Here is a 60,294-nt window from a genome sequence, read left to right on the forward strand (position 1 = left end):
GTTTGCACAAGTCAATTTAAATTTACCGTGTTCTACTGCTCCAACTCGGGAGCCTCGATGCCAGCGCTGCCATACGGCGGAGACGCGCATGAATCGAGTCAGCCTACTTCAACGTTTATAGAGCCACGTTGCCGTACTCCACGAGCGTCCCATGTGGGACGTGAAACCTATCTAGTGGAACCTTTTGTTGCTGTTGCTGTTTGATATTTTTTAAATTGCCGCCAGGTAGAGTGGGAAACAGCAGGCGACGATTATCTGCTGTAATGTAGCATTTTATTTGCTATCGCCCAAACCAAGCATCCGGGAATTTTAAATAAAGGAACCCTGCAAATATCACTCATGTAATGATTTTCTGCTTTATATTTGCGTAATTTCTTGTTCTTGTTCAGCATTGTTGACAAGTATGAGCATTAAACGAGAGTTAGACGTTTAGATTTGGCTGCGGGTATATATACGCAGCTTGCGTTTCACGTTGGCCGGGGGGCTGAATCGAGTCACAGACAGGCAGACATACCGACAGACCAAAATTTCTGCGTGTACGTAGCCCAACAAAGAATATCGTCTTGAAAAATGCGTGTACCCACCGCCACCTTCAAGTTTCGCGACGGCCGCATTCCCACGTTGCGGAGGAAGCAAGATACGTGCTTCCACGATAATGGAAATGAATACGATTGTCCTGGTTACCTCTATACTTGCGGGTTTCAGTCAAAGGACGCAATAATCGGCGGTCGTCGCGGGATAACGCGTTCTTTAAATACATGTTAACACCGTCGTCGTGTACCTCTTAAAACGCGTGTATGACTTTGTTTGAACACTTTGCAGTTCTCATACCGATGAGTGCTGTCGTCTTCGAACGGGCCGGGGTGTTTTTTTGAAGGTGGCAGGGTTGTTATTATAGGTCAGAAGAAACATGACAACGTGCAAGAGAGACGAGGAGACTCGTACACACACATAAATTTGCCTTAGCATATTGTAAACTTTTCCGCATGCCACTTGGAATTATGAAACAAACAAAAACAATTATTCAGCGCATGCAGGAGCAGTGCACCACCCATAAATTTACGGATAAGTATTTTACAGATGGCAAGAAGCGGGCGTTTAGGGAAGTCTCTATATTTTCATGTCTTCTAAAAGACTGATTCAGGCTGTCTCCCGTCCATGACATACTGCGCGACATGTCTGTATTTATAAGTTTATTTTTATGTATATTTTTTGCGCGTGTACGAGACTATTTCAGCTGGCTAGTTCGCTTGAATTTGGGAGTATGCACCAGTACTGTTGCCTTTATTGTATCGTTTTTATTTGGGTAGGTATTTATTGAGGAAAGGCGAAAATGGAAAGGCCATGAGCAGGCATTGAGGCCATGAGCAGGCATGAGCAGGCACCTTGGACAGGACACCAGAACGCCAGCTAGTGGGGAGGGGCGGATACCAATGAATACAGGAAATAGAAGGCGCGGTTACAGCATTTCATGTTTTTCATTTTCAAATTCCGACAATCAGCTCGGCCAAGAATGTGTGTTGGTTGCTCCGCACAAGCTATGCTTAAAATTAGCCAGGTCTCAACCCTTTAAAATGGACCGAAAGGTTAAAGGAGCCATGAAGACAAAATACAAGTTGGGTTTATTAGAAAGACTGCTTAGTCCCGATAACAATGATACCAATATCATCGCAATCTTCGAACAAATAACGGAGATATTAAAGAAAACGTGTGAAGCAGTCGCGACCCCCTAGCCAATTTCCCGCAACTTTTCTATGACGTCACGGAACCTTGTTTGTGCGATTGGCGGCCGCCTAACTCGCCTGTCGCGACGACGCATGACTGGACGTCTGTAATGGGGCCTCTAGTTCCATTTGACCGCATCACTTGAATACTAACGTGCAGTTAACGCACTGAAAATTATGTTTTATTGTTGGCCCGTATGACGTCATTCTTGCTCATAACACGTCACCGTGGCGCAAAATTTGAAAGTTTTAAAATACTTCTTGCTTTTTTTTTCGTTAAAAAACCCCTTTTGTGGCTGTAATGGAGCTGAGTGAGATACTGAATCCTAGTTCTTTCAAATTGACCGAAGTTGTATTTTCTCTTCATGGCTCCTTTAAATATTAGTCCCCTTCCATTCTTTCGAGATGGATGACCTGAAAAACTAGATGCAGTCGACGGAGTGCACGAAATAGACCTGTGGCTGAGTCCTATAGCCATTTAGCTGAACGAAACGTGCAAGGACTTGAGCTTTATAGTAGCCAACGAATATGGGATGTTTCCCTTCCGTGTCGTAGGCATCTTGCTGTCTGTGTGAAACACACAACACACAAGGAAAATGAAAAGGGAAGGAATTGCACTGGGGATATTTTTGAGGTCTGCTGTGAGCTCAACTGCATACAACCCAGTGCTGGGGAAGGGAAGTTGATGGGGAGTGAAAGGATAAGGTTGAGTAAGAGAGAAAGGTAAGAAGAGAGGATAAAGAATAAGAGATAGGGCTGTCAGTTCGGGCGCATCAGTCAGTCACTGCACTACGGGCTACAGCCGCTGCGTGAGGCCAGTCCTCTCCAGGTAATGGAGCAGATGAGTTAGGACTTCCCGCTGGGTTTTTTCAGGCTCCTTCGGGAATGTAAGGTCATCCATTCCGGCGCCAGGAAGGCCTCGACGCTGGAGCGCTCGGTGGAGCTCTGCTCTCGGCGCCGCGTGGTGGGGGCAGAAGCAGAGTAGGTGTTCCAGCGTCTCCGGTTCCGGACAGTCCACACATGTATGGGAGACAAGGTGCAGGGGCTCCTCCACATTGCAGTGGTCGAACTGCATGCGGAGCAGCAGGCAGCGGGCGTCCATGCTGATGTGTGCGAATAGCGGCTGCGGCGCCAGGCCACTCACAACCTGAGGGTCGGTGTGCATCGTCTGCACCATGCCGGCCAGGACGGTGCGGCCCTCGTCGAAGGCAGTGAGATCTTGGAAAACTGGGGTGGCCTCCTGGTGGGCCTCCGTGACTCGGGCGTCGGCGTCCTCGCTGCCCCGGATGCCACTGTGGTCCGGCAGCCAGTGGAACCGCTAGCCCCCAAAACCGCAGGTCGCAGCCTTGGGAGGCCACCGTGTGCAGCTTGGCCGCTAGGGAGCGCTCCGGGTAGCCGCTGCGCTTAGTGGGCTGGTCGGGCGCGTGTAGGCGTGGCAGGGTCGACCTGGAGACCGTGAGGATGACCCGGGGCCCCCTCTCGAGGACGAGGTCGGCCGCCAGGTGCAGCCCGGCCAGCTGCGTCCGAGTGGAGGAGGCCAGGAAGGGCAAGCGGAAGGTCCAGCTGACTCCATCTCAGGCACCGTGCACGCGGCCGCCGCCTCGCCCGTGCTGTGCTTGACTGAACCGTCCGTGAAGAGATGCTGGTAGCTGCTCAGCTGGTCTTGCAGCAGGGCGGCCGCATCGTGGGGGATGGCCTGAGGCGGTGTGGCCCGCTTGTTGCAGACCCCGTGGAGGGTCGTGGTGACCTGCAGGGCTGCCCCAGTGTCTGGTGATTCTGCTCCAGGCGGGGTCGGTTCGGCACCTCAATGCCCTTCTCGAAGATAGTGAGCAGCGCTCCCATGTGCGGATTGGGCCGGCTATGGAATCTCTACATGCAGGAGGGCAGCCCTGTCGCGTGCGGTCAGCAGGTGCTCGATCTGCCACAAGACCACTACCATTTTAGCCGAGACTGCCCAGTCTCGCACACAAGCCACTCTGGTTTATGCGGGCTGGATATTACAATGTAAATGAGCTTGAATAAACATTATTATAATATAATTATTATTATCGCATGACAGACTCCGAGACGCCTCATCTGACACATGGGTGAGACGGATCGACCTCGACCTCCCGATGGTCACGGGAAATAGCCAGCACGACGCGCCCGCTGGGCCTTGTTGCGGCCTTGTTGCGGGCCTATAACCGTGGAGGAACCCTACTGAAGGCCGGCTTATGGCCACCCACCACCTGCCACGCAATTGCCTCGCCGCCCCAACAGACGCCGGCCTCTCAGCATGCCCTCGAAGGTACGACTGCGTCCCTGAACGCCTCAACTACGAACGCGCTCACTTCGAGCCCGCAGCATACCCAGGAAGAGGATTCTGCAGAAGAAAGCGATTTCACCCAGCTACGAAAGCTCACGAAGGATAGCAGAGTCAAGGCTGAGGATGACACATGCGCTGCGGCAGCTACGTGGACATTTCCAAATGACCAGCACCACCTCCTTGCCCTCCGCGCATCAAACCACGTTCCTAGCGCACGCGCAAGGTACAGGAAAGTCAGGCCACGGCGCCCGGGTCAACTTTGGTCAACGCACGAGACTCTGGCCTCGCATGAATTGTTTCCTAATGCATACTACGTGGACGCGGCGGAATATCCGAACCGCCGGGGCACGTACGCTGTGGCCGTGATTGCAGCGACCTCCGGGAAGCTGTGCTCGGCGGGCAGCGTCAGAGCCCGGAACTCAACGCAAGCGGAGGAGCTGGCGATCGCGCTGGCCCTAGCGGACCCACGGTGCGCGACAGTGCTGTGCGACTCGCGAAGTGCAGTGCTGAACTACGCCAGAAACTCGGTGTCGCAGTGCGCGATCAGGGTGTGCGGGGCCCTGCCCCGACGGACGCTACCGGTGGTCCTCAAATGGTTCCCGGCACACGTGGGACCAGTGGGGACCGGGATTAAAGGGGCACTGACACAAAAATTTTGCATCTTGTTTTTTTTTGTTGCGATAAGTAGCTAGTTACCTACTTATAACCTGTAGAAACCTCATTTGCTTCAGCGTGCGGCGGTTGTTTAATTAGAGGAATTTTCAATGCGGCCAGTCGCAGTTTCGGTTTCAGCGAGTGCCGCGAAACGATGGATTTTGTGGATTTTGTGTGAACAAAGCTGACCACGTGACCGTCGGAGGGATATCACAGAGCAGAGCCGCCGTAGCACTGTCGAATCCGCATCGACGGCAGTTTCTGCGAATGCCCCCACGTACTGATCTCGTGAGGCGCTTAATTAAAAAGCGACCGTGGATGTGACGCAGGCGCTGCGAGTGCAAATCCTACCGCGGCTAAAGAACGACGCGCGACGCTCGAGGCGGTGGGTGGCAAGACGCGCGCTGGGAGCAGCCGGCCGGTCTGCCTACAGGTCCGCCTACAGATGTGTTCGGCTCAGCACTGCGGCGGATATTCGAGTGCCGCTCTCGTAAGCGGTCAGACGACAATTTTTAATGCAACCCACCATCGCATCATTAACTCCTTTCTCATGTAAGCCACCATGGTCGGGACTTGGGGACAATTTCGTGCAGCGGTAACAAGCTATCACTCGAGCTGCCTGCGCCGGCCTGGGTCACTTCGCGGCCGTGGCCGCCGCCTGCACAGCGACCGTGCGGCTAGCTCAGTGAGTTTTTCGTGCCTCCCGCGCGTTTTCGCGTCCAATGTAAATCAAAAGTAATAGAAACAGAGTGCCTGGAATCGCTGTAGAACTTTGGTCGCTACAAGCTGCCCGATGAGCTGACGAATTCACGGCGCCGCCGCCGCCAACGATCGGGTCGTTCGTTCTCGAGAGCAGAAGCTCCGCCCTCCGGCCCTCCGATTGGAGCGGCGAGCCGGCGAAAAGCGCCGACAGTGCGGAAGTGGCAAACACAAACTCGTGACGTGTTTGGATGTTGTTTATTTACAATTGCGCGTGGTCCTCTGCTGGCTGCTCGGTTGCGTTTCGCACACTTCAAAATTGATTTTAAATATGTTCTAGGCTGTATTCGCCGTCGATATTTTGCAGATGATGTATATGTGTTCCCATCAATCTATCTCCGAAGTTATCTCGCCTTCAAAATTTTGTGTCAGTGCCCCTTTAACCGCAACGAGGAGGCGGACCGCGCGGCGCGCGTGCTCACAAGTCACGGCAATGCCGCCGGCGCAGCCGCTGCTACCGCTGCCGCACCCGCAATGGGGGCGGCGGCACTGGTGGCGGCTGCGGCCGCAGCGAGTACGCCCCCTCCATCGAACGCGGAAGGCAACCAAGAAACGGATGAAGACGGGGATGACGAAGAGGAGACAACCCCACTTAGCTCCTACAGAGACGTGCTGGCATGGTACAGGGAGGGCAGACGAGCCTACCCGCCGCCACACCGGAACCTTACCAGAAGGGAAGGGGTGCTCGTGCGACAGCTTCAAACGCGAGCGATATGGACGCCCGTGTTCGCCAAGCACGTGTGCCCCGAACTATTTCCAACGGACACGTGTGCGCTGTGCGGTAGCGCTCGGGCGACCATGCAGCACATGCTGTGGGGTTGCCACCAATCACCACTAGCAGACGAGGAAGACCCGCTACCACCGCGTGTGAAGCGCGCGGCGACCAGCGGAACTTACGAACACCAGAAGATGGCTGCGGAGCTCGCGCTTGCGGCCATCGAGCGCCAGCGGCCGAAATCGCTGCTACCCACCCCCCCACAGGGGGCTGGAGGGCGGCGACAGTAGGTGACCTAACGGTTCCACGCAGGCTCAATAAAGAAGTTGTATCTTTCTCTCTCCCCTCATTCCAGTTGAAACCCTTGCGGCACCAGCTAGCGGAGCCAGCTCACGAAGAGCCAGTGCATCCACTTCGAGTCGTATGCTACGTCGCTACCCCCGTCCCTGTTTTGTGTGGTGCTGCTGACTCTGCCGCTAGCCCGTGCGAGCTTCCGCCGACTTTCTCCCGCTCTCCCAGTGGCATCATGAGCCGCCGCGGCCGCCGGCCGCCTCTCGCACCACCGCCGCTGCCTCCCCTCCCGTTGTTGCGCAAGATGGCGGCGCCCAGAACCAAAACAAACTGCCTAGCGGGCCGCGCCCCATGGAGATCGCGACCTGTGGCGGCCCTTCGGGTGGCTCTTTGTCCTCTGGAACTTCTTCCCGAGCAACGCGAGGGTCCGTGGACCCTCCAGCACTTCAAGGCAAAGAGGATAAAGGCCAGGAAACGCGCCTCGCGCATTCCAAATCGCGCTTCCGGACGCAGGCACCGGCCTGTTCCGACCGGCGGACCGAGCTGCCCCCTTCCTCACAGCATTGAGGGAGGCCATCGCCCGCGAGGTCGCCGCCACTCCCGCAGTTTCGCAGGTGAGGGTGAATACCCGACTGAATGTGGTTGCGGCCGATGCCGAGACAGACGAGTGCCTGGCTGCCCTCCTGGACTCAAAGGGTGGCTCGCATTGCTGTTCGCGCCGTACGTCCCGCCAGTCGAGGCGGCAGCCGTGGCCTCGTTTGTGGCGTGGACCGTCAACTCACCACGGAGGAGGTCCTTGCAAACATTGACAGTGAGGTGACGGTGAACAGTGCGTTGCGGAAACCAGACGGGGCGATGCTGCTGGTGTCCGAAGCTCCCTCCCCAGCGACGTACGTGGTAGTGTAGTGTTCAAACTGCTGCTGCAAGTGCGAGGGTGCCGACGGCGAGCCACACAGTGTGGTCGCTGTGGTCGCCTGGAACATGTAAAGGCCTGCTGCAGGGTCAAGGAGAGGTGCGCACGGTGTGGTGGATGCCACACCAGCCAGCAGTGCACTGCCTCAGCCCCCCGCTGCACCAGACTGATAGCTAATAACCAAAAATAGCTTGAAGAGTACAATATAGTATCAACGCAGGGACGGGCAGAGGACATCGGCGGTGTCCGCCTTCTCCTACTTGTTGGTGCTGAACGTCAGGTCTCGGTTGGCATGGTGTAGACGAACCACGCCGCTAAAAGCGCCAAGAAAAGTTACCCATATGAGACAACCGTGGGCTTAAAACTTTTGCAACGTGGAATTTTTTTCTGTCCTCATTGTTTCCGCGATGAGACGTTATCGGGAAGTGAAAAGTGAGCAGAAGTGCCCGGGTTTTCGAGCGAGGAGCGAGAGCAAGGTTCAACATGCCGGTATTTTTAAATTTAAAATTTGAGTACCTTTTTCCTGCTTTCCCGGAACTTGATAACTCTCTTTCCGTCTATCTCTGCATGCCACAAAGAGCAGACACAGCCTGAAAAATACCTGAAAGAAAAGCATTATAGGGGTCCTTAAAGGGGCCCTGAAAGGCGTTTTGAGCACACTAAATTGACTAGCGCAATCGTTAGATTGGGTCGTCAACATCATCTGTGCCAAGTATTACTCTTTTACGCGCAGCGGAAAGCTCACACTTTTGTTGCAAAGTTGGTCGCTTTTTTCTCACCCTTTCCTTCGTGTTTTTGGACGTCGCCATCTTCACATGTCTACATCATCGATTCCCAGATGTTCGTCATGAGCTAGACATCCTGCTATTGGGCGGCTTTTTCACGCACTTCCGGCAAAGAGATGAGTCGTCTGCTCAGCGTCGGCTCGCCGGCTGATCTGCCAACGGAGTGCCGGAGTGCTTGGACATTTTACGACAAACGAAACAAGTGTAAACAAACGCTTAACCGTTTGTATTAAATGCAACAGGGCCATAACACGACATGAATATTCTCTTACTTGAGTACGTTCCATAAAGAAAGCGTTGAAGCCCCGTGGCACTTCTTTCTTGCAATCGCAGAGAACGCCCTGAGCCGAATGCCCGGGTTTGACGCATACATTTTATTCAACTTCCAAACAATCCAGAGATGCGTTTAGAACGAACACAACGTCACAACATGCGTTGCAAGTCCGAACCGCGATTGACAGACGATGGGTTGCCTCCTCCTGCCCCTCGTAAATTCGGCACTCACCTCGCGCGCGGTTTGCGGGGACGAACAGCAAGTCACTTAACTCCGGCGCACAAGCCGAGATGGCTTTTAGCCACGCACACTGCACATACCCCATGCGAGGTTGAGTCGTACGCCGCTTGAGAAAGATAATCCAGACCATGGGAAGCACTATCCACCCGCAGAAGCACAACGCATTTCATCGCGAAACAAAGGCGTCCAGAACACACACACCATCGCCTCCTGTAATGCCAAACGCATCTCGCACTTCCAAATGGGAGTGAGTAGTATGCCTGCAGTGCCCACATGCCGCGAGGTGGGGCCCCAAGCTGAACCGGGATCACGCAACCGTAACTGACTTCTAGAGCGGTTTGTGCCTTGTTGCCAGGGCAACCGATGTTTGATATTGTCAAAGAAATGGTGCTCGCTCCAGCGCGAGGAAGCTCAGAGCCGTGGCGGAGCATGTTTTGCCAACGTTGCCGCTCTCCACCACGCGTCGCCCCAAGCTGAACTGGCGTTTTGTGCACGGGTTCTGTATCGGTTCAAAATGTCTTTTTCACATGCCGCCGGCAGGAATTACCACCGCCACAAAATAAGACCCGGCACCAGCGGGGCCACATCTGATACGGCGCTTTCTGGATAAACAGTGCGCTGTGCATCCAAGGGAGCGAGCGCAGGATCCTCCCCGTGCGGCTGCGAGTTCGCCGCCGATAAAAAGTCGCGTGCCGCCGATAGCAAAGTTCTGCAGCAACGTACACCGCGAAAGGGCAAGGCCAGGCCGCCGCACACATGGGGCCAGATTTTTCGTTCGCTTTTCCAGCCTTGAGCGGAGTGCGGAATTCATGGTGTCAACAAAGCTTGCCCGTAGCAGACGGCTGTGTGAGCAGCGCAATAGCGGAAGTACGTCACCGCCGAGGAGCGCAGCATCATGGGAGGGAAGGCTCGCTCGCCGTCAACAGCGGAGAGTAAGTTGAAAGGAGGAGGAAACGCGGCGCGACGATAATGCGCGGCTTTTGATTTACGATTTCTCAGCTAATACTCGTCGCTTCAACAAAATTCTTGCGGGAGGAGATTGCTAATACATTGCTTTATTTGGTTACATGTACATCAACGCATCGGCGGAAGGTATTTCAGGACCCCTTTAAAGCATGAAAATAAAAAGGACACACGACTTTATTCAAAATTACGAAAAGGGAACTCCGAAAGCCGGACAACAATTCTGCGAAAAAAATGTTGCAATATTTTCCATGCACGAAACTTCATCACCATCATCATCATCATCATCATCATCATCATTATCACCAGCCTATCTGCGCCCACTGCAGGGCAAAGGCCTCTCCCATTATTCTACAATTACCCCGGTCCTGTGCCAACTATGACCAATTTATCCCTGCAAACTTCTTGATCTCATCCGCCCATCTAACCTTCTGCCGCCCGCTGCTACGCTTGCCTTCTCTAGGGGTACACTCTGTTACCCTTAACGACCAACGGTTATCTTGCCTGCGCATTAAATTCCCTGCCCACGTCCATTTCTTCTTAATTTCTACTAGGATGTCCTTAACACGCGTTTGTTCCATGAGCCACTCCGCTCTCTTTTTGTCCCTTAATGTTACACCTATCATTTCCCACTCCATTGCCCTCCGAGTCGTCCTCAATTTAAGTTGAACCCTCTTAGTGAGCCTCGAAGTTTCTGCCCCGTAGGTGAGTACCCGTAAGATGCAGCTGTCATACACTTTCTCCTTCAGGGACAATGGTAGGCTGCTATTCATTATCTGAGAATAGAGAGTTTTAGCATAGCGTGCTCCGTCCGCTAACACTACGGCGGCGGGTAGCGGGGCGCGACTGGGGAGAGCAAATTCGTCACGGTGGGGTGGATTAGTTCCGCGCGGCCTGCCTTCGCCATGCCCGCTCTTTCCCTCCGCTGAGGAGCAACCTCCTCGCACTCCCCGCGCGCGCATGCGCAGTCCGGTCCCGCTGCCCGCTAACCTTACACTGTAAACGCAAACTAGCCGGAAATGAAGTTTTAATCAAGTAATGTGCCCTGAAAAGTACCTATAGCAAAAAATGTACTCCCTAGGCATGATCTAAAGAAGTGGACGAACCTCCACGGTAGTACCTTTGCCCATCCGGGTAGCAAAAGGGAGGATTTAGAACGACTTTACACCATTTGTGAGATGGCGTTCGGTTCCTTGTATACTACCACGTCCACAATAAACGCCCTATCTGAGGTAATCATCTCAAGCGGGCGGTCGCCATGTTAGTCTTCTGTTGTCTCCGTGCACCAGCACTTCAACCGTGGCCTAATGCTAATTAGAACGAGTAAGCAGGACGCAACGGTTGCACGCAGCTACAAAACCAATACCGTACGTATACCCGTATAGATGCTTCAACCAGCGCGATCACAGGCAGAGAGCGCGGCCGTGTTGTCTCAATCTGTTTATTTTGGCGATAGGTGGTGTCAAACTCTGCTGCTAACGAAGAGGCAGTTCTCGCCGTTGCAAACAATTGCAACGTTCATCTGCTTCGCTTGCTTGCGCATACATAGACGATTTAAATTCCCGTGCCAGCGCGCCAACGCACCCGACTGCAGCGACTCAACTTGCCCTGGCGGCACGACTGGCTGCCCGGATGTATACAACGACGCAGCACGGCCGGTGACTCGGCGCGGCCGGAGCTTCAAGCCTCGCCTTGGGCCGTCGTTTTTTCTTATTTGTGAAGGACTAGTAGTGCCATTTGGTGGAAAGATTTTCATGTGCCCCTGTCACACGAGGAACGGCCGCAAACAGCATTTGGATACGGTGACAGGTGTGGACAGCTCGCTGGTAAGTGGTCTTTCATCAGTCGATGCGTTTGTCAAACGTTTGGATAGGGTTAACAGCGAAGTACCCGGGTACCCGTGCCGCTCACCGCTCGTACGCGCACGGGCAAAGAAAAAAGCGCACACTCGTATTATTTTACTTGTTTGTGGGTTTGGTATGCGTTCGCATTCTTTTGTAGGCTGGTTTGTAACAGGGCATTCGAGGTAAAATCGTTTGTCGCGCGCGGCGTCGTTTCAAAGCAACGTGACGGTTACTTCGTGCTGGCGAAAATCAGCGCAGTCAGACGGAAGCGGTAAGGAAGGTAGAGAGGTCGGGGAAGAGGGCGCTAATATATAAAAGAAAGCGTAATGCAAGACGAGAAATATAACACAACCCGCCTGCATTTCTCCGAACTTCAGGACAGAGCCGCACACGGGTACGTTGTCACAAACTCGAGCGTACGACGTCTAAAAGTACCGTATATTTTTTTTTTTGCATTTTTCAACGTGACCTGAGCCACTTATCTTCTCATTGCCGCGCATGCAGACCTGATTGTGTCCCTGTGTTTGAGCGCACAGCCATCCTTTTGCGACATAAGAACCAGTAAACGCGAGAAATTGTAGAAGCCAGCCACATCAGAAAAGCTGGTTCCGAATGTGTCAGTCATCCCTCTATCGCCCTGCTTAATCGAGAAGTCGCATATTTAGACGCACATTGAGCGCTATTTCGGTGCTTCTGGGAATGCGTGTTGGGGGTGGGAGGGGGGTCTTAATCTATGTATGATGCGGTTAGCTTTGCTGATTTTTCGCCTTTCGTGCGCCTCAAAGTTCGTTTTGTGGTTTTGTTGTTACGGTTTTTTAGTATTTTCGGCTCAGTGCGCCGAGAACTGTGACGCATTGGGGGCGCGGCAATTGGGCGCTTGGGCATATAAAGCTTTGAATTGTGCAATAATAAACTAGTTGCGAGTGTGCGCTTGTGCCGTCTTCATGTGTTCTTGTCCTCGTTAATTTGCGCGCAGTTTATTTTTCGCAATGCATAATTACCAACTCGCAACCCTTTTACAGATCCTATACTCCGTAAAAATGAGTTGCCTGTCCTTTTAGGTACGGCAAAATCTCGCGCAGCGCATCATTCTGCCAGGGGGCCATATCCTCATGTCAATGCACACACTATGAAAGCAGCTTGCACTTAATGCGTCACATTGTCTGCTGATAAGCATTTTAGATTCGCCCCTCTCATCATCATTCACTTCGTGGAGATGGCGGGATTTTCTTTCATAGCTTGTTGTCACTGCAGTAATTAATAGCAGAATCAGTCCTACAAATCACAGAAACGGTTCGTTTCACGTTACACACTAACACACTTTGCACCACACGGAGGAACAATCGGTTGCAGTGATGAGGCATAAGGGTAACTTATTGTTAAAGGGTCATTGAAGACAACCAGCAAGTTGATTTCAAACGGAAGTCGGACCTCCGCATAGCCATTTCAGCATTGATTTAGTGCCAAGATGCCTTAAGTGCTGAGAAATCGCTGTTCAACTGCTCATCAAGCGTGACGCAAACAGTATACAAGCAACTGAATACAACATTACCACGTACTAAGCAGTTTGGTCAGTTCCGGTCAAATCGCTCATGCTTCCCCAAACTCCCCTGTCATTTGCCGTTCGAGACCACTAAGCAAAATGTTTCTCCATTGGACCTGTGATCAGTATTTACGCTTCACTGAAGAAGAACATTGGCCTTTTGAGGCCTCGCAAGTTTTGGCGTCGAACGATTTTCTCATGCGTAGCTCGCATGCTCCCTTGGAAAGCGGTACTGCCACCCCAAGTATGGACGAGTAGCACCATCCAGCGGCAGCCAAGAAAGAAGTTGTGCGCGTCAGGCCACTTAAGCCCTTCCGGTGAAAACGTGTTTTTGCTAGTTTCAACCTTATTTAAAAAAAAAAATGCCAGGTGTAAGAGGGGTATAATAGTGTTCCCCGTGAGCTAATCTATCAACCTAGAGAGACTTGCATTTTAACTTCACTGTCATTTAAAGTTGTGCTCGAGTATATTGTGCGGAAGTAATATCTTTTTATTGCTGCAAAAGCCACGATGGTTAATGTACTGGCACTTGGTTTTATGAAGCCTTTGCATTCCGAATTTAAGTACTGAAATTCGCAGGGAACCTGGCATAACAATTTTATTACTGTGCCGAATTATTAAGTTCGTTTAACCATAGTGTCTGTTTTGAATTTTACATGTGGGGCATTTTTTTTTCTTTTTTGCTTTTTCAGGTAGATGTTCCTTTGACTCCCTGCCTGCATTCCGCGAAAGGGGAAATTAGCCTCCGCATCGATGGCCAGAGTGTCTTGACTGCATCATCTTTACTGGGAGGACTGTGTAGTCTGTTTGCATCGTTCTGGGTTTTCAACATTCAATATCCCAAGAAGGCACACAGAGCTCTAACGTTTGTGGAACATGCCTTTTTGGACCTTGCCAGCACCAAACCACGTGTGAAGGATTTAGAACTAATTAACTTTTATCGCATCAATATCCCTCACCAATATTTTATTTGTTTTCAATCCTGTAATCATTGGATAGTAGTTTAAAGAATTTCGTATTATGTTTCTGACGTTTTCTTTTTTTTTTTACTGAACAGGGGATATTTGATGGGCCCTTCTGTATGCTGATAATACAGCTATCTTTTAGTGAAGCAATAATATTAACCAACTAATATAACTTGAAACAATTATCTAAATAATGTTGGCAACTGGTGTCAAATGAATCAACTCAAAATTATCGGAAAAACACGAATTACATGGCTTTTTCTTCTCACTCTGAAGAAGCTGTCGCGATACCACCCATTCTGTTCTATATACTTGCAATTAACCCCTCAGACTGGGTCACTTTTCTTGGCGCATTTGTGTCTTTATCAAAACGCACTGGTATTTTCCGCAGCATATTTCTCGTTCTTTATATTACTCATTTATCCATAGCCATCTCATTGCTGTCTGTCTCCTACATCATTTATCTCTTGTGCCTTTACCATCTACAAAATGCTCGTTACCTTTCAATATCAAATCGTTACACAGCTCTCGCACATTTCACCACCAATTGAAAAAACATTTTGTTGTTGTAAACCACTGCAATCATTTTTTTCACTTTGTGTACTGAGTACTGATGCGTACTGATAAGTACTCACGCGTTCTCAATCCTCTAGTATTATATAATGATGTCACTTACCATGCCGTTGTGTTTGTGCCTATATGTTTTTCGCGTATTTCCAGTTCTTGTAGTAATATTGTTTCTACAGTTTGTTCAACTAGCACACAGATCGCTCATTTCACCAACTGAAATTTTTTTGTTGTTGTAAACCACTGCAACCATTTTTTTCACTTTGTGTACTGAGTGCTGATGCGTTCTGATAAGTTCTGATAAGTACTGACGCGTTCTTGATCCGCTATTATTATATAATGATTTCACTTACCATGTGGTTGTGTTTGCGCCTATCTTTGTTTTTCGCGTATTTCTAGTTCTTGTAGTAATATTAATTCTACGGTTTGTTCAACTAGCATTCTATTGCTGTCTTCCATTCCTAACTGGCGTGTTTTTAGCAATTTACCATTTTTGCTTTCTTATAGGAGGTCGCCCTAAGTTTTTATTTCGGAGCCTCCTTGTGTACACCATATACCATGTAAACTTGTATGCGAAAGTTCGTTTGAAATAAACCTGAAACCGAGCAAAACCGTGTGAAATCAGTACTCCCGCAGGGAACTAGAAACTCTCCCTTGTGGCCTTGAAAAAACTCCTTTCGGAAGGCCTACAAAACCGCCCCAGCTTTGCAAAACTCCATTCAAAAGAAATATATGCTTCCCTTGAACCTCCTAAAAACTCCCCTCGCGAGGCCTACAAAACGTAAAACTCCATGCAAAAGAAGTAAATGCTTCCCTTCAACCTCCTCAAAACGCCCCTAAAATAACATAAGTACTTCCCAAGGGAGCCATAATAAGCTCCTATTCAACCGCCTAAAAAGTCCATAAACATCACTTAAAAACGCCTTGAGGAAGTAAAGAATACTCCATTTTGATCTCCTTAAATTCTCCCTAACATTTCTTAACACTCCCTAACTACCTCCTTTCTATCACCTAAAAACACCCTGTTTTGAGGAGGTAAACAAAACCTCCCTGTTCCATGTAGTAAAAAAAAACTCCTACAAGGAGGATCACTAGAGGACAGGCGAAAAAGAACCTCTAGGGAGTATATGGGTGGAAAAAAAGTTTAGAGTGTAGCGTAGCGTACGGGAGCCGCTATGCTAAAACTCTCTAATGTCTGCCGTATGCACTCCACCCCATTCTGATCCTTCTAATTATCTCTGCCTCATGGTTGGGATCCGGGGTCATAACTTGGCCTAAGTAGATATATTCTTTTACCACTTCCACTACTTCGCCCCCTCTCCCAAACTGTTGTGCTGTCCCAAGGTTATTGACCATTACTTTAGTTTTCTGCATATTAATTTTCAGGCCCACGGTTCTACTCCGTTCGTCTAGTGCGGAAAGCATGCTTCGGAATTCGTCCCCCGAGTTACTTAGCAAGGCAACGTCATCAGCAAATCTGAGATTACTGAGGTATTCTCTATTATCCCTTACTCCCACCTGTTCCCATTCCAACGTTCTGAATACTTCTTGTAAACATGCTGTGAATAACATTGGGTAGATTGTGTCTCCTTGTCTGACGCCCTTCCTTATAGGTATTTTACTGCTTTCCTTATGGAGGATGATGGTAGCTGCGGACCCATTGTAGATATTCTCTAGTATTTTTACATAATGCTCATCTACCCCCTGGTTCCGTAATGCCTGAATAACTGCTACGGTTTCGACCGGATCAAATTGTTTCTCATGATCTATGAAGGCTATATATAGGGGTTCTGAATACTTAGCGCACTTCTGTATCACCTGATTGATCGTGTTAATATGGTCCATTGTTGAGTAACCTTTTGGAACCCTGCTTGTTCTTTAGGTTGACTGAAATCTAAGGTTGCAGAAATTCTGTTAGCGATTACCTTGGTAAGTACCTTGTAGACGACTGACAGTAAGCTGATCGGCCTGTCACCTTTCTTGTGGATTAGAATGATGTTCGCGTTCTTCCAAGATGCCGGTACGCTTGCGGTAATTAGGCATTGCGTATACAGGTTTGCCAGTTTTTCAAGTACAATTTCTTCGCCATCCTTCAAGAGGTCTGCTATTAACTGAGCCTCACCAGGTGCTTTGTTTCCTTTCATTTCTTTCAAAGCCTTTTTTACTTTTTGTGTCGTTACTGGTGGGATTTCTATCTCCTCTGAACTATTTTCTAGTTCGCCATTATCCTGGATGTTTCGGCTACTGTACAGATCCTTATAGAACTCCTCGGCCACTGTGACTATGTTATCCCTATTTGTGATGACATTGCCTTGCTTATCCTTAAGTGCATACATCTGATTTTTCCCCACGCCAAGACGCCTCTTTACTGCGTTCAGGCTACCTCCGTTCTTTACAGCGTATTCGATCCTCTCCATATTATACTTCCGTATGTCAGCTGTCTTACACTTATTAACTTCGAAAGCTCCACTAGTTTTATTCTGTCAGCTGGGGTAGAGATTGTCATGGTTTCGCGTTTCCTAATGAGATCTTTCGTCTCCTGGGAAAGTTTACCAGTAACCTGTCTAGCCATCGTTCCCCCGACTTCTACTGCACACTCCGTGATAATGCGTGTGAGGTTGTCGCTGGTTTCCTGTGTCGTAAGCTAGGCTTCCTCGGTAAGAGCTGAGTATCAGTTCTGCAGCGCGATCCTGAATTCTCCTACTCTACGCCTCACTGTTAGCTCATTAATCGGCTTCTTTCCTACTAGCTTGTTACGGTCCCTCCTCAAAGCTTGCTTAATTCGAGATCTTACCATACGATGGTCACTACACCTTACCCTTCCGAGCACTTCCTGTCATAAACTGCAGGCCAGGCCCTCCATTTTCTATATTCGGGCGGCCGACATGACGGCCTTTCGGACGGAGTCGGCCATTTTGCGCCTGGCTGAGGAATTTGGGGTGCCCCCCTTCGGCTTTGTGCTCACCTCCTTTGTTTCGCCCTGCCTGCTACGAGGACAATGCGAGCTGCCGCATTCCAGCGCGCAGGTGCCGGGGGTGACGTCACGATCGCTGGCTCGGACGCGCGCTTGCGATCGTGGCGAAGGGGCGAGGGCCCCTGGAGGGGGAAAAGAGGAACAATGGGAAGACGTCAGAGCAGGACTTCAGCGGTCGGCGAAAGTTATTTAAGGGAGCGCACGCGGTCGCTTGCGCTTGTGGCAGTCGGCTGGAGATTCGTGAACATGCTACGCGGGGAAGGGTCCCGGGGGTAACGCGCTTTAGCAGAAGCACATCGGTAGGCTCGCGACGGACCGGTCCACGCCTCGGCTCAGCGCTCGAGTTCGCCCGTCGCCGCGAGTTCCATGGCCGACCAGCTTCTGCACCCCGGACCCCCGCAACACGTGAGCTGCTGCCCGGCGAGGTCGGCTCCACCTCGCCGTGACTTTCCGTCGGTGAACCGGCGTGTTCTTCTTGCCTCGTAGAGATTTTCTTTTACCGCACCCCTCCCGCCGTAGTTTGTTTGTTGCCTCGGATTAAGATATCCGCATCCTTCGGGTTTTTGTTTTCTAGCGTCACTCGTAGCGAAAGAGCTGAGAATTGGTTCTTGTGTGTTGGGTGTCGTAATTGTCGTTATCAAGGGTAGCGATGTTTGAGAGCATTTCACGTGTCGCGTACAGCTGTCTGAGTTAGCACGCGTGCGCTTAGCGTACGGTCGATTAGTGCCTGCGCGCACAAGGCCGATGGCAGTGTGAAGGTTTCTTTTTCTTGTGTAGGGCGTTGCCCTGTAGTCTTTTTGTTTGTGCAGCAAACCTATACAGTTCAAAACGTAGTCGAGCATCTCCGTTGTGATTTCATTCACCCCAGCAATCTCGGCACACCTGAAAACTCACGGGCCGACCACCCTGCTAAAATATAAATAACTGTTGTCTCGCGCCCTTCTTTGGTATTTGCAAGCGGACGCAATTGCGCGAGGGAGGGGTCTTGACACTTCCACATCCTTCACGATGCCAGGGTTATCGCATAATATGAAGTCTATTTCATTTTTCTGGTCCCCATTCGGGCTCCTCCACGTCCACTTCCGGCTCTCCCGTTTACAGAAGAAGGTATTCATTATGCGGAGGTTATTCCGTTCTGCAAACTAACTAGTACGTCCCCCCTGCTATTTCTACAGCCCAGACCATAGTTCCCAACTGCCTTGTCTCCAGCCTCATGCTTGCCTACTTTAGCATTGAAATCTCCCATAACTATGGTATACTGGGTTTTTACTTTAGCCATTGCCGATTCTACATCTTCATAGAAGCGTTCCACTACCTGGTCGTTATGGCTGGATGTGGGGGCATAGCCCTGTAGCACCTTGAGCTTGTACCTCTTATACTCGGTTACAACTCAAGAACGGCACCACCTCATGTAGTGTATCACTCCGCCAAAGCGCCGGACCCGTGACGTCAGTGCGCGCCCGTTTTGAAAGGGGTTTGCTATATCGTCTGCCTTGTCTCACGCAGTTTGTTTGTCGTCACTGGAGTCGTTTATAAGCATATTAAGTCCAAAAAACCACGGGAATGGCTCACGCCATGTTCAAAATATTCCCAGTAACGCCCTACTTGCGCCGCGCGGAGAAACATCCGGCTACGGTGATAAGGCACAGCGGCAACTTCTGGTGCCGTTCTTAGGTTGTGTGGGGACCCTCGTTTCCTTAAGCCTCGCCTGCACAGGTTTCCGCGAGCTGGGTGCCGCCATTTTGGGTAGCCGGCGCGTCACGTAGGTCGTGTCTAGAGTGAACTAGAATAAGGGAGTGTCCCGAGCGGCGGCGCCGAGCCACTCCGGTTGGCGTCGACACCGCGAGGTGGCGCGACTGCGCCCTTTCGCAGCTGGTCTGGCGCAGTGAGACTACGCGTCTGGCCTTGCACTGTCATGTTCTCGCGTTCTCTTTCGGTTTTAAAAGGCATTCAGAAGCTAAGCAAGATTCTAAACGACCAAACGTGATTTTTGCTTTACTTTCTCCTGCTCCAGGTCGAGCACAAGAGCTGTGTCCTCGATGTGGTGGGCCGTTCTGGTTGCAGGCACGTTAGTTCCGCTATCCGCGATTTGGTTCACCTCGAGCTTTATATCTGGCGCGGGCGCTTCTGAATGTCAATGAACTGTCACCTGTGTTCTCCGCAACACGCCGAATACTGCCAGACGAACGATAATTACTTACTTTTCGCGAACTGGCAGGTGTTCAGCATGGACTGTTAGTCCCTGCACACGGCAGAGCATCGCGGTTCTAAAAACACGTCATTGCTCGTATAGCAGCATTTAAGAGCGACAAATTTTTTAGCCGAGGTGTTGCAGTCAACTCTGATGTATTATTCGGCGCATGTGCGCAAATAAACATGTTGACCCCCCACCCCCAATCTCCTAAAAGGAAGTTTAGACCCGCCGCATAGCACAAAAACGAAACTAACTGCTGCTTGCTTGCCAATATGGTTGGAGTGTTTACTATTTTTCAGAGATCAGAGGTGCTATCAAGGCGAAAGGCAAATTATTTTGTAGTTATTTCTTGTTATAATTACTATAACAAATAACAGTACCTCACTAATGTTAACACTTGCATGCAATGCTACATGTTAAGCAAAGTTGTGTACAGCTAATGGCCTAGCTTCACCTTTTTCAAACCCGATTGCAATTTTTATAATATACACACAGTGAACGGGATAGAACAGATTACCTTTCAGTGTGCTGTCACAGTTTATTTCGCAATTTGATCCAGTACTACGGGCATTTACCTAGTTGAGCATACTTTGCAGATTGCCGTCTTTTTGCATTGCTTCTGTTGATGCTTTTGATGTATAAGTGAATGCGGGTCGTGAGGTAAAACGCATCTCTGCCGCAGCAGTCTTACAATGATCACTGCACCCAAGTTCACACTGCCGCTTAGCCTTCACCACACTCAAAATGTCAAGGCTGCTATCCCAATGAAGCTCAAGAAGACTGAAGCATTCAGTGAACGCGTTCTCCATGTTTAGCACAAACCTGTGCAGAACGGCCTGTACACAAAGTGGAGCTCGCACACTGCAGCCAACGATTCTGTGAGGGGCTTGTCCTAATAGTGACAAAAACGTTTCCCCATCCAGTCAGGATGCATCTGTTATTTCCCACACAATTCGACGCACGTGCGTCAAGAACCCAGACCTCCCACCTCTTTTTCCTTCCCCTACTCCTGAGCAGTGGGAGATACTGCTGTCCAGCTCCCCCCTCAAGATCAGCTTCTGCTGGTCGAGAGGGCCAGTCGAGCCGGGACTGCACATGGTTACCTGAAATGAGGAACCATCCCATCTAAAATAAAAAAAAAGTTTTGTCTCTCTCTCCTGCCAGCGCAAATTGCGCTTCCACTTTTTTCGAACCTCTTCGTCTCTTGGGGCGGCGAACAAAGACGCCTTTAAAGCGCCCTGATAGCCGGTGTGACAGCCTGGGCAAAACAGTGCGCATCAATCCTTCTTTTCTCCATCTCCCTGACATGCTGGTCCTTGACGAAATGCACTCTCTCACTGTTTTGAAAAACACGTCTGAACCTCCGCACCGATTCCACCGAACGCACGTGCACCCACCGCCCTCCAAGTTCTACGTTTCGTCCGGTCTGAGGGCTGCGGCGACAGCGCGGGCGCGGCTGACCGGCTGCGAGATCGTGCACCAGCGCCCCTAGACACCCTAGCGGTGGTCGACGGCGCGCGGCACGCCGAAAGCAACGCCGTCTCCGCCCGCTCGGGCCACTCCCCTATTCTAGTTCACTCTAGTCGTGTCCTCTTCATGACCCCGCGCGACGCGCCGAACCGGCTTGCCGCGAACGTGTGCGGAGAGCGAGGGGGAAGGAGGACCGGTCGTCGCCTTCTCCCTCGCCACCCTCTCCTCGAGCGCCGGGGGAGACCTCCTCTCCCCCCGAGCCGACCTGCGGGACGCGCGAATGGTCCGCGGGGACTCTGCCGAGAGATTCTGCCCTGATCGGTCGCCTCGGGATGCCTCCCCTGCTCCCGCGGCCGTGATGACGGATATCGAGGTCTGAGCCCAGCGGCTTGAGCGAGCGACAGGAGCCACTGTCTCCCCGCGAGCGATAGTCGTGTTGTCTGGTGTATGCACTGTATCTGCCAGGCAATAAAGCCTTACTTTGGATTGCCGGAGCCTGTCTACCGCATGTGAGTACTCGAACCCGTGCGTGAGTCTTCGGATTCCGCAGGGCTAGTGTACGGCGCGTAGCGTTCTCTAGCAAAGCTAGCCGGGGTCCTCTGCTATCCCGTACGTTAGCCCACATTGGCGCCCAACCAAGGTTTTTTGCGATGACAGGGCGGCACCCCCGCTTCTCGTTGCTTGATTCCGAAGTTGAGGGCTGGTTGTCGGACGAGATTGCTGGTGGTAACGGCTTGCGGGACGCCACTGTCGACCCGCTGCTGTCCGCCACCGTGCTTACGCCAGAGCTTTGTCGAGGCGGCGCCGATCTCCCCGATAACCGACGCGCCGCACAGGAGAGTTACGGGAGCCATCCCACTTCTGCCGGCGTGAGGCACTCTGACAGCGCGAGGGATGATTACCCAGTCCCGCGCCTGTCGGCCGCCACCACTACGCCCAGGCCCCTCTGGGGCCCAGGCAGCGCTATCCTAGCAGGCAACCAAAGCGCCGCGCGGGAGAGTCACGGGAGCTATCATCCCACTCCTGCCGGCGTGCCGCACGGTGTCGGCGGGCGGAACGCTTCTTGCGACCACCTGCCGTCACCACGGGCTGCAACGAGATCATGCCCTCCGGGCCTTGGTCGTAGCAACCCAGCGGATATGTTTGCAAAGGAGGAGCTGCGCCGCAGCGCTAGCGCACCCGACCCCGCCGTGTACGAGCCTCCCGGCTCTAGCGGTGCGGCGGTCGCCTTGTTCGCCAGCGCGTTTGCGCCACGAACGTACCCCACCACGCAGACCTCGGCAAGCGGTTACGGCTAGGGCGCACGTCGCCTGCCTTACGCCAGCGTTGTCTCGCGAGGAACCACCCCTGCCTTCGGCAGCAGTCGATCTCGCACAAGCCCTGATCAACGCGGTGCGCGCACAACCGAGCGTCAGGCCTAACAGCTCGCTCGGTAGCCTCAGAATACCCGAGTACGGCGGTTACTCTGACCGCATGAGTGCTACGGAGTACATCGAGGCGCTGCACCGCTATCAGGAGGCGTCGGGTATGGACGACAGCGTGATTATAGGACGTGTTCTGCCTATATCGCTGACCGCCCAGGCTGCACGGTGGTACCGGCTGGTGGGGCGCGACGCTCGTACGATGGGAGAATTTGAAGCGCTCTTTCTTAGCGAATTCCTGCCCCCAGATTACGAGCGCCGCATGTTGAACGAGCTAGAGATGCGAACTCAACACCGAGATGAGTCTCTGCTCGAATACGTCAGGGCAATGCAGGAGTTGTTTTTGCTTGCAAAGCCCATGGCGTCTGAGGCGGAAAAGGTTGAGAGGGTGACGAGACAAGCCCACCCAACTTTTGCAGCGTACCTTCGAGGCAGTCAGTTTGCCAACCTCAATGAACTGGCCAGCGAAGCAAAACGCATCCAAGCCGATATACTAGCTGCTCGCAGCTATCGGCTGCCTCCCCCAGCCCACGCCACGCTGGAGCCAAGGTGCGCATGGCAGGGTGCGTCCCCACCGCCCATGCTGCGCGCCGCGGCAACAGCAGCGTACGCGGAGAGCACGGAAATAGAGCCGCGCGATGTGTCGTGCGCTTCCCCCCCCCCCCCTCCTCCCTCTCCCCACGGGACCCCGAGCTGCAGCGGCCAACCCCCGCTGTCTCCTCCCTGACCTACTTTTCTTCTCTCTCCGCGCCCCGCGGCTGCTGGAAATAGCCGCGCCTCCGCTCCGACCCGCGACGCGCGTGCTATAAACAATCAGCCATCGCGGCCACCGAACTGCAGCGGATGCCCCCCCCGCACCTATTTTTATTCTTTTACCTTCATTTTTCCACCCCCTTTTTTCTTTGGTGCTCGCGCTGTGCTGCGACAACTACGTGCCTGCCCACAGCCACTCCTCACTGCAACAACAACTCCAGGCAACTCGCCAGCCGCCCCCTTTCGCTCGCAAAACATCTGCGCCCTCCCGTCCACAGACAACAGTGCTAACACCCGCACGATCCTGCTGCGCGGACGTGTGTGATCAACCGTGCCACGCCGCATGAGGCTCAGGTGCTCTCATGAGCCAACCACCCCACCCCCTTTAACTACTGACGCCGCTGTTTCTTCTCCTGCCTCATAGGCATCTCTATATACACGGCGCTTCCCCCCCCCCTCCCCCCACACTTCCTTCAAATCTTTCAACCCCCCTCCCCCCTCCTCCTCGGACCTGATGAGGTGTCGGCACGCTAAGCCAGACAGTTTCGGGTCCCTTTCTCCTACTCTCCCCCCCACCCCCTCAAAACCTCGAAAGAAGAAGAGCGCGCGCTCGACCCGTACTCGTACGCCATGCGGGCGCGTTCTGACGCCCAGCAAGGCATGCCGCGGCACGGCTACGGCCGGGGACAAAACCCGCATGAGGAACCCAACAGCTACGCCCGTGTGGAAAGCTCGAGGGGACCGAACGCGCAGCGCGACAGTCAGGGAGCAGTAGCGCACTCGGAACCCAACCGCTACGTCCGTGTGGCAAGCCAAGGGAACCAGCCAGCGTTGCGCGGACAGCGGCCTCCGGCTGCGCAGTCGCATCGCGGCATCGTCTGCTACAAGTGCCGCGCAACGGGCCACTATGCCCGCGCGTGCACCGCTCCCTGCCCGGCGCCGGAAAGGCAGCGCAATTCGGGAAACGCCAGCCGCCGTCGGTGAGCACTTCGTCGCCGACGGCTATGGCTACATTAGGTGGTGAGCCTGAGCCCCTAATCCCGATGGCGTGCAGGGTGAAATGCCCCAACGCACTAGCGCCTTTCATCGCCCTTACGATCGCTGGTCGAAAGTTTGCGGCGTTGCTGGACAGCGGAGCGTCTGCTACGCTGTTCGGCGATGATGTCCTCGCTCATTTGCATCGGAGAGCTATTCGATTGCGAGCTTGCGACATCGCTTTCCACCTAGCGAGCGGGAAAGCCAACTCAGGCGGCTCGGCGAGGTTGGTGGTCCGATGGGAGAAACGAGTGCGACGCCACAGATTCGTACATCTCCCGGGCCTCACAGTGCCTGTAATACTCGGCCGTGATTTTCTGGCTCGTACAGGCATTGTGATTGACATTGCCAGCGGCGGATATAGGCACGGCGTTCATGCAGCCCTGCTCCCGTTTGCAAAACTTGCCGATGTATCGGAAGCGCCCCCCGCTCCGAATACCTCGCGCGCGCGCGGCAACAACGCAACGCTGTCGGAGACGCTTTGCGCTCCTGAAGCCGCGCGAGCGGGCAGGGAAGCCATGTCTCCCAACCGCGCAGCCGCCGCCGCCACGGCAGCCCCCCGAGCGCCTCGAGCTTCCGGGAACGCGCGCGGGCGCTCACCGCATCTCGCGGCGCCCCGCGCGCCTCCCGAGCGGCGCGCGCGCGGCCTTCACCCTAGAGTTCCTTTATATAGCTCCCGCAGGGAGCTATAGCTCCCTGCGGGAGCTATATACAGGAACTCTACTTCACCCGAAAGGGACGTTAGGCCGCCCGCGTCCCGCGCCGTCCGGCAGCCCCGCGCTGCCCGGCGAAGCGGAGGCGAAGCGCTCGAACGCTGGAGCGGAGAAAGCGATTATAAACCCGATGATCGCTACTGCTTCTGGCGACACGAACCACAGTTTGCCGCCCCTGTCGGCCGATCTGTCGGAACGTGAGCAGGCGTGCATATTGGCGTTGTTGAATCGGTTCAGCGCCATGTTCACCGAGAAACCGGGTTGTACGAACTTAGTACAGCATCGGATTGATACTGGTGATGCACTGCCCAGGAAATGCAATCCTCGGCCGGTCAGTGAGGCCAAAAGGAGAGCAATCGACCTCGCAGTGGATGAGTTGCTCGAGACTGGTGCAATCCAGCGCTCCGACAGTCCATGGGGGTTCCCAGTCGTGCTAGTCGAAAAGAAAGATGGCACCTTCCGTCTTTGTGTTGACTATCGCCGGCTGAATGAGCTTACTCGGAAGGACGCCTATCCCATGCCGAGTATTGACTCTATCGTGGCTAGCCTAGGTGGTTCTCGATACTTTACCATCCTAGACGCTAGTCGCGGGTACCTGCAGGTACAGATGAGTGCGGGTGACGTAGCCAAAACTGCGTTCACCTGCCACCGCGGGCTGTTTGAGTTCACTCGAATGCCTTTCGGTTGTTCTGGAGCTGCAGCTACCTTTCAGAGGTTGATCGATCGTGTTCTCGGGGAGGCAAAGTGGCGACATGCCATGGCGTACCTCGACGACATTGTCGTGTATTCTCGCACCTTTGAGGAACACATTCAACATCTGGAGGATGTTCTCACTAGGTTGCAGGATGCGGGTATTACCCTCAACCCAAAGAAAGCTCAGATTGCGGAGACTCGCGTCTCTTTGCTGGGCTTCACCATCGACAGTGGTCGCGTCTTGCCGTGCGAGGAAAAGGTCCGAGCTTTGCTCGAGTATCCCTCGCCGACAGACATTAAGGCGTTGAGACGCTTTTTGGGAATGGTAAACTACTACCGGCAGTTTATCCCCAATTGCGCGGCTCTGCAAGCGCCTCTGACCGCACTGTTGAGGAAAAATGCTCGCTGGAGCTGGGGTCAGGAGCAGGAGGAGGCCGTTCGCACCCTCATTAAAGCTCTCGTTGACACAGCCGAGCTGCGGCTGCCCGACCTGAACAAAGAGTTCGTGATTCAGTCTGATGCGAGCGATCTCGGTTTGGGCGCGGTGCTGCTGCAGGAGCATGAAGGTGTTCTTCGGCCGGTCGCCTTTGTCAGCCGGTCGTTGACACCCGCAGAGCGAAACTACTCCGTGACGGAAAGGGAGTGTCTCGCGATAGTTTTCGCTCTGCGCAAGTTCGACTTGTACGTCGACGGCGTTGCGTTCGTGGTGGAGACGGACCATATGGCGCTAACCTGGCTGAAGCGCCTGGGCGAGCCGTCTGGCCGCCTGGCGCGCTGGGCTCTGACGCTGCAGCGCTACAACTTCACTGTGCGCTACCGGAAGGGAAGCACGAACGTGGTGGCGGACGCTCTGTCACGAGCCCCCGTTTCTGCTCCACATACTTCCGAAGCAACGCACGCGTGCGAGCACGGAGCTTTTTGCACCGACCGCTCAAACGAAACCAGCCCCGAAGGGACGGCTGCCGTTTTGCAGCAAAACCCGGGCGATTCCGCATACTTGGTAGCCCCTGTCTACTCATCCGGTATTGCGTTCAGCAGAGAAGAGCTCCTCGAAGCTCAGCAGAACGATCCATTTTGTCAGTCAATCATTGACGGGCTCAGGGAAGAGCCGTGCTCTGAGATGGAGCAAGGTGGCGCGGCCACCGGGGGTCCGGTAACAGCTGGTATTGCTGTCGGCGCCGAGCACAATGCAGCTGGTACTGCTGCTGGTGCGTTGGATACGTATCTGCTTGATGCGGACGGACTCCTGCTGCGATACATACCATCGGAGGAGGCCTCTGACCCCTTCAAGGTGGTTATCCCGCGCAGTCTGCGAAGAGCGACTCTGAGCTATTTCCATGACTCGCGGGTGGCCGGTCACGCGTGCGGCCCTAAGACTTATTTTAAGTTGTGCAACTCCGTGACCTGGCCAGGCATGAAACGGGACGCTCTCCACTTTGCCCGCTCATGCCGCGTGTGCCAAAGCGTGAAGCCCAGGGGTGGCAAAGCCCCAGGCCTCATGCAGTCGATCAACAGCCAGCAACCCTGGCAGATCGCGGCCTGTGACGTGATGGGCCCCTTTTCGAGGTCCAGCAGAGGTCATACGTATCTCTTAGCCGTCACAGACCACTTTACGAAATGGGGCGAGTTGTTTCCCCTACGTAAACTCACGGCACGCGCAATATGGGACAAGTTGTCGGAAGTATTCACTCGGTTTGGCTACCCCGCCGAGTTGATAACCGACAACGCGTCCTATTTCACGGCTAAGGTGTTCGTCGAAGCCTGTGCGGCCCTGGGCATTAAGCACCGAAAGACGACGACGTATCACCCACAAGCCAACCCCACCGAGCGGTTGAATCGGAACGTGAAGCACATGCTAGCGGCGTTTGCCGAACAGCACCGGGACTGGGATGCATATCTCCCCGAGCTGAGCTTCGCTTTGCGTACAACCGTTAACCGCTCGACTGGGTTCACGCCCGCATTTCTCACTTTCGGGAGAGAGCTGCCCAACCCACTGGAAACCGTTCTGCGGGCTGGTGGGGGGGCGGCCGCCGCTTCCTCGGCCCCGAGTGAGTACGCGGCGCAACTGCGCTCTAGGATGGAGCAGGCGATTTCGTTAGCCCGCAGAAACCTAGGCAAAGCGCGCGCTGGACAGAAGGCCCAGTACGACAAGGCACACAGGGAGGTCCGCTACAAAGCGGGTGACCTAGTCCTCAGACGCAACCACGTCTTGAGCGACGCAACCAAGGGCATCTCTGCTTCCCTGTCGGCCAAGTGGTCGGGCCCGTACCGAGTCGGGGATGCGCTCACCCCCCTCGTGTATCAGGTGGTAGATCCGAAAGGGAAACCAGTTGGCGGTCCAGTCAACGTCGCAGATCTGAAACCTTTCGTTGCGCGCAGCGACGATTGGGATGATGAGGAGGCAGCTCCCAGTCTGCGAAAGCAGCCGAAGCGCGGGGTGGCGGCCCAACGGCCGATCACCCATCGCTACCGGTTGCGCAAGCGCGCATAATCACCCCCGCAACCCCCCGAAGGTAAGCAGAGCGCTCTGCCTCTGGCGCCTTCCCCGCGAGAGGGAGCGTGGGTGGTTTTCCCTTGCGTCTCGTGCGGCGCGGCGGATGACCCCTTTTCCTCCATATGCCTGCCGAAGCGAGAACGCGGCGTTGGGGGAGCGGGCACGGAGGAGGGTGTGGCCTATCTAGCACCCTCCCCCGGTTACGTTGCCCTCCTCTCATCGCAACCACGAAGCCAAACCTCTGGTTTCTCTCCTCGCGACGATAACCTTGGATTTAGTGTAATACCAGTGGCCTCCTTGTGCTCTGGGCGCACGAAACTCCGGGTTATTGAACCGCTGCACCAGCGTTAGGGTTCCCTTTTTGGCCCTAGCCTGGCCCGAGCACCCTGTTTCGCTTTCCCATTCGGAGAGCAGCAGCAGGGAAGTTGGGCGTTGTTTGCTGTTACTCCCGACTTCTTTCCGCAGCGCAACCCCCCCCTGGCGTTTGCCCCCGGTCTGGTCCCGTCACCCGCAGCCACACCACGCGCGGCCGGTTGCTGCAGTCCCTGGTTCTGGCATCGCTGGCAGCCCAGGCCCCGTCCTCAACCCGCAACCCGCTTGACGCGGTTTTGCGACGATCGAGACGCAGCCTCGTGAGCCGGCGCTCCTGGCGCCTCCCCGAGGCACCTACCTCGGTTGCTTCCCAACTGGCAGCACCAGAGTGCTCGGAAAGCTGCTCTTCTGGGCTCGTCACAGGCAGGCCCGGCCTGCACACTCCATCGGGGCCACGCCCCCTGGCCGACCTGCTCCTCTTGGGCCCTCACCACCAAGGCGGCCGGTTCGGCGGCCGTCACTGGGGGCCTAACGGACGTACCACTGGCTCAATGAGGCCCCTCCTGTCTGTGGAGATGTCGGCCGGCCTGCTGCTTACGCCTGTGGCCTCAGCCTGCGGCTTACATCTGCTGCCCCAACCTGCTGTTCCTGGACTGCACTACCTCCGGTGAATACAAGGACGCGCTGGACTGAAGGTGTGTCGTGAACTGTGCGTGTGGTGTGGCGCTGCTTCGAACTGTTGCGGACTTTGCGGACTCTTGTTGACCGGGGGCGAGTGTTATTAATTTTGGGGATGCGTTGTGCTTTTGCTCGGCAGCGGTTGTCCACAAGCGGTGCTGGCTCGGTCTTGAGGAGGGGGGGGTTGTGGGGACCCTCGTTTCCTTAAGCCTCGCCTGCACAGGTTTCCGCGAGCTGGGTGCCGCCATTTTGGGTAGCCGGCGCGTCACGTAGGTCGTGTCCTCTTCATGACCCCGCGCGACGCGCCGAACCGGCTTGCCGCGAACGTGTGCGGAGAGCGAGGGGGAAGGAGGACCGGTCGTCGCCTTCTCCCTCGCCACCCTCTCCTCGAGCGCCGGGGGAGACCTCCTCTCCCCCCGAGCCGACCTGCGGGACCAACACCACCTAGACTGTCTAGGTGGTGTTGGCGGGACGCGCGAATGGTCCGCGGGGACTCTGCCGAGAGATTCTGCCCTGATCGGTCGCCTCGGGATGCCTCCCCGGCTCCCGCGGCCGTGATGACGGATATCGAGGTCTGAGCCCAGCGGCTTGAGCGAGCGACAGGAGCCACTGTCTCCCCGCGAGCGATAGTCGTGTTGTCTGGTGTATGCACTGTATCTGCCAGGCAATAAAGCCTTACTTTGGATTGCCGGAGCCTGTCTACCGCATGTGAGTACTCGAACCCGTGCGTGAGTCTTCGGATTCCGCAGGGCTAGTGTACGGCGCGTAGCGTTCTCTAGCAAAGCTAGCCGGGGTCCTCTGCTATCCCGTACGTTAGCCCACAGTTGTCACCGAGTATAGTGAGCCTAATTACAACACCTGCTGCCCTTTCGTTAATGCTATTCTATTCTTCTATGTTGCTTGCTATGCTTTTATTGACCAGAAATCTCACGCCCAGTTCTCTTCTGTCCTCTAGACCACAGTAACATAGAACGTGTCCATTTTTCAGCACCGTAAAGGCTTCACCTGTTCTCCTAACCTCACTAAGCACTATGCCATCCCATTTGATGCCCTTTAATTCCTCGAACTACACCTCTAGACTCGCTTCACTAGATAAGGTTCTCGTGTTAAACGTTGCCAGGTTCAGATTCCAATGGCGGCCTGTCTGGGTCCAGGTATTTTTAGCACCCCCTGCTGCATCACAGGTGTGACCGCCGCCGTGGTCAGTTGCATCGCAGCCCCTGGAGACTGAGGGCCGTGGGTTAATTGGTGTATAGGAAGCTAAATTCATCCATAAAAAAACATCTTTGTGCCCTGCACTATGTTGTTTGCGCCTGTGCTTTTATGATTTGTTTACAAAAAGTATTATCTCAGATTGGCGGCAACACCACGAACTTTTGGCATTTTACAGACTTCACAGAGAAAGCCATTTTGATTTTTTATTTGGTGAGTTTGAGGGTGAGCCCAGCTGCCCTTGTTAACAACCCCACGGCGGAACGTGCCCCTTTGCGGGCGTTCTTTTATCAAAAAGGAATAACCGGCTACAAAAGTTGTTTTATTCTGCGTCTGCGTCTGCGTTATTGCCGTAAGAACAAAAAGAGTGACACGCACCCAAGGCCTCTGCTAAAAGTGAGAAAACATTGCCACTCGTATGACTAGAGTGCAGCGCGCTGCTGGCGATGTTCCAAGGGGTGTGCTAGAAATCCAAATTACAAACTAAAGTTTAAAAAAGGCGTGTCTACATAGGGCCGATCCTCAAATTCACGCGGAAGGAGTTTTGAGGCTTACGCATTCGAACATCGACCAATACATTGTTTATTATTTTTCCATTCGTTGCAGAATGCAAGCTTTGCTGTATTCATAATACCTTTACTGTGTTTACGGTATTAAAAAAATTTATACACTACTCGTACACCTTTCCATTCAACAACCGAAGTTAAAAGAACTGCAGCCGCCAGAGCAGCACAGAAGAATAAATTATTAAATAGGATGGCGCGAAACCTAGCTGAGAAAGCGAAGGTTGGGAAGCGTTTGGTGTGGCGCCCTTATGTAATATTGTAGGCGACGCGGGTGCGATTCCCGGCCGCGGCGGCCGTTTTCTGTTTGAGGCGAAGAGCAAAAACGCCTGTGTGTACGAGATTTCGGCGCACGTTAAATATCCTCAGGTGGTGAAAATTAATCCGGGGCCCTCCAGTACGGCGCACTTTATCAGATTCGTTGCGTCGGCGCTTTAAATAAATAAATAAATAAATAAATAAATAAATAAATAAATAAATAAATAAATAAATAAATAAATAAATAAATAAATAAATAAATAAATCAAGCAATCAATCAATCAATCAATTCAGCTCGTGGCAGGATCCAGGGATCGTAGAAAACCTTCGAAATAAGCCGATGCTTGTCGCTGATTGACTTGAGACCCTCGCGTTTCTTAACGACGTGATGCACGTTAGGAGTAACTTCACTGGCACATCTGTAGTACTTCACTGGCGGTGGTGATGGGGGTGGGGGCTGTGATAGTTGCTTTGTTTCTGCCGCCACTGCCACAACGCGATTATGTCATCCATCGTGACGTAACCAGATCGGGATTTATTGACAAAAAATATCGGCTCCTCGAGAGAGCCTTTTGGGTAACGGTTTGTCGGCTTGTTTTATTGGAGAGTTTTAACCGTGTTTGCGTTACCATTTACCGGGTTTGCGCTAGTCGACTGCGCATGCGCGACGAGTTACCGTGAACGGTAACTTACCCGCACAGCCTTTACCGTCGCCACGGCGCCTCCCGAGCAGACGAAGGGTACCCTCTCGTCTTGATTACAGCAAACGCCGTGCGCTCGGCGCTTGATGCTTGGTACAGCTGGTAAAGCTATTCTTAGTTGATGTTGTTTATTACATTTTTCTGGTTAAATTGTGCTCAGGAGTACGACAAACAACTATTTTTTTTCCGGATGGGCGAGCGAAATGGCCGCCCCAACTCGTGCTAAGCCTCGCCCGCCTCAAATAATTTCTGAGAACGCAAAGCGCTATAACGCCTAAAAAATTGTGCCGGGCAAAATAGTGTAAGTTATTGACCAATTATTGCAACATATATTACCCATTTCACGCCGAAATATTTAGCGCAGGCTAGTTTACCTTGTCTCCCACTGTACTCAGTAGATGGTGGCACCGACATCACTTTTCTTTTTTAAAGGAGCACTGACACCAATTTTCGGCGTTAATATTATTGCACAGTTCGCTTCCTTCACTCAACATAATACCCTGGCTGAAATATGAGCGGCCTGCGACGCGAAGAACGTAGTTCAATTGGATCTCATTTATCGCGCCGACGGAGCAGCGCGCGGAGCGGCACTCAGCAAATGGACATCAGCGTGACGTCAATCCAAGAGCGGAAAAGAAGTGACGCGACAGCGCTCGTCAAAAACTCGTGACGTCCCTTCACGCGCGCGACCCCACGAGCGGCGAGCGGGCGCAACACCCTCTCAAGCGGGCGCCGGTGACGTCCGCACAAAGCGGTGACGTCTGTCCGGGAGTCTGTCATATGCGCCGTTCGGGATGAAAGCGCGGGAATTTGAAACAAACGATTTTCAGGCCGTTCAATGTAATTAACTATCGCGCGCTGAAGTATTTGAAGGGCTGTTTCGGGTTCGCCAGACCATTAAGCATCGATAAAAACAATAAAAGTGGAACATGAAATTTTCGTGTCAGTGCTCCTTTAAAGCTATGCAGGTAATGGCCACAGTATTATCAATACTAGTAATGTTATTGCGAACGCTTCACCCGAAAAGTGAAACATTCAAGCTTCTCTAAACAAAAGCAGATAGCTGTGCGCGACGTTTTAAGATTTAGTTGGGCGTTCCGGGCGTTAGCGTATTGCTGGGCGTAAAGCGGAGCGTACGCTCGTCGCGACGCGTCCATGGATAGTTTTAGTACAGCGTTTTTCGTAGCGTACGCTAACGCTTGTGGCGCCACCTGTTGAACACAACGCGAAGTACCCAAATTTAACCTTGCGGCGCCACCTGTTGAACCCAACGCGAAATACCCAAATTTAACTTTTTTACGTGGCTAACCAAGGCAAACTGTAGCTGGACGGAGTTTTCTTTTTTTTCAATGCGTTAATGCTGGTTTCGATTGTAAAAATCTTGCAAGTACGATAAAAAATACCCTCTTACCTTGATTCAGTATTAGGGGAAAATATGATACACCCGTCGCGATTGTTTTGCTCAACCGCGCGACGCCGAAGTTTTGAAGCAACACGCAGTGCTCGGGATACTCACTTTATTCAGCTCTGAAATATGGCAGGACCATGCGACAAATACAACTGAGCATGGCATGCGACGCTACTGCAACACGCAAAATGAAACAGCGGGTAGACTGGCACGGCGGTTTAGTGATACACTTCACCCGGGTGTAGCAACTCAATAAGATACACGATGCGTTCCTATTACTCACTTCCTCTTATTCGTGGAGTCCAACTACAAATCCTTCCCGTTTCACACGGTAGCGCGACGACGGCGCAGGCGAAAATTCTTGAATTCCTTAAATGGAGGCCGCCGATCTGCACCAACACTGCGCGCATTCCACCGCCGCGACACGCACACAAACACCGCCGCCCGCTTCGGGAGCCATCCAGGTTGTCCTTGGTCGCTCATTTCTGGTCTGCATGCCTGTTGGAACTGAAACGTTGTCGCCTAACGAGAAAAACACGCGACGGTCCGCGTTTTCAGTCGGGGAACCTCCTGCCACGACCGGCCGCCGACATCGCCGAGGCAGCAGCCATTTTGAAAGCAAAGGGCCTCCCAGCAGGTCCGCAGCGCCCCGCAAGCGCCCCGGAGCATACGCTCCCAGCCGTTGCGTGCGTAGCACCGCATCGCCGGGGCGTTTACGTAGCGTACTGCGCATGCGCAGTCGCGAGCCGCCCCGCCAGGGCGTACGCTCGTCCGGAGCGCGCGCCCAACTAAATCTGTCTATTAGACAGATTTAGTTGGGCGTTCCGGGCGTTAGCGTATTGCTGGGCGTAAAGCGGAGCGTACGCTCGTCGCGACGCGCCCATGGATAGTTTTAGTACAGCGTTTTTCGTAGCGTGCGCTAACGCTTGTGGCGCCACCTGTTGAACCCAACGCGAAGTACCCAAATTTAACCTTGCGGCGCCACCTGTTGAACCCAACGCGAAGTACTCAAATTTAACTTTTTTACGTGGCTAACCAATGCAAACTGTAGCTGGACGGCGTTTCTTTTTTTTTTCAATACGTTCACGCTGGTTTCGATTGTCAAAATCTTGCAAGTACGATAAAAAATGCCCTCTTACCTTGATTCAGTATTAGGGAAAAATATGATACACCCGTCGCGATTGTTTTGCTCAACCGCGCGACGCCGAAGTTTTGAAGCAACACGCAGTGCTCGGGATACTCACTTTATTCAGCTCTGAAATATGGCAGGACCATGCGACAAATACAACTGAGCATGGCATGCGACGCTATTGCGACGCGCAAAATGAAACATCGGGTAGGCTGGTACGGCGGTTTAGTGAGACACTTCACCCGGGTGTAGCAACTCAATAAGATACACGATGAGTTCCTATTACTCACTTCCTCTTATTCGTGGAGTCCAACTACAAATCCTTCACGTTTCACACGGTAGCGCAACGTCCTCGGCTCGCACCCGAGGGCGCGACGACGGCGCAGGCGAAAATTCTTGAATTCCCTAAATGGAGGCCGCCGATCTGCACCAACACTGCACGCATTCCACCGCCGCGACACGCACACAAACACCGCCGCCCGCTTCGGGAGCCATCCAGGCTGTCCTTGGTCGCTCATTTCTGGTCTGCATGCCTGTCGGAACTGAAACGTTGTCGCCCAACGAGAAAAACACGCGACGGTCCGCGTTTTCAGTCGGGGAACCTCCTGCCACGACCGGCCGCCGACATCGCCGAGGCAGCAGCCATTTTGAAAGCAAGGGGCCTCCCAGCAGGTCCGCAACGCCCCGCAAGCGCCCCGCAAGCGCCCCGGAGCATACGCTCCCAGCCGTTGCGTGCGTAGCACCGCATCGCCGGGGCGTTTACGTAGCGTACTGCGCATGCGCAGTCGCGAGCCGCCCCGCTGGGGCGTACGCTCGTCCGGAGCGCGCGCCCAACTAATAGACAGATTTAGTTGGGCGTTCCGGGCGTTAGCGTATTGCTGGGCGTAAAGCGGAGCGTACGCTCGTCGCGACGCGCCCATGGATAGTTTTAGTACAGCGTTTTTCGTAGCGTGCGCTAACGCTTGTGGCGCCACCTGTTGAACCCAACGCGAAGTACCCAAATTTAACCTTGTGGCGCCACCTGTTGAACCCAACGCGAAGTACCCAAATTTAACTTTTTTACGTGGCTAACCAAGGCAAACTGTAGCTGGACGGCGTTTCTTTTTTTTTTTTTTTTCAATACGTTCACGCTGGTTTCGATTGTAAAAATCTTGCAAGTACGATAAAAAATACCCTCTTACCTTGATTCAGTATTAGGGAAAAATATGATACACCCGTCGCGATTGTTTTGCTCAACCGCACGACGCCGAAGTTTTGAAGCAACACGCAGTGCTCGGGATACTCACTTTATTCAGCTCTGAAATATGGCAGGACCATGCGACAAATACAACTGAGCATGGCATGCGACGCTAATGCGACGCGCAAAATGAAACAGCGGGTAGGCTGGCACGGCGGTTTAGTGATACACTTCACCCTGGTGTAGCAACACGATGAGTTCCTACACGATGAGTTCCTATTACTCACTTCCTCTTATTCGTGGAGTTCAACTACAAATCCTTCACGTTTCACACGGTAGCGCAACGTCCTCGGCTCGCACCCGAGGGCGCGACAACGGCGCAGGCGAAAATTCTTGATTTCCCTAAATGGAGGCCGCCGATCTGCACCAACACTGCACGCATTCCACCGCCGCGACACGCACACAAACACCGCCGCCCGCTTCGGGAGCCATCCAGGTTGTCCTTGGTCGCTCATTTCTGGTCTGCATGCCTGTCGGAACTGAAACGTTGTCGCCCAACGAGAAAAACACGCGACGGTCCGCGTTTTCAGTCGGGGAACCTCCTGCCACGACCGGCCGCCGAGGCAGCAGCCATTTTGAAAGCAAGGGGCCTCCCAGCAGGTCCGCAACGCCCCGCAAGCGCCCCGGAGCATACGCTCCCAGCCGTTGCGTGCGTAGCACCGCATCGCCGGGGCGTTCACGTAGCGTACTGCGCATGCGCAGTCGCGAGCCGCCCCGCCGGGGCGTACGCTCGTCCGGAGCGCGCGCCCAACTAAATCTGTCTAAGCGCGCGCCCAACTAAATCTGTCTAAAAGACAGATTTAGTTGGGCGCGCGCTCCGGACGAGCGTACGCCCCGGCGGGGCGGCTCGCGACTGCGCATGCGCAGTACGCTACGTAAACGCCCCGGCGATGCGGTGCTACGCACGCAACGGCTGGGAGCGTATACGCTCCGGGGCGCTTGCGGGGCGCTGCGGACCTGCTGGGAGGCCCCTTGCTTTCAAAATGGCTGCTGCCTCGGCGATGTCGGCGGCCGGTCGTGGCAGGAGGTTCCCCGACTGAAAACGCGGACCGTCGCGTGTTTTTCTCGTTAGGCGACAACGTTTCAGTTCCAACAGGGATGCAGACCAGAAATGAGCGACCAAGGACAACCTGGATGGCTCCCGAAGCGGGCGGCGGTGTTTGTGTGCGTGTCGCGGCGGTGGAATGCGCGCAGTGTTGGTGCAGATCGGCGGCCTCCATTTAGGGAATTCAAGAATTTTCGCCTGCGCCGTCGTCGCGCCCTCGGGTGCGAGCCGAGGACGTTGCGCTACCGTGTGAAACGTGAAGGATTTGTAGTTGGACTCCACGAATAAGAGGAAGTGAGTAATAGGAACGCATCGTGTATCTTATTGAGTTGCTACACCCGGGTGAAGTGTAGCACTAAACCGCCGTGCCAGCCTACTCGCTGTTTCATTTTGCGTGTCGCATTAGCGTCGCATGCCATGCTCAGTTGTATTTGTCGCATGGTCCTGCCATATTTCAGAGCTGAATAAATTGAGTATCCCGAGCACTGCGTGTTGCTTCAAAACTTCGGCGTCGCGCGGTTGAGCAAAACAATCGCGACGGGTGTATCATATTTTCCCCTAATACTGAATCAAGGTAAGAGGGTATTTTTTATCGTACTTGCAAGATTTCTACAATCGAAACCAGCATTAACGCATTGAAAAAAAAAGAAACGCCGTCCAGCTACAGTTTGCCTTGGTTAGCCACGTAAAAAAGTTAAATTTGGGTACTTCGCGTTGGGTTCAACAGGTGGCGCCGCAAGATTAAATTTGGGTACTTCGCGTTGGGTTCAACAGGTGGCGCCACAAGCGTTTGCGCACGCTACGAAAAACGCTGTACTAAAACTATCCATGGGCGCGTCGCGACGAGCGTACGCTCCGCTTTACGCCCAGCAATACGCTAACGCCCGGAACGCCCAACTAAATCTGTCTATTAACTCAGTAGGGAAAGAGCGCGCACTCACCGCGGCGGCGGAGCGGCCCCATCCTGTTGCCCGCGCAGCGGCGGCGCTGCGGTCGCGTTCCTCGATGAGCGGGCGCGCATCGAGGCACCCTAGCTGAAATCACTCCTCCTGAAGTCGTCTGCTACTGCTCCGTGTTGAACGGCGCAAGCGAGTTAGCTTTGCTTCAGTGTAAAGCCCTTGGTGGGGATTGCAAAGAGGTAGTTGGATAATACCCAGGGCAGTAAAAACAAAAGCCATCATAGTACTTCCGAAAAATTGGAGCTATTGTTTGCATGTAGCAGGGCTCTTCAGTACTCGGTAAATCGGACAGATTTCGAGACGAGGTGCCTGCTCAGCGTAAACCTATGCTTAAGCCAGGTCACAAATTAAATAATGTATTTACAAAACGCCTCATTAGTACATAAAAAATTTCCCCGCATTTCCCCGAGGGGAAGAATGTGAAAGTGCGAATGCACGAGTTGAATTTGCGCGGTTCGGTAATGTTCGCGAAACAGAGATCACACACACACACACACAACTACAAAGAAAGAAAGGTGCATTTATTCACAGACACCTATTTGTGTTGTCGTTGTACTTGATTGCTAGAGCGGATCTGAGCTTTGAAATTTCGTGTCAGTACTCCTTTAAGCGGGTGCATTAGCCCTTCTCACGCCCGATTCCTGGCCAATCCCCCACGTGGGTATGTGCCATGTCAGCGGCCAGGCAGCGCGCGCCCATCTCTCCCCGTTGCCAAGGAAGACGAGGAGATTCCTGGCCAATCCCCCACGTGGGTATGTGCCATGTCAGCGGCCAGGCAGCGCGCGCCCATCTCCCCCCGTTGCCAAGGAAGACGAGGAGCGCGCGCACCCGCAGCTGTTGCTATGTGGACGGACGGCGGTCGCCGGAATTCAGGGTCGCTTATAAAGTGCATTCGCACTTAAAAAATGCTACGCCTATCATGAAGGATTGTCGTTGGGCTTTTGGATTTGTGGCCGGCCCTCTTAATGCGATCCTGGGCCTAAAAGGAGCATTGTTTTCAGGTGAGTAACACTACTGCTTGAGTAATTTTACCAACGCATTTGCTCGAAGAATGCCTCACGTACGCAGTTTGCTTGGCTACGAAATAGAAATATTCTGATATTAGCTGTTAAAGAGGCTCGTAATGGTGTATGAGGAATAAACAAGCGTGAAACTAAACAAGTCATTTGGCATTGTTTTCTGGGGATTGCGAAAACAAATTAGCCGACTTTGTACAGGAATAATTGTTAATAGGTTCGCCTCAAACCAATAGGCTGCATTTCTAGCACCATCTTGAAGAGCTAGTGAATAATCCGAGTTGTCCGACACCGGCGTGCACGGTGTCATCAGCGTATTGATACATTATCGTAGTTTTAGCAACAATAGCAAGATCACTAACAAGCAAATTAAACAGAACAGGTGACAAAATATATCCTTGCGGGGCACCACCCTTAAGACTGATACAACTACTCAGCACTGATCCAAGAGAACGATCCCGAAGGTAATTTTGAAATAGAGACAAATGGTACGCGGATGCCTTAATTTTTCGCAGACCACATCTTGGTTCGCGCGCTGCTGACGGCGGTCCCCCAGGAAAGACACATACTGTTAGGGCTAGCGGCTTTCTGCTGTCCATCAATGAGATTGGCATTCCCGCAAGCCATTTTTTGCACACGCAAAACAAAAATACACGCTACTCTAGCCTTTGTTCGTCACAAAACCGAAGCCCTTTACGTGTAAATTGAGTAACGTCACTGAAAGAAATGGTTTGGTACGTGGAGTATGCCGCCCTATAGAGACCACGTCCCGAGCTCATTTCGCGAGTATCGATGTGTATTGCATATTTGTCAAAATCGAAATAATACGCTGTTTGAAACGTGAAAAAACGCGCGTACACACCCCGACGTTCGGTTTTCAGCGCCTCGTGCTTCAAACGCGCAAGCAAACTCGGCAGTTTTTCTTCGCAGACATGAAAAATATAACTTGTAAAATTCGGGACACCATCATTGCGCAAACTGAATACAATGGAACATCTATAGTCAACGAAATGTGAACTTTGGTTGGTTGCGCTTCATTTTTTTTATTGCGGAAGTTTGCTATTCACCATTAGCATCGTAAGGAAAAACTAAATGTGCAGATACACCCCTGAGTGGCATTTATTCTTTTAAAAGCAGAACTTTTTAAGCTTTTAGTTATAAGCCATCCAGTGTAACAAGAAAAAAAATTGGGCCCATCTCCCCGCGAGGGGGACTCGAGTAAATGCGTCGCATAGGGGGTGGGTGTATTGCGTTAACGTTTAGTGTTTGGGGAGTTGGTGGTAGTGAATGCGTTGTATCAGCAGCGTCTTGACGTAGTTTGAATGAGTCAAGGATATAAGGCGCGTTCGTAGCCTCCCATTCTGTGTCGGCTTTGTGGCGCAGTGGGTAGAGCACCATGTACATTGCGTTCCGCCCGCAGGGTCGAGGGATCGAAACCAGGCGCCGGATAGTATTTTTTTTTATATAGTGTAGGGGGATGGGTGCGGACAACGATGGTGCGGACTACGACGGACGTCAACGCGGGTGACATCGTGAGTTACTGAAATGCTCTGCATTTAAAATTACCCCACCTTCCCGCGAGGGGAACCCTGTGGAGATGCGACGCTGCTGATTTCGCGGCGCGCTCGCGTTCGCGGGTAGCGTCCGGAGCAGACTCGCGTTGACGGCGTTTAGCCGAAGCTTCGGCCTGCCGAACGGAGGTTTCGTTTCCCGCCGTTTACGTTGAGCAGCGGCTTCGGTCTGACGAACGGTAGTTAGATCAGCAGCTCGGCGTTGGCGTTTAGCAGTGGCTTCACGTTGACGAAGTTCAGCATCGGCCGCTCGCTTCTCGCGTACGGCAGCGGCTTCACGCTGACGAAGTTCAGCATCGGCCGCTCGCTTCTCGCGTACGGCAGCGGCTTCACGCTGACGAAGTTCAGCATCGGCTGCTCGCTTCAACCGTTTGCGTTCGGTATCACGTTTACGAAGTTCGGAATCGGCTGCTCGCTTCAATCGTTTGCGTTCAGCATCACGTTCACGCCGCTTCGCAGCCTTGTCTTCAGAGGTGCTAGCATTCCTGTTATCACAGTGATCTGTGCTTGTTACGGTTGCGCGGGCGATAGCAGAATTGTTAGGCTCCATTCAACGTATCGATGGAAATCGGAACGCCGGTGCTGGAACGACCGCGGCTATGACGCAACGTGGCGCGGCTATGACGCAACACAATCCAACACAATCCACTTTAATCCAATCCAATCCAATTCAATCCAAGCCAAGCCGAGCCGAGCCAAGCCAAGCCAAGCCAAACCAAGCCAAGCCAATCGAATTCAATCCAATGCCCCTCGCGAGAGTGTTCGCTATCGGAGAGGAGAGGGGGTCAACAACAACGCCGTATGGAGGGACAAGGCGAGTGAATGAGATGCAGTCGCATCTAAAAAATGGGGGGAAGCTTGCAATAAGTTGCGCAAGGCTTCAAACGTAGCGAAGCTGCAGGATTTCTTTCTACGTGAGCACTAAGGACATGCTACGTCGTCGCTTTGCACTGTGCTAGTTGTAGTCATCGATATATGCATCGAGCGACGCGCTCACGAGCGCCCGGCACTTTCTCGCTCCTCGGGGTTTTCGCTTTTTTTTTAATGCAGAGCATTTCAGTAACTCACGATGTCACCCGCGTTGACGTCTGTAGTCCGCACCGTCATTGTCCCTACTATATATAAAAAAAAATACTATCCGGCGCCCGGTTTCGATCCCTCGACCCTGCGGGCGGAACGCAATGTACATGGTGCTCTACCCACTGCGCCACAAAGCCGACACAAAATGGGACGCTACGAACGCGCCTTATATCGTTGACTCATTCAAATTACTGCTGACGAGCGCTCTCTCGTCAGCAGTTGCCACAAGTGCAACAACATTAACGGAACGCAAACTGCTTAACGTCGTGCGCCCCCGGAAATGCTCTGCATTTAATCATGCCTCTCGCGAGGGGAATGTTTCACTGCGTCTTCTCTCGGTCGCGGGACCCGTGGCGCCATCTGGCGGAGGCGCGGCACAACTCGTAGCACATTGAAAAGATGCGGCGCCAGCCAGCTGTGTGTGTGCGTGCCGCACTTGTACAAATGTCGAGTGCATTGGCTGTCCACAGAGCAAAGCATTCGTGCAAGTAAGCCGTTGCAGTCAGTCAGTCAGTTAACAACTCCGCAAGCATTTGCGTTTCTTGCTTTGTAAATAAAGCGAAACACGCAACAATGACGAAATTTCCTTGACTCATTCAAACTACGTCAAGAAGCTGCTGATACAATGCATTCACTACCACCAACTCCCCAAACACTAAACGTTAACGCAATACACCCACACCCTATGCGACGCATTTACTCGTGTTCCCCTCGCGGGGAGATGGGCCCATATTTTTGAAGACTGATTTTGGATTTCGTTATGGGGCCCCGTAGGGCCGTCCAAAAATTGCCACGGCCGACGGTATTTCACGTCGTCCAGGCGGGGTATTGGGAAAAGTTTTCAACTAGCAATAGTCGCCCCTCGGCCAGGCCTCATTGGGTGCGACACTGCCTCTGCGCAAAGCTGATAACTCCTGTGCAGATTTCGGGAGCCCCCTCGGGAAACCGCGTCTTAGAAGCCGGTGAGTCCCGTCTGTCGCGACAATGTTACGCCGTAATTTAAAGCCTAAATCAACTTTTTGAACAATTTCCTGCTGTAAATGTTCCCGTGGCATACACCTTTTAAACAAGATTAGCAAAAACATGCGGTAATAAAAGGCAATCGTATAATTGGCTTAGCAGCTAGAAATTAGAGCCCTGGGGGTTGATGTTTTTGTTTTTGTTTTTAGTTATGCGTTGTGCACGTGCAACAGAAAAAAGGGAGGCTTGATTATCGTTTTAACACAACCACCAATGAAACAGGACGGAATAAAACAAAGCCAAGGCAGCTGGAATCTTTTGATTTGATTTGATTGTGGGGTTTAACGCGCCGACGCAACGAAGGTGATGAGGCGCGCCGTAGTGGAGGGCTCCGGATTAATTTTGACCACCTGGGGATCTTTATCGTGCTCCAAAATCTCGTACACACGGGCGTTTTTGCTTCTCGCCTCCATCAGAAAAGCGGCCGCCGCGGCCTGGAATCGATCGAACCCGCGACCTCGAGCTCAGCATCGCAACGCCTTAGCCACTGAGCCACCGCGGCGGGTTTGACCTATGTAGCCACACGCGGCGCCACACGCAGTGTTTGTGCTATTTGTGAAAACTACGTGGTTATCCCCGAACGTCATGTATTGAAGGTGGTCGGCATGTACCCGTCCTGGCTGACTCGAGAAAAAAAAAAAAGATCTAGTGAAATGCTTTACCAAAAAACCCGTTCCTAAATACTTCTGGCCGAGCCCTCCTACTTCCCCTAGGGAGGGGGGGGGGGGTAAAGCAAGGCATATGGTCATTGAAATAACTAAGCCTTAAAGGAGCATGAAGAGAAAACACAAATTTGGTTCATTCGAAAGATTGCCTCGTTAGAACCATAACGGCACCATTTATAACGCGAACTTCGCTCAAATAAGCTACATAATTAGGAAAAAAGGAAATGACCTTGCGACCCACCAGCTCCTTTTCCGCAACAGAACCTATGATATCACTTGAGAATGCTCTGCGATTGGCGGAGGCCGGCAAAAGCAAACGCATGTTAAGCAGGGCTTACAGTTTGCATAGCGAGCTAAATGCCCGTGAAACATACTGCACATTCTTTTTATGAAAAAGAACGGTGGAGTAAACGGTTGAAGTTCCGAACGAACACGCAAGCGTGTATGCCAATGCGTACGAAACTACCGTTGGCCGAGCTCGACATCTCGCCGTTACCACCGTCGCGCAGACGAATTTTCGGGTATAAGGCTCTTCGGGGCCAACGAACCGTCCCAGCACGCACAGCCGCGACCTTGCTTGGTATCGTAATCCCTTCACAGGAGGTTGGCCGTCATATCGCCAACCAACCAAGGTAAAAATAGAAACAAGGGAAGTAAGGAACACAGAGCAGCAACGAGATAGTGCCACTCGTCGCACAGGTTTCGGTATGGAGGTCGTGTTGGCTTGCTGCTATCGTTACAAGCTCGTTTACAGTTTACAACCACTGAAAACTTCAGTTTGTTCGAGTACTTTACAATGAAATTTCGTTGCTGTGCTTTGAAATGCCCATGTAGTACGGGCAGACCGTCGAGAGAGTGCGACATCCCCGCTGGTGAGATCTCCTTTCATGTGCTGCCCAACGACGAACCTCGGTGAAGCAAGTGGCTACGTTTTGTGAACTTTGCAAACGGAGGAGAAAGAGAGCTAAAGGAAGTACGAGTGTGCTCGCTTCATTTCCGAGGAAGTGATTACGGCAGGGACCCGGACATGCTGACGCTCGTCGCCGACTTCGTCAAAGTGCTCTGACCTTGGGGAAAAAAGTTGCCGTACACACCGCGCATTGACGCTCGAATCTTTCTGGTCGGAGCAGAGAGCTCGAGCGAACGGCTTTCCATACACGACACCGGCCAACTGGCATAAGCGATACTGCTACTGAAATTGAAAATACGGCACATACGTACCAGTCTGTATTCGTCCGTCGCGACGGGGCTGACGAGGCAGCGGTGCCGACGGCTGGGCGTTCGTCTGTTGTGGCTATCGCGGAATGGTCGCTTTCCCGTCCACCGCGTATCCCACAACTCTTGCCGCCCGTGCACTTGGAAGCATTGAGCGTTCAAGTGGTGTGAGGTTGTTAAATGCAAGCCCGAGCTCCTCGGCGAGAGTTTTGTTCTCCGGATCAGGCGATTCCATGACTAGGGCTGCACTACAGCGGTTTTACTAGTATTTTTAAAATGGCCGCCGTCTCGGTCGACTCCCGCGTGTGGGTGCTATATGGAGTCGACATACTAAGTATCTGTTTCATGGACCGGCTCATGTGACGCCATTGTACACGTCACGGAATGTTCAATTTTAGCGGGAGATTTAAAATTTTGGCTTAAATTGCCTTATTTCTCAGTGAATAAAGCATCATTTGCTCCCGGGAAAGCGCTTGGGGTACTATGAAACACCTAATCTTTCGAATAAAACAAACTTTTGCTTTCTCTTCATGGCTCCTTTAAAACGCGGGGCGGGTGCGATCATTTTGAACCAAAACATTTTTGGTTCAAAACATTTTTGGATCATTTTGAGCCGTTGTCCTCGTAGACAACGTTCTGCTCGGCACCCGCTCACAATTGGGCGCCCTGTAGCAGCTGCAGGAGGCAACTGGGCCCGGCCGGTCGCCCACGGGCAGCAGGCGGCTTTTCGTCCAAGGCCGGAGCACACCAACCTTGCGAGCCTCCGCGAGGCAGGAGTCGCGCCTCTTCTCCAGGACGCCAAGGCGCCAGGTAGACCCCTCTCGAGCTTCTGTCCCGCAAACCCGACCAGATCTGAATCTTCCAGCCGGACATTGAGCTTCTCGAACCAGCTCCGTCCACTCCTCCCGGCGTTCTCTTCAGTTGCAGCTTGGCTTCCCCAGCTCTTTGCTTGTAGCCACCTCTCTTTGTAAAAGGGTTGAGAGTTGGGCTAGTTGGTAATGATGCATGTCGAAAAAACAAACTGCGCGCAAATTAACGGGGAGAAAAAGGAAAGCCCGCAAGTCTCGTGTGCCTAGTCACGCGCCACGAAACTACAAACTTGCCGCCGAGTCTGTACACAAAGCAGCCGCGTCGGTGGATTGCCTCGAAAGCGCGTAATCCCTATTTCATATTTGCCGCGCTTTCGAGGTGCTTTTTCAAATAAAGTGCTGCGAATTGTGCCGCGCCACCGCCAGATGGCGCCACGGGTCCCGCGACCGAGAGAAGACGCAGTGAAACATCCCCCTCGCGAGGGGCACGATCAAATGCAGAGCATTTCCGGGGGCGCACGACGTTAAGTAGTTTGCGTTACGTTAATGTTGTTGCACTTGTGGCAACTGCCGACGAGAGAGCGCTCGTCAGCAGTAATTTGAATGAGTCAACGATATAAGGCGCGTTCGTAGTGTCCCATTCTGTGTCGGCTTTGCGGCGCAGTGGGTAGAGCACCATGTACATTGCGTTCCGCCCGCAGGGTCGAGGGATCGAAACCGGGCGCCGGATAGTATTTTTTAATATAGTAGGGAGGGGTGCGGTGCGGACTACGGACGTCAACGCGGGTGACATCGTGAGTTACTGAAATGCTCTGCATTTAAAAATAGCGGGTGCACGTGATCCGTGTGCCTTGGCGTCGGCCAGCACGACCTTCGAGAACGCTCTGCCCAGCGTTTGTTTTTCACCATTTTCTTCACCATTCACCTAGTTTTCTTCACCATTTCACCTACGTTCGCGCCTGAAGTGGGTAGCACAGGCGCCGAGTACGTGCTATAAACGCAGGGTTAGAGAAGCCGGTTGCCTCGGGTTCCAGCGCGTGCTCGTGGTCCATTTTGGGGGAAATGGGAAGCCTGCGGACAAAACGATCCGGGACTAGTTGCCAGCCATGGAAAACATTCCCCGGCAAGTACGGAAATCCGTGCGACGTGCAACAGCCGGGTCTCCGACGGAGGGTGAAAGAACGTCAGCTCTGCTGTTCCTCCAGCCTTGTGCCACTAAGTGCGAGCTGCGCCTATTTTCATAACGAAGCTGGCGGGAACCGCGGCAGCTGTGTGCGGTAACAGCCGTAACGAAGAAATGTTTGGTTCGCGAAAGACTCAAAACTCGAAAGCTAGACTGAAAAAAAAAAATCAAAACGAAAATACTGAAGTAACATAGCCACTTTTCGCGTCACGTCTTTCTTCAAATACATAACAACGAATGCCTGTTTTGCCAAAAGAAGTTTGTTAATTCCACGTTCTCATGTATCTGTCCATTTAGTTTGAAATGCCACATGGAGGCAGGTAAGGATTACATCGTATGTCGTGGGTTCGAACCCTAGAATAATGCTTTGTATCTAAAGTTTTCCCGCGAGCCAGACTGCCGATTTGCTTGAACCGATTTTTGCCCACACTGTTAAAACGAATATCGGATACAACGAACTAATTTACTGCCCCGATACTACTTTTGAAACGAGGTTCGACTGCAGTGCTGTTGTTATGACGTGATCGTACCAAGTGATGAGGTGCTTCGATTCTAAAAAGTTCTGAAATCCCATCGACGCGTAATCATGTGTAACAGTTCCACAAATGCATTTATAGCAAGGTACACACCGACGATCAACAACGAAGAAACGCACAGCGAGCAAAGCACTGTCTGTGGCTCTCGCCAAAGTCGACTCACTGAAGGGGGAGGATTTTGCCGGCGGGCTGCTTGCTCCGCCTATCTCAACGCGACGCCAGCGCCGCTGCGGCCTGGAGACGAGTTGGGGCCGCCTCCGCCGACGGAGTTTGGAAACTGACCTAGGGCCCTATTCTCGACTGCACAAATTGCCGGCAATTTAGGCAATTTTCCGGAAGTCTTTTCTGATTGGCTTTCAATTTCGGTCACGTGCTTCCGGCTGACAAAGCGGTTGTGTGTGGTGTCGTCATTTTGACGTTTCATGTCGTCTACGGACACCAGTTCTAAAGTTTGCTTTATTTCTCGTTAATAAAGGCGCATAATTCTTGGCCGGCAATGAAAAACCAGACAAAATGCGGCGGACATGACAACGTAAGCCTGTCTTTGCTATTCAACAACAATACTGCTTGTAATACACACCCCCTCTGTGATTGGCTGAGAAGGCGTGACGTAATTTAAACAGTTGGCGGGAACGATCACGTCATGCATTGGCAACTTCAGCCTGCGTAAAAGTGACGTAATGCTACGTAACAGCATGAAAATGGCGGCTGTTTTTGTCGCAAAATACAAGCAAAATAGGGCACAATATTGCCCCGGCTTACGGCGCCGCGAAATGTGCGGCAATTTGCAGCAGGCGCAGTTTCGCATGCGCGCTGTTTAAAGCATGTTTCCTACCGAAACAAATTATAGTTTCAACTGCTTCCAAGTCAGCGATCATGGGACATACAAATAACATGCAGTATTTTGCTCTTATGTTTGGCAATGAAATAAAAAATATTTGTTTGGCGTAACCGCAACATAAGAGGGCAGTACAAGCCTCTCCATGACAAAGAGAACCCAATGCATGGCATTTGTCCATACTTGTCCTAGTAAGCTGTTGGGTCATATGATCGAACTCAAGAGAAAAATAACAATGAAAAGTGACTATTTAGTTCGTTACAGCGCTGATTGCAGTCGAGCTTGACGAATGAGTGAATCGGTGACATCGGTGTGCTCCGCGGTTATCAGGCGTAGCGCTTCGCTGCTCTTATGTGTCATAGAAGCGATAGTCGCGGCCGTCTTTTTCTGTGATCACGCCATAAACTTGTAACATAGCAGCAGACTATGGCATGGCGGCGGTGGCGGCAGGGAAGGTGATAACGCAACAAAGCTTGCATTGAAGCAGAGAGCCCAGCTATGTTAATAAAAGCGTTTGAAAGAAATAAATAGATACGGTATAAATTGTGTGATGTTCTTTAGCTCGACATCCGCCTTTCGCTCGCTTTTAGATCAACGTTACTCGATCGCTTTGTGGTGTTGGCGCCAAGTCTGACCTCCAGAAATGTGTTTTTCTTGTCAGCCTCAGCTACCGTCTTAATTTTTATAGTACATGCCAAGTGTTTTTATATCTTTCTTGCACAATATTTGATACCTTGGTAGCGATCTTTATGAGTGACTCGTCAAATTACACCGCATGTCGTCATAGCTATAGGTGCAGCACGTCACTGATTGCTTACGTCGTGCTTACGCAAGAAAACATGGGCGAAATGCCGGCAATTTGTGCAGTCGAGAATAGGGCCCCTAATCTAAAAACGTTGGCTGTAAGCAACAAAATCATGCATGATTTGTTTCGATACCAATGCATTAGATGTCGCGGTGTGTCCCAGGGCGGCCGGTAAGCCAGAATACGCAAACCGCAAACCGTGTGCTAAAACGAGTTTTACCGTTTTGACCGGTAAACGGAAACTCCGGTTTCCGGTAACACGGTAAACGGTTACGCAAACACGGTAACGATATGCTAAAACTGTCTATTGCCCGCCTTTCGTTTTCTGGGCTCTGTTTTAGAACGTCCTGTAATCAATCCGTGGGATGGGAGCGGTGATTAAGTTGTGTCTCGCTCACCAACCCTGGGCCCTCTGGTAACCAGGGTTGCCTGCGTGGCGTCGTACCCTCTTGATGGTGGATCTGATACCGCACTCTCGAGGTGTGTTCCCGCATGCCATTTTCGTTTCATCTGCCGCGGTTTATCGTCACTGAGGTACTTTGAGGTCTCTAATTTCCATATTGCTGTGCGACTAAACTGAAAATTTTCAATTCGTATTACTCCATGCTCGGGCAAGTTTAGTTCCAGAAGCAGCGCGTCAATCGCGACGATTACAATTTGTTTTCACAAAGTACGCACATTAGCGTCCAATGGACTTCTTTCGGTTTATAGCAGGTGTGCACTTCCCCCATGAAACAGAGAGAACAGTAAAATTGGAAATGTGCGTACGTGTTTGATTAAATGTTAAATTTTGGTGCACAGTGTTTTCTTCACCCAAACTTTTTAAACAGCGTAATATTTCGCAAATGCCTGGAAAATACACTAGTTTTCACTCAAGAAACTACATCAAACGCGAGCTAATTCAAGGACCAGCTTAAACTTTTCCTTGGTCTCTGAGTATTATCCGAGTACCACAGAATAGGCACATACTCTGCCTGTATAAATGAAGCACTTACCTGAACGTTAACATTAGAAAAAAAATGCTATTGGGGGGTTTGTACTACAAGCAAAACTTTTCACCAAAATTGAACTGGCAAGAAGGTTCGTTTTTTAATGTTCAGCGTCCGTTTGTTGTTCCTTACTACCTTTACATTGTTTATTTTCTAACCTGTCGAACAAAATGTGTCATCTACGTCATACGATTCTGTTTACCACTCCCCGCTCGCTGCAAGATTGCGTCTGCACGCGTGGAATTAGCGCGGGAAAGAAGTACGGTGCCTCGATTCACGCACGTTTGCCGTACAGGGTGAAGGGAGACACGAATACGCTGGCGCCGCCATTTTGGGTCACTCGCTCGCCTCCGTCCGCAGAAAGTCATTGTACCAAAACTGCGGTAAACTTTTCGCCTCAACCCGGTTTACTGGCGATGTTTGATTCATCTTATCCGTCTCGCGTTGATGGTTATTGTGGGAAACGATAAGAACAACGCATTGAGCACTTTGACCCAATAGGGGCGGCACAGGACCATTCAAAGGGTGTCTCCACACTGTACGGTGGCGCTCGCATCGAGGCACCCTAGAAAGAAATGCGACACAGAGCCCCACCATCCTAGAAGGTGGCATAATAGCGGGAAATTCTGCCATTATTTTGTAAAGTCCTGTCTTCCTTCTTTATTAAGGGAGTCCACCTCCCCGGACAAAAGTTGCCGTCCCTCTTTCCAAAGTTTTGTGCTGAGCATAGGCCCATGTTGGCGTGTATATTTTTAACTCAAATATCACGGAAAAGCATAAACAGCTCCGACATTGCGAAGACAACCTGGTGTGAAGTGGGGGCCTCGGCAACTCGTTGATTTCTGACCCCAGTGCGCAAGACGCGGGTCGAAAGAGAATACGCAGTTCACTTATTCCCGTTTGTTTGACGTATCAGAAGGGAATAGAAAATAGTGCAGTTATTGGCCACAGCAAATATCCAATAAACCTTTGGGTAGCACAAATAGGGTAGGGAACTTTCAGACTCGCTGATGTTGATGTGCTATTATTTACCACTTGCACTATGATATCCTTAATCAAAAACATCACACAAAAATATCACGCAGAAGATTTGAATAAAACTACCTCAAACACTGACTCATTTAACATAACATTTCTATAGAGCAGATTCTTAATCCTAAAATTGTCGCGTATGGGAATCGGGCATTCTGCATTAAACTTTTAGTTTGAAGACCCAATTAAGCAAAGACCTGCGCAATCAGACAAACCGTTTATTTCAAATCTACGTTCAGGTAATCACGCGTAAACAGTATAACATCAATACTATTTCAAAACGCCAGTAAATAAAATACGCACTCAGGTGCTTATCATACAGTGCCAGTTTCACGCAAAGGCAAAGAAAGACACAGCGAGGTCGAGAAACATACACGGCAGTGAAAATATAAACATAGCGCGTTACAATGCCGAAAATAAGTCCAGAAACAATAAACACCCTTTGAACTGTGTAAACGCTAGCAAGGCTAACAGAAAAAGCCAAAACCAAATGGCAGAAGTTCTTATACAAGTCTATCAGAAAATCGTTCCCTTCTATTGTCACCATAGTTGACTCGACGCTACAAACAAAAGAAAATGCACGTTAGCTGCACGGAACAAATTTGCCCTTGTATTGCGAGTGCTTTTATTAAAATGCACGAGATGAACATCATTGGTTGAAATAAACACTATAGGTTGTTCTTTGAAATTTCAACCCGAAAACAGCAGTTACAAGGCATTATAAATAATTGATTGAATGCATAAAAACAATTCATGTATAATGACATTCAGTAATCCGGACAATCTCACTTAGGGAAGTATGAAAAGTACAGCAAAGGTGTCACTGGTTTCTCGATACTCACTGCAGAACAGAGGAAATGCTGGTGACCTGCAAACGGGCGATATATATATATATATATATATATATATATATATATATATATATATATATATATATATATATATATATATATATATATATATATATATATATATATTGCAGAGCGGACTTCGTGCTCCTGACTCCTAGAGCTGACTTTGAGCTGACCAGTCCTTTGGCCTTGGAATAAATCCTCCTTACAATTTTGGTGGAGTGTGCGGGTTCCTCCCCGTCCTGGCCCCATCTTCCCACCTCATCGGCCTTCGCACAATCGTCGAGAGGGCGTGACCCGCGTCGGCAGTCGTTTTCTTACCCTGGAGCTCCGCAATCGGACACTTCAACCTCCTACAACGCCTCGCGACGATAACCCGCCGCCTACGCCAACACCCATCGTCTGCTCTGGTGCGATCCGTGAGCGGGTCCCTTCCAAGTACAACGGCACCGATGAGCAGGACGTCGACGACTGGCTTGCCGCGTTTGAACGGGTGAGCACTCGTAACAATTGGGACAACCGCCTCAAGCTCAATAACGTGGAATATTCTTTGACTGGGCTCGCGGAGAAATGGTTCCTGAACAATGCAGCCCGTCTTGAAACGTGGCCAGAATTTAAAGCCGACTTCCAAGCAGTATTTGGACGCCCCGCTGTACGAAAAATCCGGTCGGAGCAGCGTTTGCGCGAGCGTGCACAGAAAAGTGGTGAAAACTTCATTTCGTACATCGAGGACGTCGTAGATCTGTGCAGGAGGATCGACAGCGCCATGCCCGAAACGGACAAGATCAAGCACATCCTGAAAGGCATCGAAGACGATGCCTTCCAAATGCTCCTCGCGAAAAACCCCCAAACTGTGGCAGAGGTCGTTACCATTTGCCAGAGTTTCGACGAGCTGCGTAGGCAGCGGGCTCTCACTCGGCGACCCGTCGTACAAGATCAGTTTATGTCCAGCTTGGCTGCTAACGACAGTGATAGTACATTATTTCAGCGAATCCAGCAGTTTGTGCGCGAGGAAGTGGCTCGTCAATTGTCCCTAATGCCAAACGTTCCGGAGCGTAAATCTTCCCTCAGCCCTGACCTCCGGACCATTGTCCAACAACAAGTTGCTCAGTCCCTTCCAACTGCACTGCAGTCAACTCCTGTTGTTGTCGCCCCCGTGCCCTATTCCGACGCTACGCCGACAGCCCCAGTCACCACAACTCTGGCTTATGCCGATTCTATACCCTCCATGCCGATGGCCCCTCCACCGACCTTTCTTGACTCTGTCCCACGGCGACCTTATGCTGAAGTCGCAGCCAGGTACATACATCAAAGCCCCGTCTTTCTGCAGCCCCGCGTACCTGTACGCCCCCCGGTATGCTCTGGTCCGCAACTCACTAACCCTTGGAGGACGCTGGACAATCGTCCAATTTGCTTTGCATGCAGGGCTCCTGGCCATGTGGCCCGCTATCGCCGCCGCAGTATGACAACTGGACGCAACCCTGCCACGGCTTATTCCTACGCCCCATCGCAACTCATTCAGGAGGGCGCCGCGTATTCGCCGGTGACATCTATGCGTTCCGAAAGCCGTGACTTCGCCGGCCGCCGATCTTCGTCCCCGCGACGACGCTCGCTGTCGCCCATGCGTCGTCGTCCTACCCCAACGCAAGCGGAAAACTAGGCGCCGCAGTTCCGGAGGCAAGAACTGCGTCGTCGTCGATCTGCCCAAGACCTCCTCCCTCTCCCACAAACATCATTAGTATTGTCATAGATGGCGTCGAAATCTTAGCCCTTGTCGACACTGGAGCCGCCGTTTCTGTCATGGACGCCAAACTCTGCCGCCGCTTAAAGAAGGTCACGACGCCGCACCTCGGGTTCTTATTGCGGACTGCTACGGCTCATCCCATAGATCCACTCGGCGTGTGCACTGCCCGTGCCGTTATTCGAGACGTCCTATACGTTATCGAGTTCGTTGTCCTGCCTTCGTGCTCCCACGATGTAATACTGGGGTGGGACTTCCTTTCCCAACATGGAGCTGTAATCGACTGTGGCCGTGCCGAAGTAGAGCTCTTCCCGTCCATAGATCCTACCGCTGATGACCCGCCCGCTTGTTCTGCCGTAAAACTGGTCCTCGCGGAAGAAGTTAGCATTCCTCCTCATTCCGCCGTCCTTGCTTCTTTATCGTGCCCCTCTCTGTCCAATTCGACAGTACTCTTTACGCCTTCTACCCTGTTCTACCAGCGCCGAAATCTTCCGCTTCCTTTCTCCCTGCTTCCAATCCGCAACAGCCAAGCTACACTTCTCCTTTCTAACTACGGCTCATGTCCCTGCACCTTGCAACGCGGAGAGTGCGTCGGCCACGTCGAGACCGTAGCTTCTGTTGTGGCTGTGGATTTTCCAGATGATTTAACAACCCTTGACGTCAGTGGACTCTGCGCTCCTGCAGCAGCGACACCCCAACCGTCTGCAGATGTCTTTCTTCGCGCCGTTGATGACAAGCTTTCGTCGTCCGAACGAGAGCAACTTCTTGCACTGCTGCACCGATTTCGGACGTCTTTTGATTCTGTCCAGACTGGCCTGAGGCGTACCACCACTGTTGAACACACCATCGACACCGGGAGTCACGCACCCTTACGACAACGTCCCTACCGTGTTTCTCCTACTGAACGCCGCGTAATTGACGAACAAGTCGAGGACATGCTCCAACGTGGTGTGATTCGACCATCCACGAGTCCATGGGCGTCACAGGTAGTGCTTGTCAAGAAGAAGGACGGTTCTATTCGGTTTTGCGTCGATTACCGACGGCTTAACAAGATAACCCGCAAAGACGTATATCCTTTGCCAAGAATCGATGACGCCCTCGATTGCCTCCAAGGCGCAGAGTTTTTTTCTTCAATTGACTTACGCTCAGGATATTGGCAGGTCCCCATGGCGGAGGCTGATCGTGCAAAAACGGCCTTTGTTACTACAGATGGCCTCTATGAGTTTAACGTCATGCCGTTTGGCCTCTGCAATGCGCCTGCAACCTTCGAGCGAATGATGGACAACATTCTCCGTGGACTCAAATGGCAGACATGCCTTTGTTACCTGGATGATATTGTGGTCTTTTCTCCAGATTTTTCAACACATCTCATCCGACTTGAGCAAATTTTGACGTGCTTAACTACCGCAGGACTGCAGCTAAACCTCAAGAAGTGCCGTTTTGCTGCCCGACAGCTGACCATCCTCGGCCACGTTGTCTCTAAAGCGGGGGTGCTGCCGGATCCTGCCAAGTTGCGTGCTGTGGCAGAGTTCCCGAAGCCGACATCAGTGAAGGCCCTTCGCAGCTTCATTGGGCTGTGTTCGTATTTTCGCCGCTTCGTACGGAACTTTGCATCCCTCATCGCGCCACTGACACAGCTCCTCAGCAAGGAAGGCAGTATCTCTGAGTGGTCAACGGCTTGCGACGACGCTTTTGCTAAACTGCGTCATCTCCTCATATCTCCGCCAATCCTGCGCCATTTCGATCCCGACGCCCCTACCGAGATTCACACCGATGCGAGCGGAGTCGGTTTGGGGGCAGTTCTCGCACAACGGAAGGCAGGTTATGACGAGTATGTGGTCTCCTACGCAAGTCGTACGCTAACAAAAGCCGAGACCAACTATTCTGTGACAAAGCGAGAATGCTTAGCTGTTGTTTGGGCGCTTGCAAAGTTCCGCCCGTATCTCTACGGCCGCCCTGTCGAGGTTGTTACGGACCACCACTCGCTTTGCTGGCTGTCCTCACTAAAAGATCCGTCCGGTCGCCTAGCACGCTGGGCTTTGCGACTCCAGGAATATGATATTCGCGTTACCTATAGGTCAGGCCGGAAGCACCATGACGCTGATGCCCTTTCTCGCTCCCCATTGCCGCATGAAAGTGAGCGACTCTCAACTACCGATTGTTACCTCTCACCACTGGAGATACAGTCCATGTCATCCGAGCAAAAGAAAGACGCCTGGATTTCCTCCATCTTCAAACTCCTGTCAGGCTCATCGGCGAAAGGTGCATCTCGAAATCTACGCCGGCAAGCGTCGCACTTTGCCATTCGTGACGGTCTGCTGTTTCGACGCAACTACCAACCCGAAGGTCGCAAGTGGCTCCTAGTAATTCCACGCCACCTACGTGCACAAATATGCGCATATTTTCACGACGAGCCGCACTGCGCCCATGCTGGTGTACCCAAAACCTACCAACGTTTGCGCCTGCGGTACTACTGGCGCGGCATGTACCGTTTTGTTCGTCAGTTCGTTCGTTCCTGTGTTCACTGCCAACGCCGCAAATCTCCGCCTCGCCAAGGAATTGGACCTCGACAACCTTTACCATGTCCAGAACGACCCTTCGACCGCGTCGGCATCGACATCTATGGGCCTCTCCCTTGCACGGCAGCTGGAAACAGGTGGGTTGGTGTGGCTGTTGACCACCTGACCCGATATGCAGAGACGGCAGCACTGCCGGCTGCAACTGCGCCTGAAGTTGCCTCTTTCCTCCTTCGGCACTTCATTCTACGACATGGAGCGCCTAGAGAACTACTCAGTGACAGAGGAAGGGTTTTTCTGTCTGAAGTTATAGAAGCCCTCCTCACAGCCTGCCGAACCATCCATCGCACCACAACAGCGTACCACCCACAGACCAATGGTCTCACCGAACGTTTCAACCGGACGCTAGGGGATATGCTCGCAATGTACGTGGCATCTGATCATTCTAACTGGGACACCATCCTTCCATTTGTTACATATGCGTATAACACCGCCAAGCAAGCCACGACTGGCTTCTCTCCGTTTTTCCTCTTGTATGGCCGCGAGCCCTCTTGTACGCTGGACACAATACTTCCTTATAGCCCTGATGACTCAGAGTGCACGCCCATCTCATACGTTGCGAAACACGCCGAAGAATGCCGCCAACTGGCACGTTCACTAACCAAGGAAGACCAACAACGACAGAAGACACAGCATGACGAAAAGACCCCTGCACCAAGCTTCTTACCCGGATCACTTGTTTGGCTGTGGGTGCCAACGACTGCTCCTGGATTGAGCAGTAAGCTCATTTCGCGATACGATGGTCCCTACCGTGTCATCAAACGCACCTCCCCTGTCAATTACATTGTCGAGCCTGTTGCCCCATCACCCGACCACCGACGCCGCGGCCGTGATATAGTACATGTCCAGCGCCTCAAGCCTTACGTTGAGCCCCTCACCATTTCGACTACCTGATCGCCAGGATGGCTCTTTTTCCCCGGGGGCAATTGTAAGGATGCCCGTCGCCAGCGCAATTCACGAAGGAGCAACCCGAGTATAGGAAGCACTGTCCACTCGCCATGAGAGGGTACGTGCCGAAACAGAGCATGATCATCGCAGTCAAGTGACAACAATAGACGGCAGCCGCATCGCGAACGCTTGGAAGGAAGAAGAAGCTGCCTCTCGCTTTTGCTCTCGGCCAACACTGCAGAGCGGACTTCGTGCTCCTGACTCCTAGAGCTGACTTTGAGCTGACCAGTCCTTTGGCCTTGGAATAAATCCTCCTTACAATATATATATATATATATATATATATATATATATATATATATATATATATATATATATACTAACGCCAAACCTTATTCCTTCGTGAAAACATACATCACCATGTGAGGGTCACAAAAGTCACACCCACACCCACTCTTATGCGTTGTAAAATGAAAATCATGAACATGCACTTACGCAAAAAAAAATTGTAGGATTACCGTTTTAAGCGTAGCGTCTTCCACTTGGTGCTTAAGTGCATATGACACCCAAACGCCCATTAAAACGACCAAAAATTTGTAATTTTGCATCAATGCTGCGGGTACACGTTGGCGACGTTTCCGCGATTACAGACGCCAGCAGTACAGGTACTAGTATATGTAATTGTAGCGACAAAGCTTTAATTCTGCAATAGCGCTTTCATTTTTCACGAAGGTACTCAGCGAAATTCCTACATTTTTGACAAGGCGGTTTTGCGAAACGGCTGAAAATTCCTTTGCTTGAACATGCGTTACTTAAGACCTCCAAACAGGAAACCGACTAAAACAGGCAACCTTGCTATCTGTATTTAATGTGTTTAGAGGCGACCAGTACATAAACATGCAATTATAAATAAAATGTGCCTAGCAGGTCACATCGTCAGGATCACGGTAAAAACCAAGCACAAAAAGGCAATTGACAGTTGTTTCGATTATAGGGTTTTTAGTTTTGTAATAATTTCAAATTAAATATTTTGATTAGGTGTGGTTATTTCGAATTAAATTGCTTATGTTCATTATCAACTGTTCGAGGTATTCCGAGAATTGCATTTCTTCCCAGCGCTTTTGTTTTGTTTTGTCAAGGTTACGTAGTGAGAGATGTTATTACGTTTTATTCAGTCTAAATACCCCAAAATAACCATCAAGACGACAAATTATTTAGAATAGTTCAAAATGTACTTCCGACAAAGCTGTCACAACATGTACCGTAAAAATGGTGAGAAATGACGGAATTAACAACATGCACTCAAGTTTAAAATGCTCAGCACAAAATGGGAAATTGTGCTTATTTAAACAAACATTATCAGGGCATCGCTTCTGACCTAAGGTGGTGCTTTTAGTATTATTCCTAATATAATACTAGTATTCCTAGTATTATTCCTAATGATCTTAAAGTTTTTTTAGGCCAGTACAGCATCCTCAAGTGAAACAGAAAAATCAGCACTTCGGTTCGTCATTGGCCGTTCGCACTGTTGGGCAAATGAAGTTTTTTCTAAAGCAAATATTTTGCCACAGTTAAATCTTACGGCAAGGCGCAAGAAACTGAATTGTTTAGCTGTTAAGAACATTGAATAAAAGACGACAGTATTCCTTCGTTTTGTTTCGCTTTTAATCGTTCAAGGCAAAACGCGCGGACAACAAAAGGTCGAGATTCAAATATGTAAATTGTACTGAAATTTATATTTTATTGAAAATACTAATTTTTGCGTCGTCTTATGTTACTAACAGTTTTTTAATAAAAATGCCACTTCGGGAATATTAAGGTAATGTAGATCCTGTTCGAAACAACAATATCAAGAAAAATAATTACGCGAGAGAAAGGCAGAGTTATGTCCAATGAGCAGTGAGCCTCACTCGCTGATTGGAGAATGTGCACGTAAAAGGTAACATCAATTGGTCATTGTGCTACACAATTTCACAGTTACTTCCTTCTAAATAAGATCTAAAGGAAAGAAAAAATTAGCGCAGCAAGCTTTACTGGTGCAAAAAGAGACAAAGGGCCGCGCTGGGGGCCCACCTCCCTTCGTCGGAGAACCGAATGTTACATCTCTCATGGATTTCCAAACTTGCAGCTGAAAGTTCTCCATGACTGGCAGTTCCCGGATTGTTTTTTTCCGCAGGCTTTCCCACCTCTGCCAAAGGGGACCGCTTAAGTACGCTCTTGAACCCGCCGCTAGCAGATTTGTAAAGTCGGCGTCTGGGTTGTGACGTCGGCGTCTGGGCTACCCACTTCAGGCGGGAGCGCACGTGAACTGGCGAGGATAACAGCACACGAGAGATCTGGCCACGAACGCTGGGCAGACTGTTCTCGAAGGTCGAGTTGGCCGACGCCGGGCCCTCCGCAGGAGGGCACTGAAGCACGCTCGGTATTTTTTCTGGGTTTATTTTTGCAAGCTCCTCACGTGGCGCAAGCACGCGCGAAAGCCAGTACGATGCCCGGCTCTGGTTATGAGGCGCACGCTCACCTGCACTACGCGGGGCTGAGTTTTCTGGTAACGTTCCTCGTCAGAACTAAAAGCTTTAACACCTTTGCTGTTAAAAGACCTCCAATCATGACTATTTATCCCGAATGTATACTTTTTGCTTAGAATATAATAATAACACTATTTTATAACAATTCGTATTATAAATCTCTAATCGAATTCTAATTCTAGAATCGGATTCGTATTCTAAATCTCTAATTCCCCGCAAACTATGTTTGCGGGGAATCGCACTACGGCGTACACAAAAGTCCTGAAAGGTACTCCGTTGCGCTAATTTCACAAAACATTGCTAGAAGAAACCTGTGCTAGGGACGTCAATACAGCGATTAGGGTCTGCACGTCCTCCTGGACTGGGCCTTATGCCTCGGAGGTGTTGATTACGTGCTTCTTGAGAGCTGGGCATTTCCATGACAGGTGCTTAGCCTCCGAGTCAAACGTAAGAGACGAAAAAAAGGTACACGATTCCACAAACAGCGCGTTTAAGCCGGCAGTCCAAGCGTGTGGCAGTACTGGAAATAACACCATCCCAACTCGAAGCCTCCGAAGAAGGACGTCCACCAAGGGAGGTAGCCCGCACGGGAGGTCAGTTCCACGCAGTGAAATTACAGCCTACGTGGAGTGGCCGAGGTTATCCTTCCCCATAAGCAGTTTTCTACGGCACACATTAGAAGAATCGGCAATGGAAGTGGCCGGTCCCGGCGGTACTAGCGGGATCCGCCACTGTTCGGCAAGGAATCATGCCCCGGTTAATACACAAAACATGGACAAGACATTTGTAAGTGCCGATAATTATATCAATACATGAAGACAGGCTGGAACAACGTGCAACGCGGTGTAAATGACAAATCACTCCCGTTCAGTCACTAGAAACATCAAACCTCACCCCGCTAGTCTTTTTCGATAGCCAGTGGCAATAAGCTCCGGCAAAATGCTTGGTACAGTACAGAGGGTCCCGTAAGCACAGACCTAGATTAAGCTGAACAAAACGGACCCTTCAATGCGCGGTAACGAAGCAGCTGCATGCCGTGGCGTCCACGAAGAACTCAACATCTCGCGGATGCGTGGCAGGCTTCTAGACAGGAACATGCACTGCGTCCGGGGTCTGAGGATGACCGGAGGCTCGAACATATACACTTGCCAGGGGCTTGT

The 60,294-nt window shown here is 51.8% G+C and overlaps 1 non-coding gene across 1 annotated transcript; it reads right to left on the reverse strand.

The window, feature by feature from the left end:
- Positions 1 to 42,223: 42,223 nt before the first annotated feature.
- LOC144140124 (U4 spliceosomal RNA) lies at positions 42,224 to 42,364 on the reverse strand. Its single transcript, XR_013316336.1, has one exon. It is a non-coding gene; the product is annotated as a U4 spliceosomal RNA (small nuclear RNA).
- Positions 42,365 to 60,294: the final 17,930 nt, after the last annotated feature.

Source organism: Haemaphysalis longicornis, unplaced genomic scaffold, assembly GCF_048455015.1.
Source record: "Haemaphysalis longicornis isolate Haplotype H1 unplaced genomic scaffold, Haemaphysalis longicornis Haplotype H1 scaffold_5, whole genome shotgun sequence".
Lineage (NCBI taxonomy): Eukaryota > Metazoa > Arthropoda > Arachnida > Ixodida > Ixodidae > Haemaphysalis > Haemaphysalis longicornis.